The sequence below is a fragment of the Melospiza melodia genome, chromosome 1 (genome assembly GCF_035770615.1).
Source record: "Melospiza melodia melodia isolate bMelMel2 chromosome 1, bMelMel2.pri, whole genome shotgun sequence".
NCBI lineage: Eukaryota > Metazoa > Chordata > Aves > Passeriformes > Passerellidae > Melospiza > Melospiza melodia.
Window position 1 is genome coordinate 136,426,038 of NC_086194.1, and position 72,089 is coordinate 136,498,126.

Below are 72,089 nucleotides of genomic sequence, written 5' to 3' on the forward strand. Positions count from 1 at the left end.
TGGCTTTCAAAGACGCTTTACATGCTGGATCCTATTTAAACATCAACCAGTGAATGTTCTGTGGCAAAACCTGGGGTTCAGACTTTTCCTCTACCAGTAAAGATACTCATAATATGTATGGTAAAGACCCCTGTCCTTTAGCTTGGTCTACAGCCTCATTCAAAGGCTTCCCTTAATTATCTCAGCCATTAACTGGCTTCCTGCTCGGAAATCAGAAAACCACATCCTCACTGCAGGCCCTGCTAGTTTTGCACCAAAATACTGTGTAACAGAGAATAGGCTGCAGAAAGGACTAATAGTCCTCTTTGTTATTAAATCACTCTATACAGTCAATAGGACATTGTTGCTTATTTATTTTACAACTTCTATGAATTCTGGTTAATATTCTTCATGACAGGTATCAGCCCATTATGTGCTACTCTTAATCTACAGCCAAAATTACTGTTTCATCCCCAAAGCTGTGACTGGGGAAAAGACATTGCTTTTCACTGCTGTCAAGGCTTTCTCTGGTGATTGAGAGCGTGGGACAGTGCTGGAGATGGCAACAGAGCCACGCATTGAAAAAAAGGCAAAGAGAGTTGAATAGCTCGTTAGTCGCACAGCATCAATTCTGTGAGAAATATCACAGGTGATCTTGTAATTAAATAGTCATAGACACAAAGGAACTAATTGAAAGCTTTGTAGTCAGCTAACTTAGAGTTGTAATTTACCTTACTTTGAAAAACTATTTTTAAATATAGTTGTGTGTAGTACATCTTCAGTGAATGACACATGCAATTAATTTAATAAATAATCATTAATTCTTTAAAATGGATATACTGAAGAAAATTAAATATTTAATTTACACTTGGAAAAACTTACTAGCCTAGTTTTAAAAGCCACTAAAGGCTTGTATTTCTCAGTTAATAGGAAAGATGAACAGTCAATGCCCATCAGCTTTTCTTGTTTTCTATTAAAAAGGCTATGTTTACATGGATAAGAAATGCCATAGTTATTGGATGCTTCTGACTAGCCTAGAGCACTAGAGGAAATTACTCTGCCTGGAGATGAGTTAAAGTTTGCTTTGAAGCCTAATCTAAATTTCACAACTGAATCGTCCATGGAATTGGTTAAACAAAATCTCAGTGCAAAAAGCTATTTATTTAGCTAAAGTTATTGCAAGGCCCAGAGAAATACAACTTGTGGTCTTCTCCATATCTAGTTGTCCAGATACAAAAGGCCTTGTACTGCATGATAAACCACACTTGAAGTCTTACCAAATAGTTAATTAAAATATATAAACTTCATAACATACATATTTTTATATATATTTTACTGTGCAGTGGTTTCAATTTTCAGTTAAATTCAAGGATATTAAACGATTCAATAATATATTCAAATCTGAGATAACTGAGATTTGTGCAGACTACCCAAATCTACAACTTCCAATCTTTGTAAATTTGGCTGAAGACTAGTTAGGTTCATTATTCACAGCACATGTATCTTTATGAGTCCTCAATGATCAGAAATGCAATGATGGCAGAAGCCTGGTACCCAATCCATTGATGATGCTGGATATTCTTTCAGAGATGAGGTGCAATTAATATGAGAAGAACTATCATGGGTTACAACCTGCTTTATAAAAAATACTTCAGGTCCTTTTGGACTTTCACATGGTGATTTCCAGAAGAAATTATTTAGATTACAACATTTAATTGTAATCTATTTGATTTTAAGAATCTGAGAGTCTTTATTTGCAGTGCATGAAGGGTGCTGAGTTTTAGAGAATACAGCTCAACATTTCACATCAAGGCTAGCACCTTTTTTACCTTAAACACAAACCTAAAATGGTCTCTCAGGGTTTGCTTAGCAATGATGAGAGAAAGCCAGTAGTTAGGCTAGTGATTTTCTGCTTGAGGCAGTGTGAGCACTTGTCAGTGAAATGTTCTAAGGGGACCTTTTCACAACCTGACTCCACTGGTTCACAGGCTCTCACAGGTGCAAGGCCAACTCCACACCATTTGATCGTGAGCATACAGTTCATGTGACTGGGGAAGAAATTCAAACAGCTCTTTCAGTGAACATTTGGGTCAGAACTTTTATTATATAAATAGGCACCTGCTGCACAGAGCTGTGGCAGTGAGCATTGTAGGCATATGCTGCTATTCCAGCATCTCTTCTAGGGGAATCTCTGATCTGGCCCCATACCTGGCTGCTTCCAGCTGTGTCTTCATGGACGACACTGGCACTATTTTAAACTTTACATGCTTCTTTCTTCCTCCTAAACAAGTTTAGTCAACATTTTCTTCCTAGAGCTGAAACATCTAATACAAATTATAAAGGCAAAGATCCTGCAAATCCTTTGGTGAAAATGATGGCATCATAAAAAACAGAAATATAATGAAAAACTTCAGACATTTCTATTCACTCTTGAGTAATTTCTTGTGCTGTGGATACAATCTTGCCACATTGCAGCTTGTGTTGGTGTTTACAGTCTACCCTATCAGGGCGTATTTTAATTCTCCATAATTCATGGACAATTGACTAGACAGGTCATAATGTGACCTTGATTATTTAGTGAATAGTATTGAGAAATACTTCAACTTCTGTATTATGGACTCAGTCAAAAATTGTGACTCTTTATAATCACAATGGTCATTAGAATCAACATTGCTAGTGGGAAAATAATGACCATTAGTATCCAAAAATGTCTGCAGAATGTTTTAAAGTATTTTACCATCCATATAAAGTACCAATTATTCTAAAATAATTAACTTGGTCTTGAACCATTGAACAACAATCAGAGATGGAAAACAGGCAAAACAAAAGGCCATTTAGCAAATTAATGTTTCCTGCTTCTCTTCAGGACTTAAATCCCTGAAATCTAGTACATGTGAAGAATCTAGCAGAAAAGTCAGTTTGTCTGTGCTCCATCACTAAGAGAGATCTGCCTCAGGGACATTTTTCATTTTGGCTATGTCTATCTATTGTGTCCTCATCATGTCCAGGTGATGGCATGAGCACACTTTAATTTGAAATTAGCTTTGCAAGACGCAGGCATGGCAACATATTGAACTTTGCAATGCTGTACATCTTTTGGCTTGTTGCATCCATGGGAAAGAGTAACATTTCATACAAACATATCTCTGGATTTGAAGATAGAGTTAACAAATTAATCATTGCCTGCTCATCCTTTGATCGTTTTAGGGGTTGGGGTTTTGGGTTTTTTTGGGATATCTTCCATTCTATGGAATGGAGAAAGGATTAATATTTTTCAGTTTTCATAACAAAGGTCTAAAGACACTTGAGACTGATGCTGTCTGAGACCTGTGCAGAGACCTCCAGAGCTAAACCTGGATCAGGGTTTCTGGTTTTCCAGGGCTGATTTTGTTATTCAAGGCTGGGGACTGAGCCCTTTGGCCCATAACCACCATTGCTACTCCCACATTTCTTGAAGCAATTTCTGATGCCCTCCACACAAAACCCCAAAGCCTCAGTTTGCTGTATCCCACTTACTAAGTAAACAAGTGTCTCCCACTCAGCTACCCTCTACTCAGCAGGCAGATAGGACTAAAGATGTATTCTTTTAATCAAGAATCAGGTTAGCAGGAAAAAGTTATAATAATAATATAATAATCAAATATGATATAATAATCAAAAACCTATCTGTTAGCAAAGAGGTAACAAAAACTGCTCACCACAGATACATCAGAAGCAACAAAGTTCTCAGAAGGAAATCTATATTATTAACTGCCATCAGGCTAAATCAATTTCATTACGTCTAAGAACTTAGCTCAAATATAGCAATAGGAAAGAGATGTAGAGAAATAACAATATATATATTTTATCTAAGAAAATAATAAATGCAGGAGAAATCAACCTATCATACGTGCTCAGCTAACCATTTTCTACTCCAGAACAATCACCAATAAGTACAGAAAAACATCACATGATGAAATACATTAGTAAAATTTATAACTGGCTTCTTCAGTAAAGTGCAGCTTGACCTTGCACTAACCTTGAAATTTTGTGAGCAGGAGCAGTCATTAAACTATGAACAGCTTGCATAATATTTAAGTAGCAAATATTCACATGAAAATTAATTGAAGTACGAGAATTATGAACACAATCACATATTTTTAGTTTTGTCAAAGGTAATTTAGATACTGTTTTTCTAACTATTCACACAGGAGGCAGCAGGAAAAGAACAGTGACTTCCCTAACTTACATTTTCCTAAAGATTTTAAAAAGAGAGACCATCTTAGCAGGTCAGTTTTCCAGGAATGCGAGAATGTGTACCAGTATCAAGTTCCTAGTGAGGATTTATTTTTTCATCTTGGTATTTTTGTACATGTATGCTGATCTAGACCTGTTGTGCATGCAGTCTTCACAACAGCATGCTAAGATACTAAAATGCTGACTAGCCATGAGCCCTAGATGATGTTCATGCAGCCCATTGGCACTAGATAGCAGCACCTTTGGAAAGAGAGTCTGATGATTCTGAGGTTCTTGACAGACTAGCTAGTAAATACTAAATCACCATGTGATTTTTAGTAATCTCATCTAAACCAAATAATATAACATCAATATGAAACTGCAGTAATGCACTAGCTAATTAAGCCCTTTGAACAATTAAAGCGTATTTATAGATCTTCTAACTCAAAGAGATCATACCTGGCAGATCAATGCTAGTGTTAAATAAGTTATTAGCCTCTTCAAAGATTGCACACCAGGTCAGTGAATTGCGATGGTGGAACATTTTAATGAGCTGAACACTTGACCTATGGGAAGAGAACTGACAACAATTCACTTGGGTGGAGAAGTTCTGCATGTCTGAAAAGCATCAGATTTTCTCTCTAGACCTTGATTTCTCAATCAATAAAATGGACACCATAATTCTGCAACATAAAAAAACCCCACTGAAGGTAAGTAATAGCACATGTAGAAGGTTTTTAATGTTGTTATAGCGCATAAAAAATGTGTTATTAAGGTTACATTTTGTTCTCACATTATTACACCAAGAATTTATTTTACAACTATTCTCACCTTACAATATACTATGGTTTAAAGAAATACTAGAAAACCAAAAGAACTATGTTACTGCTGAAGTGAATCTGGCACACTTCCAAAGGTCAATGAGGATTTTTTTCAGGTTTCCTGAAAACTTCCTGGAGTTTTTTAGGGCCTCAAATCGTACTTTCCTTTCCTACCTGTTTGGAACTAAACATGACAGTATTGTTTATCATCTATTTGTCATCCACAGTGAATGATAAATCTCTGTGATAAGATAAATGTCCTTTTACTCATTAAAAAAAACAAATCCAACTCTGAAAAAAGAAACAGAAATTTTTGCGAGCCCAGGACAATATCATCAGTGGGAATGTTTCACTAATATTTCAACCTGAATTGGAATTACCTTCTCCAGTTCATTGGTTCTAGCATATCTGTCATCTATCTTCTAAAACTTATAAGAAAAAATCTAACTGCATTTTCAACTTCATTATTGGACCCCTGACTTTAAGTTATAGAGGTGGAACCATTCCTCACTTCACACATGGTATGTAACATCTGTTAGAAGATGACATCAAGCATGCCTTCTGTATCATGGATTAGGCTTAATCAGCTCTTTGATTTTCTTATTTCAAACCCTAGAGCTATTATATTAACAAAATCTAGCTTTTGTGCTTTTCTGTCACTGCCTGATTTTTCCTAAATTTTCTATAATATGGTTTGTTGAGAGAAAAGCTTAGCTAACCATTCATACTTGAATTGAGAATTCAGCATGATTGCCCTGTGAGTGTGTGCCTGGAGGGAAGTAAAAATAGGGTTGCTACATGGAAATATGAAGTGATTGAATTCAGTGCCTGAGGCCACAAACCTCATTTTCATGACTGTTAATATGTAGAACTAACTGAAAGTGAACTTATGAGCTAGTGCATGCTTTTATTCTTGTTCCATAAAAACTAACATTATGTGTTCTACCTGGGAGCTTTATTTCCACTCTTGTAAAAAAGAATGTCACTGAGCTAAGCCTACAATCTGGAACATGATCAAATGGTCTACTGCTACAAGAAGCTACTGAACCAATAGTTGGAAATTTTATCTAATGTACTTTTCAATGCCATGGATATCCATAAAAGGCACATTGTTCAAGCCCTTGAAATATTATTTGGGATGCCAGCACTAATGGCACAATGGCTGAAGACGTTCATAGAACCAAAGAGTAATTGTACGTGGTGTCATCATGAACATTGCTCAAAATTTTGTTCTGCCTTGATATCTTCACAGTAACTCCTGTTATGGATGAACCTCTGTAAATATTAGTTTAGAGGTAAGTATTGTCAGGGCATTCAAGCACCATTGAATTGTACAGAGTTATCATTTACGGACATTGCTTGTGCAGTATTTCTAATAAGTAATGTAAACTCCAAGCTCCTGCTAGTGATACTTATCACATAGAGAAAATTCATCACATGTTGTTGGATGATGCATCTGTGCTCTGTTAAAAAATTCAATCTACCCCTGACTTTCAAAATAGGTTGGCCACATCACAACAGTGGTGTCTGGCCATTTTGTCAGGCTTCAGTATGTTACTAGTGACTACTGGGCTCAAGTTTCTTTAATGTGTCAGTTTGACAATGGGCTCTTAAAACACTGTGGGAAGTCTTCAATGAGACAGTCTCCTAGACTCTCCTAGATCAATAGGTGTCATCTTCTCAAGCCCTGACTATAAAACATGATAGATAGCATGAGCAATAATAGATCAAGCAGGCCTGGGCCATGGCAGCATGTCAAGTGACTTGAACAAGGGATACAGCTAAGAGTAAATGTGTGCTCAACAATACTCAGAAGCTTTCTTGTTTTGTCACTTTCTAAGAATTGTTGGAAAGAAAAAAGCCTGTATCTACTTGTCCAAACGAGCTGAGAAGTAGAAGAGCACAACTTAGCTATTTTCATTTGGATTTGGAAATGTCAAGGACTGTTAGTTTCAGGGAAATCAGTTTGTCATGTCTAGAGGCACTATGATTAATTTAGAATAGCAAACATTGGCTTGTTTTAAAATATCTCTTAACCACCACCTCATTACCACAGAACTTTGCCAATAGAAAAGATTGTTTTGCCTTGTTTTGTTTTGGCCTTCTGGGTTGCTGCAGTGATAGAGTAGTCCAGAAGTTAACAAAAGTTAATTTCTCTACCTCCGGGGAGGTTGTGGGCTCACCATTTCTGGAAGCGTTCAAGAGGTGTCTAGATGTTGCACTTGGGGTTATGGTTTAGGGGTGCTAATGTGGACTAAATGATCTTGAAGCTCTCTTCCAAACTTGATGATTCTTTGGTTAGTACCTACAAAAGAAGAAAATGTGAACGATAATCTAGGGTCAGTTCCATAATTATACCTGCTTGTACCAATGTATTCCAATGCTGATTCTACAATACTATTTTAATTTTTTCTATCTGTTGTGGAACTGTTGGGTTTATGAACTAGTGGAGAGGTGGTCATTTTATATCAGAGGTTAATATGAGTCTGTGTCAGTGCACACAGTAGATCAGAGGTAGGAAGCACCCCTGGAAGTTGTTCTGCAGCAACACATTTTCATTTACAAACACTCAGTTGTAAAGCAGAGGAAAGTTTGTACTTTAAAAAAAACTTCAAAAACAACTTATCTTACTATTGGTTCTGTTTGCTTCTATCTGAAAACAGATACATAGTTAATCAAAACCAGCATCTTACCTCGTTGCGATAAGTATAAATCCTCTCATATGATTGTGGCGGACGTTTTACCATCTCTATGGAGAAGTCTCATCTAGTTTAGCAGCTGATTTTAATCTCAGCATGAAGTATGGATTAATAAGTGAATTATGGAATGGAATGATTGACACAGCAAGTAATATGGTATTAGAAAGCAGTATTTGAAAGCATTATTAGAGAATGCAATGAGTAAGTGTGAGCATGATGATTAATAGTATAATGTAGCAGAGGAGAAAAAAGTTGTTAGCATAGCAGGAAGGGAAAACCTTGGCCGGATTTTCAGCTTGTGTACATTGCCCAAACCCAAAGGAAATTAGAGAAGCTCTGACAGTTTACGGCAGCCAGGAATCTGGCCCCAGGAGAAACAGACTGAAATTAGGAAAAAATTAAACTTTAGCTAAATATCTGAATAAGAATCCTGACAGCACGATCCCTTTAACTGAGAAACAGTCTCCAATGGGAAATGGTGAATATTTGGAATTAGATTAGGCAAAGCATTGAAAAAGTGTACTGTGGGGACAAATTTGTACTGGAGAGGAGATGAATTAGACAGCCAATAGGTAATTTTCACACATTCTATTAATTACTTAAAACTGATTGTATAAAGAAAAGAAAGAGCTTGGCAGTTTTTTTGCTGGTATAGTTGTCCACTGGCCCTGAGAAAGTGTTCAATGAGTGTCATATCCAGATGGAAACATTCCATTGCTTAGGATATGGCATTTATCATCTTCAGCTGGATGTAATATTTATTATGAATAGCTTTTTTTTTTCCCCTGCATATAATGAGAAATAATGAGAATTCAAAGCCATTAAATGGAGATGTTTCTGTGGATGTCAATGGGATTCGAAAGTTGCCCCTGAAATAGATATTTTTTTGTTTCCCTATGTTGTTGTACTGGAGTCATGTCAGGCATAAGAAACAGAAGGCATGCTCATCTTAAGTTGTAACTGAGAATGTACCTTCTTTAAATTAAAAAGGGAAGTCTAGGCTGTAAATGAGAAAAATATAACATCAGGCTCCAAAAAGCCACTTTCATTTTCATATAAATATGTAACCATCATTTGTTTAACTCACACCAAGCTATCAAATTTTGTGGTGGGCTATAAACTTGTTGAGTCATTAGCCTGGCTGCTTAATGGAGGAAAACTAAATTTCTGTTCCTGCATAATGACACTTATTCACTGTAGACATTTGCATCACTTGGAAACGATAAAACCTCATCCTTCATAATGAAGTTCTGAGCTGACAAAGAGGAAAATATAGTGTTGTGGGACAACTATGAATATAAAACAAGCTTAATAAAGAAGTAGTGACAAATTATATTATGCAAAATGCAATGCAATAAAAAAATGTTACTAACTCATTGGAAATGTCATAAATAATCTAAATAGTTTTTAACTGTCAAAGCCTTGAAAAATATATTCCTAAAAAAAAAATGAGGTACAGGATAGATGCCAGTTTAATTGCCACCATATTTTGACAAGCATGGAGAAACTTGTATCCAGTTTATTTGCTGAATTTAGCTCACTTGCCTAAGATGAAATTATGAGGGGAGCAACACTATACTGCTTTTTCAACTCAGCGATGCCCCATCAAAAACAAACTACTTCAGCCATTTTTAAATATTGATGTTTTCCATTTCAGATCAACATTTACAGTTTGCATTACAATCTCAGGAAAACTGGTCCTTATAAAGCAAAGAGAATTTCTAATGTGGATGTTCATTAAATTCATGTATTGCCTTCTTAAAATCAACATTCTTTTTGAACAAGTAAATACACTGTCTGCTGTATCTGTGTGGGTCAGCAAGTGTGTGAAATTCCACTAGGACAGCTCCTTGTAATATAAAAGTCTTTGTCCAGTTTGTGTGCCCAAATTACCGACTCTTCACTCTTCCAAAAATTTCATTTTATAGAAACAAAAAAGACACTAGCATTTCAAGAATTGCTGGAGGCTCAAATAATGACTTAGATTCTATTTCTGCTGAAGTTTCATTGATTCCAATAGTCCCAGTGACTTGAATAGAAGCAGCTTTGAGGCTTGCATAACCAGAAGCATTTCTATTCATGAAAACAGTTGCAAAATTAACTGCCAGTGTGATCAAATCCTCACTTCAATGGAGATTTCCCTGCTGACAGAGGCACTTGTTTAATTATATGCTGCTCATACTGTTAAATGTTCAAGATTCTTGATACCAGCTACTATGTATTCTGGAGGCTGGTAGGGACAAATGATACATTCAATGTACTGTTAAGAGATCTGCTGAAAATCCTATTGCCTTGAAAATACAGGATTTGACATATTTAGTTAATTATTTTGATGTATTTAGTTTTTTATGTGAATGACAGGCATCAAAAGTTGGAAATCCTACTTTGCCTTTTAAAAGTGAGACATCTTCTCCCAGGGAAAATGTATTTTGAATATGCCCTCTGTTTTTCAGAGAAAATAGTACTCATGTCTCCACACAAACCCAGAGGAGTTTCATCCTAGATCAAGAACACATAAAAAATTTGAGTTATTTTCAAAGTATTTTCAAAGGAACGTGGGGATTTTTACCATTTGGTTGTTATAATAGTGCTTCATTTCAGAAACACAAAACTTAAAGTGAGCAAGTTTTCACATGCTTGTGAGCCTAGTGTGACTTTTACCCTTTCACATTTGAAACTGGCTACAAAATATTTTCCATTATGCAAGAGGACTTGGAGTCTCTCCGACAGCTGTGCTCTCTTTGGTCATGACCAATAACTGATGTGTCCAACAACCCATTTGAATTTCCAGCTCTCCTGGGCAAGGCACCAGTCATTGTGATTATCTCTAAGGCTTGTAAATCTTCTCCTATTTTGAAAGGGCTTCATTTAGCACATTTAAGGCACAAACAAGCATTTACAAAACAAAAATTAAGTGATTTTTAAGCCTGAAATGTGACTGCAGAGATTCCATCAGAGAAGAAGAGGATCCAAATTGGCCACAGTTTGGCTGCTGGCAAATGAGGAAAACTTTCCTGCCCTGCTGTTTTTGTCTTTTAATAATATGGAGGCGAACCTAGTGTTTGTTAGATTTTTCTAATTCATTTTGTAACAGTAACTTTCAGTTCTATCTAGGGGCTCTCCATCTGTCCAATGCCAAAAAAGAAAACTACTCCAATCTGATAAGAACTCTGCTAGAGAACAGAAAGATTGATTACATTTTTTCCAGATCGTATTCCTTGGATCTTTTGTGGAGGACATAATCAGCTTAGTCTGCAGACACACTCCATGGCCAAATAGGATATATGGCAGTATTTAGATGGCTGTAAAATCTTCTTTCATAGCTGTTGCCTGGTCTATCATAAAACATGAAATGAGAAAAAAAGCTTGAAGATACTTCCCAAAATGCCAAATGAAGGGGAAGGAGATTAGCTGCGCCAAGCTATCCTGTAATTTACTAGACATGCAGGACAAGACCTGCTTGGTCTGAGTCAAAAGCTTGAGACTGGTTGCCTACAAGCACAAAAGACTTCTGTCATTGTTTGCATGTCTCAGTTTTTACTCCTGCTTTTTGATGTTGTATAATTCAGTGGTGGAAAGAGCAACAGATTGAGCGAGTGACAAGCCATTTAGTTGAGAGTGCTCAGACATTGCTGGTTAGAGCTGATTCAGCAGATAGTTTCAGTACGGGTTCCTCACTGACCCTCAGAAACTTTTCCTTGCTCAGTTCTGATTGTCTTCCCACAAAGAGATTTTAATCTTCTGAATGGATATTTTTGGCAGAAATAAATTAACTTTTGTAGATGCTAGAAGTGGCAGCTACAAAAATGTAGTTAAGAAGAGGTCTGATTTATTGTTGCTTAGCTCACTCTGCTCTTGCCTGTGCTACAGTGGTCTCCCACTCTGGCCTACTTCAGGGCTTCAGGGCAGTGAACCACAGTTGTTGATGTTGATACCAAGCTTCTTGTGCCAGAAATTTCAGTATGTTTTTACTATTTTTATTTCCTACTTTTTGTGCATCGTAGAGGTGGTTGATTAGAGACTGAAATATTGGGAGTTCTACTCTTTGCTGGGAATATTTTATGCTCATGGGTTCTGTGGGACCTGTCCCAAATTTCCTTCTCAGTCCTGAAGCTGCATTGGATCCCTTCACAATGGAAAAAAAAGTAAGAATGTTCGTGTGACTGCCAGACTTTCTCAATATTCAGCAAGAAATTAATTTTTGGAAACCAGTTGTCTGAATGCAGTTACCTGCATTACCCATTATGTCATATTAACAGCACTACGTTATATAATATGTTTGTGTTTCAGTCATCTGGAAAGGCCTATGGTGATGTTCCTCTATCCCAGAATGACAGAAGTACAGACTGTACCAACTGTACTGGCAAGAAGGTGTCATTTTTGTGTTTTTAGGAACGCTCTGGACTTAAGCCTTTACATCTGCTGATCATCCTCATCTCCCATTTCATTTTGTAATTTACTGTCTCTTTACAGAATGTTTAATCTATATAAAGACACAGATTTTATGCCAGCATTTGACATGTCAGTCTTTTATGTATGCCTCTGCTTTTCTCTCAGTCTAAAATCTACTTGATTTGGCTTTTCTCTGTATAAGTGAATATTTTTCCACAAATAGAAAAATTAACCCACTAAAAAGGCTAATTTCTGAATAAATCCTGCTGTGAGAAGGAAGTTATATTCATTTGAGCATTACTTGGTGATAGCCATCAGTTTGGTTGTAAGAGCACTCTCTCAGCGTACAACACCAATTCAAGGTTGTTTTTCTTTGAATAAGCACTGAAGTAGATCTCACTGGTTCTATGCATTGCTTCTACCCTTCAGTTATGATTAGAAAGGCAGTAGTAATTTACTATGCTGTGACTGCTATTCAAGCACACAGATTATCTTCACTTCCCTCTGGATCAATGTACATAATGGCTCTTCTCTCTGTGCTTCTGGACTGCAGCTCTGTTGCCCACATGTCATACTAAAACAGCAAACCCATAACATGTCTGTGGCACCATTTCATCCAGACAAAGGAAGGTACCTAGAGAAAACCCAAAGAAGTTCTCTAGGTTAAGCTGGCAATGCCATGTCCTCAAAATAATGAATTTTTAGGAGAAAATAAATAATGAGGAAACCTCTCTGCACGTACACACTATAGTACTTCTCCCTGGCCTGATAAGTAGCCTTTGCTTAGCTCAAGCACCCTTAAGTCTGTTGTTGAGTGAGAGAAGACTGCAGCACCTCCTTCACTTAGGGCTTGCCTTTTCAGGAGCTGTGGATAATACACTTGGGCTGTTCCCATGAGACTGGCATAGCTTGAGCCTACCCTCCATTGGCACTAGACTAATGAACGTCGTGGGATTAAGTATATAAAATGTAGATATGAAGTGCACATGTAAGGCTTCAATGAGCAACACACTCCTTTAGGAAGAGCTTGTATAAACAATGCCTTCACAGGCTTATGGAACCAGATGATGCCCAAAAAGAAGCAAAAGACTTGACCTTTAGTTTAAAGGAAAAATAAGGTAAAGAAAAGCAGAAATTATATTTCCTTTCTTTTTCCTCAGACTATATGCCAGTGGATCCTTTCATCCCTCTCTGTCTTAATGCAATCTGTTGTAGTATGTTCTGGTATTATTCTTATACACTGTACAGGTGATGTTTTACTATTTCTGTTCATGTTCATAGCTTCGGACATAACCTGAAACACGGAATAGCAAGGTTAGTCAGCATGTTACAAATCAGGTGCTACAGTATTTGCAAAAGAATATGCAATCAAAGAACATCAACAAAACATAATTGACATCACCCATTGCATCTCATTGAATCAAGAATTATCCTCTGATTGATGCACAGTAATATGCAATCACTTGTAATTGATTGGAATTTGCTCAGTATAGAATGACATGTTGAGTAATTGCTACTGAGAAATAATGACTGGTTAAAGCAAAGAGGATGGGCTTCAGCCAGGCCATATATTCTGGATTTGTCTCCTTAAAAAATTTATGAATACCTTAGTTTGCAGCTTATTTTTTCTGTATATTGGACTTCAAAAGTTGTATACTAGCCTTGCTTTCAGAATTCATTACGTAGAAGTTTATTATATCTTCAGGTTAGCAAATGAAAAAGCTAGATGAGATGTTCTAAATGCCTTGAATCTTGAACAGATATGCAAAGAGAGCATAAAATATTAATGCATGTCCTTAGAAAAGCCTTTTTTCTGTATTCAAAATGAATAAGGCAGGATTTTCTAACAGATACAGTATATTTAACACAATCATTTTATTCTTGGTTTTCAGAGAAAAATATTAATTCACTGAAATCAATGAGTTTACTCTTTCTTAATGTAATGTTTTGAATCACCTGCAGTTTCATAGAAAGTTTGGGAGAGCTAGATACAGTAGGTAAGCAATACAGGGCCAAACGCTTTGTTAGTGTCTCTGGTGAACTAATTTTCTCTTCATATTACTTATAACAGTCAAATCTCAAATCTCAACAGGTTGCAGACAACATATGGCAAATTACTGCGCCAAAAGATAGAAATTTAATTTGTTTTTACTTCATTTGGCATAATATGACATATATACTATAGTATTTACTTCTTTTATTTTTTACCATAATCAATTTGTAGCAAATTTTCATTTAAGATACCCTTACTATATGTGTACATGAGGCAATTTTACCACAAAATCTCATATAATTTTACGGCATTTTCTAATGTGTGTTTAGCCCACACAACATAAATCAATCCAATACTCTTTTGCACAGAGTCCTTATATATTCAGCATCCTATAATAATCTAAATAAACATAAAAATTTTCACAAGAGAGATTTCCTTTTTTTCAATTAAAAAAATCTTTCAGAAATAATACCTGACTAAACGGTAAAAATGCCACTATTTTTGTACTAAAAAACTCTACATGCACTCTACTTCAAGTGCCTCACCTTCTGTGTTCTGGGTTTAAAGCTTACAAAAGTATCTGTTTGCCCAAAATACACAATTTTCTGACCAGAAACCCCCAACAAATTCACAAATAGCTTGCCTTTTTGTCGTGTTCCCCATTGCAAGGCAAACATTCTCCTTTTCTGTGTACTGGCAATGAACACTCAGAATCTAAAAATCTCTCAAGTTTCTATGAAAATGTCAGCAGAAAAATTACACTCTTCTGAAATTGGAGACAATAGAGGGGCTGAGATCAAGAGATAATACTGAGAAAGAGATCAGGCTGTGTTGCAGTTGCATTCTGAATAGGTTTGGCACATGTGAACCACTTAAAATTCTTGCCTGAAACAGACAGCTTGAATGGACCAGAAGAGGAATGTGAAGCTGAATGCCCAGACAACACAATTCACTTCTTTGACTATCTCCTTTTTCCCCCTGTAGAGATGAGTTTGATGTGGACTGAGACAGAAAACAAAGGGACAAATGAATCAGTTCTGCCTCAAAAAGCAAAACTCTAAGGTTTCTGGGAAAGGGACTCTTTTCCTCCATGTAGGACAAGAGTGGTGCACCATGGAACAAGGAGCAGGGGAAGGGGACGCACTGAAGTCACCTCTGTAAGGTGCTTTTGAGGAGGTTCTTTAGTCCAGTGAAGGCTAGTGTAAGAAAACTGCTTGCCAATATTTCCTGCTCTTAGTTATGGACTATCCAGCAGTACTGAGATGCAATTTATTGCAGTCTAACAATTTTTTACCCTCTTTGTACCAAGAAAAATTCTTCAAAGAGCTGAAAGACACTTTAACTCATATTTTTTCTGTATTTCTTACAGTTTATGGGCCCTGTGATTTATTATTACCAGTGATTTGATGACTGGCAGGTGCTAAAAGGAGTTTTCTGTTTCCTAACATCACATTCAGTTATTTTTGGCTACTACTGTAATTTCGAGTCAACTCACTCGTGCAAATATTTTATCCATAGCTTCAGGTTTTTGCTTTTAAACTGAAGTGTTAATGCTACTTGCTTTGAAAACTTGTGGAATAAGGATAAAGTAGTGGAGGCTTATATTGTGGAATGATAAATAATATCATGTGGAAAACAGGAATCATGATGATACCAGGCCTCAGTAATTTGCAAAAAACACCAACAACTACCATTTGTACTAGCATATAAGTGCATAAATTTATTTTCAAGCTGATTGTGTACTTTAAACAACAATAAAATAGTTGCTGCCACTTTATGAAGCTGATAAAAAGGTACAGTAAAATTTGTCTTTGTGAAGAGCTCCTTGTGTTCCTCAATGCTGGGGTGTGTGGCACTGTTTTATGTGCTGTCCTGAAGGGGGATGCATTAATTGAACCAAATTACTGTGACAGATGTGAGGAGTTCAAAAGTTTTATAACTGGAGGGAAATAGGAATTTTTAAGAAGTTGAGATTTTCAGTTCATCTGTGAATTGACCCTTTAAGATTTTAACATTAATTGTTCATTGGCACCCTTATTATCAGATATTTTCTCATGTTATAAGTAGGATTATTGAATCTCTAACATCCTATTCATGTAGGGCAGACACTGGCTCTTACCTTGTTTCTCATTAATGCCAGCTCCATACAGGCTCTGATGCATTGTGCTTGCAATTCTATATACTACATCTGTAAATATTTCTGAGACATAAAGCTCTGAAAATGCTAGGACAAGGCATGTTTTGGATTTTATTTGTTAACACTAAGTATTAAGTGGTGCTAATTTCAGATTACAGGATGATTTCTATGGAAGCATCAGAGCCAAAAGAACATTGTATAAAACAAGTTCACTGGTGACATTTATTAATATTTTGTAAATTGATTTTATAAAAATTCTGTGACTTATTTTCAAATCATATATGACTATGTATTGTATACTTCATAAGTGAAATTAAATATTTATTTATAGTGTATTTTTCCCACTTGGTTGCTTGCTTCTTTGTACACTTGGACATTGGAGCATATAAAAAATTGTCTCAGTTGATTTGATTTAGAAGATTACATGGCTTCAAGAAGACAATGGATGAATTTAGGGTTATTGGACATATTTTATAAGTAACATTGAGCTTTGAAAGCCCTAAGTTTAAAAATGAAGTTTGTTAATGAATATCTGTCTGTACCAATCTCATTCTCCTTCCTAAATTGGAACAGGATGTGGGACTAAATGTCCTCGTGACCTGATCTAGTCTGACCCATCCCATATGTATTTAGATCATCTTCTGATCTCCAATGGCCCTCTAGTTTTATAGACCACAGAAACACTGTTTGTTTCACTTTTCTTAGTAAACCAAATTGTTGAGATGCAAAGCAAGAAAAAGCTTTAGAGGAATGAGTCATGAAATATGAGGGCAGCATAGTCATAGAAGTATTTGTGTACATAAAAATATATGTAAGTATAAAAGGATTTTTTTCCTAAAAATCTACCAAATTGGCAATCCAAAGAGAAGAAATGAGAAAGAAAGAGAAAGAATCGTAATAGATTGGTAGTAGTAAACCCAAAGATTGACCTCAGTTTCCTTCATTCTCTACAAATCATTGAGAAATCTTCAGGCTTCCTAAATTCTAAATAAATTTATAGTGCAAGTATGTAGGAAAAGAGTATTTAATGTGGTATATTTGCACCTTGTTACCACCTTATATGCTACCTTTTTTAGGATCAAGATAGTGCAATGCAGAAGATATCTGAACAAATTTTAAAGTATGCTAAACTTAGCAAAATGTCATTAAATGCAATATACAAAAAAAAAAAAAAAAAAAAACAGCTCTGAATTTGGTCAGCAGATGCTGTTACTTCCTGCTGTGTAATTTCTCCCTTTGCACATTATCACCAGCATTTTGAAGGACTACTCAAACATGCAATTCCCATAAATCCAGACTACCCTAAGAGTTTCCTTCCAGTGTAAAAGGTTCTCCCACACTGAAGAGCTCATTCCAGTTGCAAGAGAAATAATTTTATTGTGAGAGCTCAAGATGACTGTGGAGGTTGGAGGCAAGGAAACTGAGCCTTTTCTACATCTAAACATAGAACACACATAGAGCAATTGCATGTGCCTTGTGGTGGTTTAGGAGTCAGCTCACTGAACCAGCCTGTTGTGGGGTGAAGCCTACCCTGAAAATCATGTCCTCAAATACATGATTTCTACTGCTTCTGCCCAGCTTCGGTCAACTGGATTAATTTCAGATGGGGTAGAAATACAGTAGCAGTAGACAAAGCTTTTCTTGGCAGCTATTGCTGAGTTCACAGCTTTTGCATCACATTTGAGGAAGGAGGCCAGAGGGTGAGAGAACAGAGTGGCAACTGCTGCATGGGCTTAGGTACAGAGAAAGTCAAAGAGACTGGTGCAAGGCTACATGCTCAGCAAGGCCACGTGCTCAGCAAGGCCACTGATGACATAGGAAAACAATCTCAATTAGAAGGGAATTAATCAGTTTAAAATATGTCCATTGTTGGAGGAATGACATACACAGATGCCTGAGATCATATGGAAAATGGAGATGAGGAGACACTGGCACATGTCAAGGCAAGCAGGAGGCCATGGGCATGTCAGCAGGAGGGGAGATGGTTCTGCTCCTGTGCTTGTCTGAGTGGGCAGAGGGCGGGGCTGGTGTATTGTGGGCATGTAGGATTTGTTGTAGAATAAAAATTGCCATTCATCTGCTCTACCTGTCCTGCTAAGTAAACGCATTCTCAGTAATATCCCTGGGTGGTGTGGGTGCATTCTTGAAGCCATCCCACCCCACCAAATTTCCTGGTGACTCTGCAAAATGAAGCAAATCACTGCCTGTTCACTGGAAATGTGGAATGCTGTTTGATGCTTCTTCTCAGCTTCTCCTGTTTGGGCTGTGTGTGTGCTGCTTTGTTTGGTTGGTTGGTTGATTGTTTTGCTTTGGTTTGGTTTGTTTTTTTCATGACTTTAGCAGTTTACTACCTATGTATTAATTCTATTTGCTTCCACCTGTTCTTCCTGATGTGCAGTTGGCCATGCCAAGACATATGTATATGTTTGGTACTATGGAGAATGCATCCTAGTTTTAAAACTTTATATCAAGCAGCATTTTTATATCAACAAGCTAGTTCCATATTTTGGGGGTTTTATATTTAACTAAAAAAAATATTTTACATCTGCAATTCTCAGGAAAGAAATACAGTTTATGCTATACAAGGATGAGTGATGAGGAAATCTTTTTTTGTTAGTTGGTGAGATGATACTTCCTGAAGCATTTAAACTAGTTAGAGCGTACAAGCTTCATGTCAGAAAAAGAAGAGAAACAGAAATGGGGGAGGGAAGAACCTCTGAGCTGCAAATGTGATTCTTTGCCTCTCAGAAAAAAAAATCTGGAATAGTTTTATCTTCATTTTTATTTTTCTAAAGCATGAGTAATGATATAACAATTCCATGTGGGCAGACTAAACAGTAATCATTATGGACTAGGTTAAAGGAAAATACCATATTAAAGAAAAAAAATCTCATTTTATATAACCAAAGAAGTTTCATCACCTAGAGACAGTTTACACACTTAAACATTTCTAAATGTAATGCTCATTTCTAATCTTAAACTCAATTACTAGATTTTCCTCTCGCTTAGATCAAGGATGAAAACAGACTTTCTTCAAAGTGTGTTTGAAGTTCCCAGAAAAGTTGACTCTGCTGACTTTTTCTGTTCAGATTTTCATAGTAATTATCATAAGATATCTGAAGTTTTTCTAGTTGTAACTTCTCTATTTTCTGACAAAACCAGATGTTTAGCATTTCAATTATTTCCCTCATCTTGGCTAGCTGTTATTATTTTTTCTTCATTGTTCCTCAACTTTCTAAAGATTTTAAGTTCAAAGTAAAAAGTTTTTCCCCAGGAATGTGCAAAATATCTAATCTTTCATTTATCAGATATAATAGAAGAAAAGATCTTAGAAAATAACTCCAATTATGAGCTGCTTGGAGACACAGTCTCTGAAATACATGTACAATAAGCTTGTGTATAGTTTGAGAGGTAGTCAAGATTTTTAAGCCTGCTAGTCTAGTGCAGTTTAGTTAAGCGAGGACATTGTGCCAAAAATGAGATAGAAAGAAAACTACCCCTGTTTGCTCAAGTTTGTAACATGAATTCTCAGCAGGAAGGACAGCACTTTTCAATCTAGTTGCACTACTTCATGTGCAGAATTAATTAGCTCCAGAAAATTATTTTTCTTAGCTGGCATTTCTGATGTTCCAGTGGACAATCATATATTAGAAAAGGGTTTTCTGAAGACAAAAATAAGAATGCAGCTATGAAATATTAGTTACTCTAGAATATTGCCAATTACATTGCTGGTTACGTTCCATGTTTGGCGGTCTTTTCCACAGCTCTAAAGCAAAGAGCATGCTGGGAAAATATCTAGCCTTTAAACTACGTGATAACAAAACACCTTTATTCTCATCACTGTATGGGCCATCAAATATAGCAATATCCTCTGACAAAAGGCCACATATGGCTGTTCATTTCACGAGTGAATTGAATAATCCCAAGGGAGCAGATGGAGCTGACCTGCACAAAGCTTCAAGGCTTACCTGGCTGCCATGTTTCCTGGTTCAGAGTGTGCCTGACACATGATGTGTAACATCACAATCAAAAGGCAAATTCCTCTCCCTCAGGTGGGGTTCTGTAACCAGATAGGTTAGAGAAAGTGAAATTATAATGGAGACATATAACAGCAGGGTTTAACAGTGTCATCAACTACAATGTATTGACAGATATTGCTCCAAGTTATTCCTTAGAGAGGGAGATTTCTTCCAAGAACATATGCTTGTGAACATGTAGAGGAATAAATGGCAGTGCAATCAGGGGCAGGGCAAGAGACTTTGCTGTGGTTCTCCCTATCTCACTAAAGGACATGTAGTAAAGTTGTAAGGGAGGCATAATTTTAAAAAGTTTGCATGTTTGCAGGAAATGGATTATACCTGATGAGGTATGCTTAGAGCATAAGCACACTTCTCTATAGCTTAACTCAGCACTGCCCACTGTTAATGCCCTGTGAATAACCAATAAATCTGTTGGAATGCTTTATAAAAAATATAAAAAGCTGTTTTCAGAGTTTACACTGTGCAGGAAGCAAGAGTAGCTGTACCAAGATCTTCTCTTGAGTTTCTCATAGTTTCTTGGCATACCTCCAACTCTGAATGGCAAAAAGTTAGGGTTTGCTTAATAGTCTTTCTCAGGATACAACTCCATTTACAAAGTGTGCCACTTTTGCAGCACAGTCCAGTCCAGATCAGACAAACAAGATGGAAAATGTCCACCACCAAATATGCTGCTCTCTGTAAGGTGGCACACACTGGGGCTGGCTCTTTTCCCCTTCGCATTACCGTAACACTAACAGATGCTGTGCTGAAACTGGGATGATTTACAGGAGACCTGCAGCAGCCTGGGCTAAGCAGCAAACAAAGAACAGCTGCAGATTGCCTTTACTTTGATGTAACTACTTATATCCTACTTTTCCAATGTAGGAAGTTTAAGGCAAACTCCTGTTGTACATCCATGAAGGTCCACTGACAAATTGAATTTGTCAACTTGATATCAAGGATACTCTGCAGCCTCTACTAGCCAGTACTGTTCTGCCAATGGGTGTGATTATATGTAAGGAACACTGAACTTTACTGCATGTGCTTATCCGTATTCTTTCTCTGTTTCTGGTAATTTGATGTAGCATAAATTATTTCATCCACATGTTCAGTACAATGTAATTCTGCCAGGCATGGATTGTACTGTGTTTGTTGCACATTGCTGAGTTTAGCAAAGGCCTCCCTTGGTCCCTCTGTAGGTTTGTTAGACAAGAATAATAATTGTCATGGATCACTATAAAGAGTTTTTGCAAACATAAGCTCTTCAGGGAAAAAAAAAGGCAACCAAAACCCAAACAACAACAATAACAAAAAATCACAAACAACACCACCACCCCTCCCTGCCATGAAAACCCAAACAAAAAAAAGGAAAAAAAAGAAACCCAAACACACACAAGAAAAACCCTCAACAACTGTGCCAACCACAAGGAAGCATTAGATGAATTTGAAACACCCTACTCCCTGTCCCTTCATTCCAACATCTTCTACTGGAAAGAGGAAAAAGTGCTAATTAACTGGGTAGCATCTAATCAGAAAGCAAACATCACTGCAAGCTCAAAGTCAACATCAGCCTCACATGTCCTGTCTGTGGTGCTTCATTTGCTACTTTATTTTACCTCTAGCAAAACATGATTTTTGGCTGAAAAATCTTGAAAATAGTACTAGGCATAGAGGCCATTTCTTTCCCATTTTGTGTGAAGATAGTAATAAGGCAGAGATAGGGATAGTTTCATAAAAGGCTAGTTTTAGAGGCCCTTGAAAGGAGTTTGGTACATGAAATAGGTACATGACATACAGTTATCAGAGTTACAGACTAATCTCTGTCTCCCCTCTGGGCATTATAATATGGTTTTATTTTGGGCACCATGAAAGAACTATGGAAATTCTGAGCTTCACATTATAAACACCAAAGTAGCCATAATTCTTCATTTATTACAACTCCTAAAATTTGTTTATAGGGACAGAATGGAAAGTTTATTAAAAATGTCCCTTTGATGCAATGCCTGGCATGTTGGAAATGCTATTAGTAATGATGAATAATGATCAGTGAAAGTACTGCTCAAGAGTAATGGAAACATAGCCCATGCAATAATATTTATACTTAGCATTATACTGACTGTCACTTGTATAGAAATGGCTGTGGTAAAGAGTTACTTTCAGAATGAACTTCATTCCTTTCTCAAGACAGATAAAATGTAGGTAAGACACAAATTTAAAAGTCCCCTGTGGATAACCGATTTAAGCAAACCTTCATATGTTCACATACAGGAGATTTTTTGATTAAATCTGCTGCTCTGGAACATTTAAGAGAAAGTTACTTAAGCTCCATGTGGGAGAGGGAAGCTGGGAGTTTTTTCTTGTTCCCAGGTGTGCATATATGCATGGGATTGTGGACTTTGACAGTATTTTGATTTCATGTTGAAATGAAATTTAGGTGCACAGCATAGCTCCCTTCTCCCTGTCCCCATACCACATCATACTCCAAGCTCTGAATCTCTGGTCTATTACTTTTCCTACTTCACTTTTGATCCCAATGACACTCTCTGTTTCCAAGTTGTTCTCTAGTAGTAAATTTCAAACTGCCTGTGTAAGGAAGCCCTTTTATAAAATGATTTAAATAGATGTACTGATGGTTTAATCATCTTCTCTTGTTCTCATGTTGAGGGCCTGAAAGATTAGTTCCACATTCATCTTAACCCCTGCTTTCAGGATTTTGTAAACCGCTTATCTGTCCCTCTTGTCTTCAAACCGAAGAGCTTGGCCTTTTGAGCAAGGGGAGCTGCTCTTCATCCTTGGTCATTTTATCTGACACCTTCTCTACCTTCTTAAAGTCTTCTTCCTTCCCAAGATGCAAGAGCAAGAACCTGAAGTGCACATTGAACTCAAGATACGAGTTAATCAGATTTTTTATGCAGTAGTAAAATTATGTTTTCTTCTCAAGATTCTTCTGGATGATGCAAAACATCTTCTTGTGTTCTTTGGCTACTCCTGCCCATTTAGCCAATGATTTCAACCAGTGAATGTCAGTGAATGACTATAATATCTCCTTCCTAGTTTGCAGTTCTACTACATTGTGCTGCAAACGGTTTGGAGTATTTTTCCCAAGAATTTTTATCTGTATTGAAGCTCATCTCTCATGTTTTATGTCACCCAGTCTTATGAAGTCCTTCTGGAGTTTCTTGCCATTGCCACAGCACCTTACTTCCCAGAAGAATTTAAACTCATCTGGAAACTTGTCATATTCACACCCCCTTTCTTTTAGGTCCCTTGGGGGAAATTAAGAAAGATCCTGGAAATTAAGGATCTCTGATAAATCAGGGAGATAGGATTTTCCTTCACAGAAGCTACACTGATTCTTGCTCAGGTAACCATAACTGGCACCATAGTGCTCCCGTTCTTCAGTATAGACTGAAAAGTCCTTGATTCCATTCTTTGACATAAACTCCACCACCTTTGCTAGTACAGATAGCACTGCAATCTGTAGTTTTCAGGATATCCTTCTGGGCCCTCATTCTATCAGGAACTCATGGTGGCCATCCATCTGCCACCCATCACAGGGGCTGTTTGTAGCCCCATGGGTGGCAATTCTGCAGTTTCCCATAAAGGTCAGCCTTGGATGATGCTACCTGGACTGGGTGACCTACTGACTTCCAGCTAATCCATTTGGTCTTGTACCTGAGTTATAATTATTGCAAATATATCTACCTCCTTTCATGGTTCTGCTGCAAAGACCATTTCCCACAAAGTGTTGCCTTCGACAAGGAATTCACTGAGCTTTTCTGCTGTGGCCTTTGTCAGATGAGTGCTGCTTTTACACACTTGTCATCAATATTCCCACCAGTTCCATTCTGAAGTATTTAAAGAACTTTTGTTATCAGTGTGAAAATCCTTTATAAGGTATACTTGAAATTATTTTTAGAGCTCTCAATTTCCTGCTTATGTTTAACCTATAATTTTCTTACGGGTTTCTCCTCATTTTGGCAAGCTCTCATTTTCTTAAACACTTTTCCCTGTGATTGCCTTTGAAACTTTCCCACTGATCCCATGGCAGCTTTTTCTGTGGTGTGTTTTTTTTCTCTTTAAATGGTGGTGTGTATTTCACCTTTCTCCCAACACGCTATTTCTTACAGACTCCAGGCTGTTTAAAGTGTCTTACTCTTTGGAATGTCCCCTTTTGGATTTTGGGGTTATACTCTTTGGTTGTTTCTTTTGTAGTTTTTTTTGTTATTGATGTTTTTTTTCCCCTTTTTTTTTAATGTAATATTTTTTCTTGAATTTGCAGAGCCACATAGTGTATTGAGCATACCTATCTACACAGTGCTAAAGCTACTTATATTATGGTTCCTATTACAGAAAGGCTATCCCAGTAGCAGTTTTAGAGGTGTTGTGTGCACTACTACTACTGCTACTACCCAATTCAGAACCACATCTTTTCCAGGATCCTAAGACTTAATTTTCTTGTGAGTAGCCACTCACTACATTCAAAAATGTTATCTCTACATTTCCTCCTAATGAGGCATTGATCCAATCAATATTTGAGGAATTGTTTTTCAATAACTAATACCTGACCTGATCCCTGTTCTAGCACTTAAGATATTCCTTGTAGGCCATAGTGCCAAATTTATTCAACTCAACGCAAAAAGTGTGACATCCACACTTTCAGACAGGTAGAAATTTAAGTGCTTTTCTGTGCTGAGGCCAAGGACAGCCCATTACATCCCTAAAGATTTTAATCAAAGAAAAATTATTCTTTTCTTTAAACATATCCATCTGGGATTTTCTGTAGTTGATATATGTTCCGGTTGTAGACCATGTTTTGGGGTATTATTAATTATGCATTTTCTGTGAAGGATAAAGTCTTGCACATTGTTTGAAATTGCCAAACTATGTTGACATTTTTTTACTTCCTTAGCATATAGAAACAATTCATTATTTATAGCTCTGAGATGGCATGCTTTCAGAATACTTCCGAAACAGAATTCTCCATTTCTTTTGTGTTACAGTAAACCTTTTGTCATAAGGGTTGTAAACAGGATTTATTCCATTTCACCATTTAAACTCAAATTCTCACTTTGCCCTTTGTATTTCCTAATTACACAAGGAAGATGGCTTTGTATCAAAGTGTTTTATTTCAGAATAAAGTTCTTTGTGTGCCATCAATGGGTAAGTTATATTTTTCCTGATGTCAGGCAGCAATAAATTAGCTTCCAATTTGGTCTCATTCTTGTCAACATGAGATTTATTTAGCCAACACATTGAAAATCAGAACAAAAATAAGTCTCTGTGGGCTTGAGTAATTTAATATCAAACACAGGACTGAGCTGTTAGTGACACTTAACTTCATGCAGCTGTTATTTACCTGTTCAGGATGTAGAGGAGGCCACTAGAGAAGATGGAGAGGAGACAATTCTAGGATCTGTAGTGCTGAATGCAACCACTTCTACCATTATTTCCTCACATCTTCTGGGTGCTATTGCTAGATTTACTTTCGCCCTGAGTGAGAATAGTGGAGGATTTGGATTTAGGTGAACTACCTGAAAAGAGTGGTGTCTCTCTGGGCTCTGTTCTGGGACTGGTGTTCTTTAATATCTTTAGTGATGACAAGACAATGAGAGCAAGTGCACCCTCAGCAAGTTTGCAGATGATGTGAAGCTGAGCAGGGCAGCTGACACAACAGAGGTGCAGGATGCCATCCAGGAGGACCTGGAAAAATTAGACATGTGGGCTCATGATAACCTCATGAAGCTGAGTAAATCCAAGTGCAAGATGCTGCACCTAGGTCCGGGCAATCCCAAGTATGAATACTGTCATGGGTAACACGAAAGTTTACTGTGTTCCACATTTACCTTTGTCCCAAAAATTGTTACTGTCTTTTCAAGACCCAGCACCATGACCAGAAATGGCATTTCAGGGGGTATATACTCATATACGTATTTCATTTCTCTTTATTGGTGGAAAATGATTGGTTGAAACGAAGGGGAGGTAAATTGTTTTAAAGTGTCTACCTCTTTAAATTGTCTTAAACCAAGACAAGTACTTATCGGGAGAAGTACTCAGAATCACAAAATCACAGGTTAAACTGAGTTGGAAAGGACTACAAAGTCATCAAGTCCAAGTCCTGGCCCTGCACAGGACACTCCAAGAGTCACACCATGTGCCTCAGAGCACTGTCCAAATGCTTCTTGAGCTCTGTCAGGCTTGGGGCTGTGACCACTTCCCTGGGGAGCCTGTTCAAGTGCCCAGCCACCCTCTGGGTGAAGAACCTTCTTCTAAAACCCAACCTAAACCTCCCCTGACAGAACCTCAGTCCATTCCCTGTGGTCCTGTCACAAGGCATCACGGAGAAGAGTGGTGTACCAGGCTGCACCAAAACAAGTGTGACCGGCAGGTCAAAGGAGGAGATTCTGCCCCTCTACTCTGCCCTCATGTGACACGCCCTGGAATATTGCATCCAGGTCTGGGGTCCTCAGCACAGGAAAGACTAGACCTGTTAGAGTAATCCAGAGGGGGGTCATGTAGATGTTCAGAAGTCTGGAAGAGCCTAACCTGCGAAAAAAGACTGAGAAAGCTGGGCTGTTCAGCCTGGGAAACAGGTAGCTCTGGAGAGATCTCATTGTGGCCTTCCAATAACGTAAGTGGGCTTATGAAAAAAAAGAGACTTTTTACACAGGCAGATAGTGATAGGAAAGGGGGAATGGCTTTAGAGAAGAGATTTACATTAGATGTTAGGTATTAATTCTTTACTCAGAGAGGGGTGAGGCACTGGAACAGGTTGCCCAGAGAAGTTAGGAATACCCCATCCCTGGAAGTGCTCAAGACCAGGTTGAATGGGCCTTTGAGCAACCTGGTCTAGTGGAAGGAGTCCCTGCCCATGGCAGGGGTTTGGAATGAGATGAGTTTTAAGGTCCCTTCCAATATAAATCATTCTATGATTCTATAATTCTATTTTACATATGTCTAAGATGGGCTTGATAAGATGGTAGTGAAATCTGAGGATATCTCTCTCACATGATTTGAAGAAGCTTGTCTATCTGCGTCCTTTTTACTTCCTGCAACGTAACATCTCTGTGTCTTTCTGACTGTCCATGTGGTGGCAGCCTCAAAGTATATTTCATCTCCTCTTGGCAGGAGAATTTTAATAAATTCTTTAATAGGTATTTGATTCCTTATCAGTTTAGGAATGGGCAAAATAACCCACTGTGAAAAGACGCAACTCTTGGTAAAACCAAGAGAATACTTTGTTATGCATGGGTTCACTGCTATTGCTCAGTAGTGTAGATAATGTCTGCTCCCTTGCTCCACAGCTGTGGGGTGTGGCACCACATGCTGCCTCATGCTTACTTCTCCTCCTTCCTAAACAGGGCAGCCTCATACAAAGACTCTGCACAGCCATTTGCAGATCTGAGACATTGTACTATTTTGAGAAGTAGGAGCTGGCACAGTTCAAGGGATGTGAAGAGGTATGCTAATGATTAAATGCTTCAGAAACTGTGGCTAAAACAATGTCCACTTCTCTGTAACTGAACAGCCTTCATCATGCTTTAGCTATGGATATTGGCCTTATTTAGTGGTACATGGAAGAGGGAAATCCCATTTTGCTTGTGAGGCACATTAATTTCTCATTAAACTCTAAGAGGTGTGATCTGGTTGTTTTGTCCTTCACATCCTTTATGCATCCTTGTTACTTGAGTCATAATCCTAGTGTGACAAGAGGTCATGCTGTGGTGATTGGAGTAGTTAAAGTTTCCAGTCCTTCAATGAAGATATGAAAGGGATGCAGCTGCAATGACATTTTCTCAACCACTGTGCTGAGTTCATGCCTTTGGAACTCAATTTGCTGCTCAATTGTCAGAGTCCTACAGTGCTGTGAGTCCTCTGGCTTTGTAGGCATAACACACAGACATAACATAGCTTGAAGTGGAACATGGGATGGGTGAGAGAGAGTAAGTGGCTTCTTCAATTTGAGATTTTCTATGTAAGTATTTTCTAGAAAATGATGCAAGAAATGTATTTTAAGTACAGGTGTGGTTCCTACAATGGTAGATGTATGCCATTTATAAAGGAAATAACAAAATAATTTTAAAAAATTTTAGGAGGTGAAACATTTCTGTATATTTCTCTCTGAGTCTGAAAGACTGTTTTCACCTCATTCAGACAGATGTAAATAAATCTTTTGTCTGTCCACTCAGCTGTATTTGACCACTAAGAACTTTAAGTGATTTTCTGGACAACTCAAAATGTTCTAGTGCAGATTGGAAGCTGAGAAAAACCAATCACACATCCTAATGTAAGTGGAAAAATAACCATAGAAACAAAGCAAACAAATATAAAACCCTATGAATAGTATTACTACACAGGGAAGAATCTTGATGAAGTGTGAAGTATGATACAGGGCAGCTTGCTTGGGGTTTTACTGGTATGAGTGGTATGCCTCTTAGTTTATTAGCCAGGAGTAAAAATAAAAACCTCTGAGGTGAACTACAGGGAATTCAAGTCACACTTTAAATATAGTCACTGAAATAGGAATTTAATTTAAAAGTTTTAAAAGTGATCAGGTTTTAGAAAAAACAAATTGTTTCTAGAATGTCTCTATTGAAATTCATCAGCTACTTAATTAGATACCTAGACATACAGTAAACATTCACTGAAACCCAGTGGACATGTAATTTGACAAACAATATTTTGTGTAACTAAATACATCACCATATGTTTAATTACTTGGTAAGTCCAGATTACTATATGTGATAGGAAAAGATGTTTCAAAAAATTATTCAGGAAAGTCAGAGAAAATAAAAACTTTTGCAGTAACATACTTTTACATGCTAATAAATGTGTACGTATGAGCACAATTTACAACAGTGTTCAATGATTTTATGTGTCTCAGCTGTTGAAAGACCCTAAAAATGGACCCCATTTCACAGGATAAATATTTAGTCTGTTCAAAACCTCTTGCAGAAATCTTGGAATGGGCATCCTGAAATGTGCATGGCCATCATAGTGCACCATTTGTTTTTAAATCCTGGTAATAATCTCTATATTTTGCTGAAGTCTCAGTTCATGGTCAAGCCACACGTAAAAGAAATAAACAATAAAATATTTTAAGAAAGATGAGTACAGAAAGTAAAAGATACAGTTTTCCTGAAGTGAATCTGGTACTTGAAAGATGACAGGAAAATGCCCTAAAATCCCACACCATCAGTAATAAAAACAAATTTGGGATATGATTAAGTATTTCACATTTTCCTCTCTTTGGAAGACTCAGCTTTGATCATTAATATTTTCAGCTCTGCATATTTAATCATCTTCTAGTTTTCTTGTGCAATTGTAGCAAAGGTATCACATTTGAAGTAGGAACTGACCCACTGGGAACTGGACCAGAAACTTCTCAAAATTAAAGTGACAAAAAGATATGACTACCATTGCCTGGGATAAATACTTTTAAAGCATTTTTAATTTAAGCTGCTCATGGAAAAAAATCCTAATTATGAAAACCAATTCTTTCTGGTTTGGATTTTATCAACTTATAATAAAACAGAAAGAAGTTACTGCTATCTGTTCTGTCAGTATCAATATTAAGTATAGGAACACAACAAGGATGCTTTAATGGAAGGCTACTAAAATGGTAAATTCCAATCCAGACATGCATTACTATGAAATTTGATCTGAGCTTTCTCATTGTCCTAGCCTGCTTCTCTCAAGGAATTTAGGAGCTATTCACCTGCCCCCTCATCTAGTCAGCTGTACATATGGCATGCAGTGCTTGCCTGCCTGGGCAAGAAGAATAAGCCTAACAATGCTTCCTGCTCAACAAAACTTGACAAAAAAATCACTGATTTAATCTGCTTCTGAAAAATGTGAATTTATAATGCCCTCTCACGGGCTAGATGCCCACCAAACTCAACCATGTAATCTTGTAGGCTTGGCAGTGAATTGCACTGGAGGTAGGTGCCCAAGTACTTTATAAAATTGTCTTCCATTGCTTTGGGCCAAATGCAAACTGGTCAAATATTCAACTTTTAAGTCCTTTCTTTCTGTGTCTTAACTTTTTCCCTCCATTGAAAGGAGGTGAGCAAAATATCATTGTAGAGGAACAAATCCTTAAGAACAGCTTCAATTTAGAGATGTCATGTAGTCCACAGAAACCTAGGTTGCCCAAAAGAATTCACAGGCACTATGGAAAACACAGCATCTCTCTCAGTGCTCTTTGGGGAAAAAGAAGCTCCTACAAATATTACAGCAATATTTAGAGAAATAAAATGGACCTGGACAGTCATTCTTCACAGCATGGGAGAGACTTAAATGAAAGGGAGATGCAATGGATGCTAAATTGGATAAATTAACCAAACGTGTGCATGCAACAGGGGAAGGAATAAGCAACACTGAAGAAAGGGAAGATGAAACAAAGAGATCTATGAACTGAGACAGAGTGTTGATTTTTAATGTTGAACAAAGCAGGAAAATTAGAAAACAGAAGCCATTGTACTCTTGCTGAAATTGAAAGTATAGAATTGTACAATGTGGTGCTTTTTGTTCAAATCTTGTTCAATTACCTTTTTGAGCGTAATAAAAAAGCCTCCTCACATAGCCTAAAGGACCAAATCTGAGCTCTTCTGAGATCTGACTATAGTGTTGAGATTCCAAGATAAAGACTATATTAGTTAAATCAGATAATACTGACATGGGCAAGAATTTCTGGCAATCAAGATAAGCAATTGCTCTGTATCTGAATCAGAGTATCAAAATCTGATAAACACAGAAAGAATAAAACTCTTTCAGAGCTTCATTGGTAGGAAGAAGTCTAGAGCATGCAGAGAGGTATTAAACTATTCAAACACCAAAGAAGCCCTTCCAATTCTTCTCAAAATTTTTGAAATTCTGCAGAATATTAATCTCTTTCAGATTATCAAATCAGTTTGATGCCTTCCAATAAACACTGAAATTTACAACAGTGTTTAAGAAAAAAGTTGCATATTCAATGTATATCTCAATGTATATTGAGATAGGTGATTAAATTTTCTCTTTTTTAGGAGTTATGTATCTGCTGAAAATATTGTTTTAAAGCAAGCAAACTTGCTTTAAAAGTAAACTGGTTGACATAATTATACATAGCCTCCTCCTCCATTTTGTTTATTTGTTGTTTTGTTTTGGTTTTGGCTTTTGTTTAGTTTTCGGTTTGTTGGTTTGTTTTTTCTTGCTGTGAATAGCATATTGACTTTGAAAAAACACTTCACTGCTTACAGGCTTGAGGGCTGAGTTGGGGGACAGGCAGGATTTAAGGTAATTTCTAAGAAAAAATTTTGGAAAATATATATTTTTGCAGATAGTTCTCTTTATAGAGATATTTCTTGAAAAAAAGTTGCTTTTTAGACACCTGGCATTATCATTCTGAAATTATAGTAATACTTTCTTGTGTCATGTTGCTGTTTTACTTGGTTTGATAACTGTTTCATGTAACTAAAAGAGAGCAAGATATATGAAGGAAATAATGGTCCGGCAGTTCTGATTTATCCTCCAGTGGGACTCTTCTCTGTAAGATCCCAGCATTGACAACTACTCAGGTGGTAGGAGAGTCAAAAAAAGACTTTGAAATAAAGATGAGTCATTTACTTGGGAAGTATTTGCTGTCTCACAGAGCATGGCCTGAAGACAAATTGTCCATGCAGGTGTGGGGCAGTAAAGCACAATGTTTCAGACCCCCTTATGTGCTCAGTACAACCTACCTGAATGCAGTCTCCTCAGTGAAAACATCAGTGTCCCTTTGGGTCTGCTGCAACACAGCTCTGTTTGGCTCTCTCCAGTCTTGACTTGTTGCCTTGTCAATTATTATCTGTCCTTGTCCAAAGCCTATTCTTAGAATTTCCTCTTTTCTCAAGTCTCATCAATAGTTATTTTCAAATTTCTAGTGCCTATGCATTTGATAAGATAGTCAACCTCTACTAGAAACTGTTAGACTCCTTCATGGTCTTGGTATTTCTTTACTTGTCTTCAATTTCTGTGTCTGGCTGTAGACCATCTAAAATCCTCAAATACTCAATAGGCAAAAATCCCTCTTTGGTGTTCACCTGTTTGCAATCCTACTGATGCAATGGAATCATCACAATTTTGTACTTTCCCCATTTGTCTTCTCCTTTGTTTCTTCTTCTTATACTGCAAAACCAAACATAAACACTGACTTAATGTGTAGGGATCTGGTTTGTGCCTAATCAACTCTATCAAAAGATAAACCACTTTTACCTTTCCTTGGCCTTCCTCCTTATATGGCACTAAACTGTTAGAATGCTATACTAGGATATGGCATCCAATGAAAAATAGATTCCAGTACTACACTGTGCACTGCACTCATGACCAGACCTTCCGGGTTTCAGCTGTCCTGAAGGGTAAACTGAACTATGTTGTTTTGGGACTATTGTATTTGAAAGGTGGATTTGCCACTGCGTTACTGTGCACTTCATTAGAGTTTCCTAACCCACTACTTCTCATTTTCCTTTTCTTTTATAGAATATACTATGAAGACAAGCAGACGTTCCTACAGGATTGTGAAGATGATGGAGAGACAGCAGCAGGGGAGGATCACATTGCAGCGGGCTTCAGGCAAACATCTTTGGCCAAGTGAAAACACTTTCCTCTCTTCTCATTTTTGATGTGAGCTTGCCAAAAAAACAGTAATGACATGCAATTTCTAAAGCTAGTATTTTATTTAAACAACAAAAACAAACTACAGCAAAAATTACTCACTAAATAGGGGAAACCCCAGAAGAACTGAGTGACACAGATTGAAGATGTTTGGAAACAAATCAACCTCCTAACCATTATGTCCTTGAAGTGTATATATACCTTTTTTCCATAATCAGTAATTTTCAGTTCAAGTAAAGCTCCAGTTTTTTTCATTACAGATCATCCTTTTGACTTTTCAGGAAAGTCTCTTATCTGGAACTCCCGGGGGCAGATTTCAGACTGCTTCCCTTTTTAGACAGGACACTTTTTTGAGTATCCCATTTTCTCTCTGCCAGTACCAACACTCCAGAAAGTTTTCCAGAACCCATCAAGCTCATTTGGGCTACTGTGGAACTAATCTTTTTCTTCATCCTGCTTTTCACATGAAAATGCTTCAGGAAGTGCATTGACTCAGACAAGGTAAACAGAACACTTTCCTAGTCCTCTGCACAACCTTTTTACACAATATAAATCAGACAGCATCTGGTACCATGTAAAATGATTGAATTAAATTGAAACAATTTCCTGACACTGTCTGAAATTTCTATCTTGAGAGTCTGTATCACTCAAGGTCACACCTTTTTCTTTAGCTTCTTTCCTCCTTCCTGGATAGCTCTACACACACATGCATGTTTGTTCCTTTTCTGTCTTGAGTAGCTGCAGCATTGTGATTGCTGTTCTGATTCTCACTCATCTCATGTTTTTTGTCTGGTTTTTAGGGCTATCTGTACTGTCGCTTGTTGTCAGTGTCCCTCCATTCCTTTTCTGGCTTTCATTGATGTCATCCTGTTCTTCACACTGTCATGTGGTCTTCACTCTCTCAGTGAGCTGAGTCCTCCCTGCCATTTGGAGACCTTCCAACAGAGTTATGATTCTTCTGCCCACCCAAAACCTGAGAATCATCTGTCCCCTGTATGAACTTCACTTTTGACCTACCTTTTTGAATTCCAAGGAGCTGCATGTGGATGCCAGAATCTGAACTTCTATAATGCAAATATTTGCTTGAAGATCTATGTTACACTCACACCCATGAAAGAAGTTGACAGAAAATGAGACCAGATAAGAACAGCTCTATGCATTGTTATGTAATATGAAAAACAGTTAATTTAAAAATTAGTCTAAATTTAAGTCACACTGTTGACTTTAAACTTATATACCTCAAATTCCCATCTGTAAGCTTCTTGTTGCATAATGAACTCATCTGACCTCTTCTGGTTTCATGCAGACAAGTGGATTCCTATTTGAGAGATATTTTGATGATGCGGGAAGTTTTCCTATAGTGATGTTCCAAGGGAAAAAAAAGCATTTCTTGGTGCTTGGTTTATTCATTGCATACATAGATTTGGGCCATAGGTGAAAAGAGAAAAACAAACAAATAAACAAATATTGAATACTTATTAAATGAACACTGTCCAGCCTATGTAGAGAAGTGGGCAAGAATCTTGTGGAAAGCTCAGATAGATAGTGGTCAAGAAAATGAAATATGTTATTTCCAACATGTTAATATGTGAATATGTTGTGTTAATAATGACAACTAATACACCAGGAACTGAACAGAGGCTGTCCAGGCCACTGTAGCTGTGGCATTACCTAATGTGAAGAGGAATGACTTAAAACTTTGGTAATGTTCTTTTAACACAGGTTTTGTGTAAAATATCAGAAATGCATAAGTGGCGTGAAGAGGACTGGTTTTCCTCATGTGGAGTTAGTCTGTTAATAATCCATGATGACAGTAAAAAAACTCATACTATGGCCAACTATAAAAACAATGTTGAAGTAACTTCTCATAATATTACAACTGAAGTTAATACCTCTTGAAGAAATCAATTCAAAATGTATTATCATTTTGACAGTGACTGGTTTTGGCTTTCCTGTTGTACCTTTCATCAGTTTATGAGAACTAATCCTATTTGTATAACAAATTATACATATTATGGCATTTTGGTTGTTGTTATGTGCAGTAATTGCTGACATATATAAACATATAAACAGCAGATTTTCCATTTTGATGACACCTAAAATACATGATCCATGTATTCATCCTTACTAAGCTCCATAAAATTTAGGAAAGAACAAACTATTTTTACTAACTGCTTGTTTTAAAATAGTCATTAAACTATTTATAGGGCTTAGGATACTCTATTATTTCTCACCATTACCTTTCAACTTTTGAAATTAATTATTTTGTAATACTCAAATAACTTTTTAAGAGTTTGAATAGAAAAGGGAAGCATTTAACTCCTCTGGGAACCATTCTCAGTCTCCACAGAGCTGGATGACATTTCCTGTCCCAATTTTAATCTGTATTAATAGGAATTATCTCCAAATCCTTCTGTCGGGTTGGCACATACACTCTGAAACAGCTCAATAAACTGGATCAGAAAAATCTATATCAAGATCTAAAACTACACGAGATATTCCACTAGATTATACTTGACTGGAAAACAGTTAAATTTCATGGTTCATTTGCAGCCATTACTGATGAAATTATTTGAATGGGAATACTTATACAACTAAATTAAGCTGGGTTTGGTCCATTATGATAGTAGTTCATGTTGAGAAATTAAGTTATTTTCATATTTAGAGTCAACAATGAATGTTTTGAATCAAATTATTTGGGCATATTGTTACTAAATATATATATATATATAGTAGGAGGAATGGTGATAAAAGACTAATTGATAGGCATTCTAATCATGTCAGTAAAATACCAAAATAAGCTTCACAAAGTGCGACAATTACTTCAGAATTAGTGAACCATTCTCCTCTTTGCAAAAAAAAAAAAAATGTAGTATCAATATGCTTTCCAGCTGATATATGTATTACCTATGTGCCAGTAAATGTCAGTGAATGTATGACTCAAGTAAAACTTAGGCAATGTGGAAAGTTCTAAAGGTAAATCCACAGAGAGACAGAGAGGAAAAAATATATTTATAATAAAGAGCTTGTTCTTCACTGAGTTATAAAAAAGCTGTATACATTTTTGACAAGCAGTCATTTGAATTAAAAAGGCTTAGGTAAGAGCAAAAATATAAAGCTAAGTAGTTACTGTCATATATGAAAAATGGAATTCAAGCACAAAATTTTATTAGCATGCATATATCACAAATGGAGTTCTGTAGTGTAAATTGTTATAGCTCAGCTAGAAAGTCAGGATATTTTTGTGCATTACAAATTTCATTCCTGGAGGTGATTTTTGTCCATATAGTTATTGAAATATTGCCAAGAGAGACCTAGCCATATAATTATCTAGAACTTTAGCAGCAAATAACCACAATAAACCATTGTAAAGACTTCTGTAATTATATTCTCCTTGATACCCAGAATGAGATAACAAAGAAAACAAAACCACCTCTGAGTCGAAAGGTGAAAATTAATGAAATCCACTTTGTCAAAGTGTGAAAATTTGCCTTATGAGAAACACAGAATTTATAATGTTGTTTATTGAACATCCTTGTTGTTCAATCAGAATACTGTGAGTTTGTGAAGGCAAATGTAAGCATAAAATGTCCTGCTCACATCTACACTGAATAGTCACCCTGCCTTCCCTAACCTCCTGCGTGCATTCTCAGCTGTTGTGAATCTGGATAGCTCTTTGTTGACTCCAACTTCTACTCATTAGAGCCTTCATAATCCTCATCACTAATTTCCAGTGTGATTCCCAGAATGACAGGCAGTGCTATGGGCATCCATTTTACAAGCACTTGAAGTGAAATTTATATTAGTGTAAACATCCAGCACACACTTCTTTGCAGTGTTCAGAGTCTTTCTAGGCCCTTGGAATCGAAAAGGTTTAGACAAAACCGTAACATGCACAGAAAAAAATTATTCTTTTTCTATGAGTGGATGTTGAAAGCCACAAAGAAGGTAAGCCAAGAACAAAATGTAAGGATCAGCTGTGAGGGCTGTAGATATTGGTTGGAGGGATTCTGCTTCCCAAAGCCCTCCAAGCTTTATACAATGATTTTATGCAGATGGAGCAGATTTCACCCAAGGGGAGAAGCCAGTGCAATGCATGGCTTTCCAAAGAGTATGCATCAGCTTTGCAAGCTAAATATCGCTTATCAATTATTAACATTCAGGAAAAGGTGACTAAAGTCTATCTGTGATGCTATAGTAAAATTAGATGAGAACTCAAAAAGCACTTAGGATAAATAATAGATGATTAACATGTCATATAAATCAGTGTATCATGTTATTTTAATTTGTTTGCTTTTTCTTCTCTTTCTTTCCTTATTCTTAACTTATATTCTTACTCGTTTCATAATACTGTTAAATTTCATTCTCTTATGTATTAGGGGTAAGTCCTGTTTTATTTATGGGCTAAGATAGAGTATAGAAATTAATAAGAAAATTGCTAAGTGTTGTAATGATGTATCATTCTACTGCTGACATTTAAAAACTGAAGAGCTGTATGTTAGGCCTGCCTTTTCCTTATGGGTACCTGACACTGGTCAATTAATAAAAATGCGTGCAATAAATCTATTCACCTAATTAAATACCTATAAATAAGGATTGAAATACCATTTAATAAAGTTTTAAGAACAGAATCGAGAATAATAATAACAATAGTTAATAATGACATTCAGCAACTCAGGAGAGGTCTATGGGTCTTCCTTGAAGATGCATGCATGTATATTCTCAATGATTTAACACCATATATGGTTAAAGTTTTATTTAGTAGGTCTGTCATTTTCTCTTGCTTATTTTCTCTCTTACCTTCTCTATCATCCATAGCTGGAGGTCAATTTTCTCTTTTGTATGATGAGACCCATGTTTGATAGTCCTGAAAGAGGAATGCACAGATAGCTAACCGTGTAAGTGCCTTCCCAGCAAGAGGCAGAGCCCTGGCAGCAGGGCAGTGCAGAGCAGCACAGGCTCTGTCAATGGCTTGCAAATATCCGTGCAGTTTGCCATTACAGCTGTGCAGACCTGGACTCTAACACTTGAAACTCCCTGCTGACATGCAGTTGTGACACTCTGTGACACTAGGATTTAAGATTGATTTCTGCCATGGTACTTGATTCTAAGTGGCTGTGGGTAACATGTAGGCAGAGGTGCTGATGCCTACACTATTTCTTGCCCAGCCTTAATGTGTAGCTCATAGAAGCTAAAGTCCAGCTCATAAACTTGGCCATGGAAGAAAACTAAAGCATTCAACATGTGAATACCCTTCTCATGAGCCTCTATGGTTGTATTTTGTAGCTTTTTTTTTCCCCACAAACATTTCCTAGGAGAAAATGTGCAGATAATAAAATGTAAACATGTCAGTATTTATTTTTTTCATATATATATATATTTAATTTGGAGGGGGAAAAACCAGTTGTGTAATAGAAATACTCTATGAAACTGAAATTAAAAATGCAGTCTGCACCTATCCTCAGTAGAGTCATAAACCACACTTTTTGAGTTTTGGAAGAATTTTTATTTTTTTTCACGACTCTGTCTTCTATACATCTGTTCCCAAGGGGAGGATGTTTGACTTTCTCAGGATGCTTACTGTATTTTTATTTGTTTGTTTCTTATTGGCAGGATGTAAACAGAGGAGTTTCTTAGATGAACTAGACCAAGGTTCAGACATCACACAGTAACTGATTTTGTGCATCTTTTCCTTGTCTGTGCACTCTATTAATGTTCAGGCTGCATTAGTGCCCAAGATTTTCAGTGTATGTGAAAGAAATCTATCCTGATGCAACTTTAATCTCAGTCATGATGGACATATACTGTTGCTTGAGAGAATGAATTTCATTTATAAATGAAGTGTGTTAATGCATCAATATAAAATTATTGTAGGCCTGTCTACTAAATTTTAAAAGTTTAAAACATATTTTAGTTAATGAAGCATATAAAATCTGCAGGGCCTTTAAAGCTAAAAAAATGTTGCAAAAATATGAATTTGACATGAATGAGATGATTGATATGTAATGAACTTTAAATAATATAAACTATAAGTCCAGCTTTTTAGCAACAGTCAGCTGAGAAAAGGAAAATTATACAGGTGTGCTCTAGCTTCTTTCAATGACTCAGAAACAGGGATAGGATTCCTTTACAGCTCTCTGTTACTTGCAATTAAATGCTCCTAATGTGGGAGCTGTGCAAAATGTAGCCCAGAGCATGACTCCTGACTTGATATTCATCTTCATAAGACTATTGCAAAATTCTAATATAAAGCTTTGTTGGTATGTGAGGTTCCCATTTCAAAAGGGCAAAATTGAAAAAGTAGCACCTACCTGATCATCAGTTGACACATGGATGGACAAAAGCCAGGCAATTGATTACAAACCTCCTGTATCCCATGGTACAAACAATATCACAGTTCACTTTACTTCTTTTGGATGTCTTTATACAAAACTGTCCCTTCCGTTTCAATGACTACTACAAGGCTTTACAATGGAATACAGGTTTTGCATATTTCCCAGGCACAGTTGCATGTGGCTTCTCTGATTGGTTTAACTTAAGATAAAGTTAATTAAAGTGTGAAAATGAATGACGTGTCCAAGGATAAGTTTAGTTGTAAGCACTTGTTTGAAGGCCACCATGGTTGTTGTGTCTTGTTCTTCGTGACTTTTAATATTCACTTGCAGTATGGAGGATTTCTCTTAACCTCAGGGAGTCAGGTTTAAAATCCTTGTAAGGACTCCTAACAGTAAAAACCACTATTTTCAGTATTTTCTATACTATCCTGATAGGTTTTTTATATTTTCAACTCACCCCAGCTCCGAATTTATGTCCAGAGACATTTTGGTCTTTAAAGTAATTAGAAATTCATTGATAAAATCTGTGTGTATTTTAACAATTTACTTTCAAATTTTTTTTCATTTTCTTTTTTCTCTTGAAGATTACTACCACTGAGGTTATGATCTTGCGTAGGTGGTAGATCTAATTGTCATTTACAGCAAGCCCTCTTTTATCTCTTTTCTAAAGAGACTTTAAAATGGATGCAGGCATTAATAATTCAAAATTTTAGGCCTCTTTTCCAGAATGGAATAAAAACTGCCTTTGAATTCAGGAAGAGAAGGTTACCTTAAGTTATATGGTTATTTCTTATTCAGATGTATTTAAAATGTTTAAAATAGATTTATTATTAACTTCTTAAATAGGAAGAAGGGATAAGTATGATTTAATGACTGAATTATTATAATTGATATTATTTCAAGGTAGAGAAACCCTACAAGGCTGTAAATCTCCATTATCAAGAAGTTAGACCTTCACCTTCTCAAATTACTGCTACATTGACCTAACTTAGAAACATTTTTGCAAGCCAGCATGAACTTTCAGCACAAAAAGAATAATATTTATCATTGTTACCACTATATATTTTTAAAACACCTCATGAGCTCAGAGTAATACTAATTAATTCTTACATTGCCCAAAGGGAGAATGATAACTGTGATTTTCATCTTTAAAGTGAGGAACCTGATTGTATTTTCATTTATGTTAGCATAAATCATAAAGCTTTCTACTCAAGTAGATGGAATTGCACTGCTGGGAAATCAACAAGAAATTGGTATCAGATATAGGGGAAAATGTTATAAAGGGACTAAGTGCTTTCCTAAAAGAATGACTCAGCTTCAAAGCTGTTCAGAAATATTAGCGATTCCCACTTTTTAGTCTGATACCTTGACCATTAGAAAGCACTGTCAAAACAAAAAAAAATTGAGGTCTTTGAGATTAGTAACAAGATACTTAATTGCAACTAAGAGTGATAGTTGTTCTGCAATAATTTTATGAGTTTAGGAGTTGAGCAGATGCTTTTACTTATATATTTCTAAGAAAAGCATTACTAAGAATGCTTATGAGCGTTATCTGTATCAAGGACTATGGGTGGCTTGGTTATTTCACAGTGTATTTAAACTACAGGGTAAATTCTTTATGAGTGGTATTCAAAGAAAAGGTTGGGTTGGAAGGAACCTTTAAAGGCCGTGTAGTTCAACCCCCCACAATGAACAGGGACATTTTTAAGCAGATCAGGTTGCTCAGAGCCTCTTCCAATCTGACCCTGAAAGTTTCCAGGGATGGGGCATCCACCACCTCTCTGGGCAACTTGTCCCAGTCTCAATCCACTTTTGTTAGTTTAAAACCATTACCCCTAATCCATCTTATATAATAATTAAAAAAAAAAAATCTCCAAGAAAAGAGTGTTGGAAGGATTGGTATTTCTGTTTAATGTCTAAGCTTCAACTGAAGGTAGCTGCTAAATGATTACTGTCAAACTAAGAGGACTCAAAGCAGCATATTTTCTAAAGACTGTTGATGGTAATGAAGACTGATGTTTTTTGAGGACTGAAATTTTCTTCTGGTGAGCTTTGATATTCACTTTTTTAAAAAATAACTGGTTTTCAAATAAAGTCACTAACATGATGGTGATAGGCTCTAATTCAAGTTGAACTAGGAGGGGGAGTGCATCCATCACAAATATTATACACAGACACTATCTCATCTGTCCAAACCTCTGTGGAGATTTATACAAGTATCTTTGGAGAGCAAATACACACACACAAAAAAATCCGTATAGCTCATACTAAAATCTGCAAAGTCAAGTTCACTGCTGTTTTGAGTTTCTGATTCATTCTACAACCAATTGATGATGTGATCTTGAACAAAACCCATCCTTAAACTGAGCACATGAAACTATATTTTGGCTGCTGAAAATGATGAATTCAGACTTTTGAAAGAGTTGAATATTTAAAGGATGTTCATTTTAAGAATGATCCAGCACCATTATGCAAGTATACACTCCAAATACCTGCTTGTGGCTCCTGATTCCTTCCGTGGCTCTCTGGAGGGAAGAAGCTGCAGATAATTTTTTTTTTATCATGAAGTTTCATGTAGTTCATAGAGATGCAACTTTAACAGAAGTTTGAGAAGACCACACAAAGGGGGAAAATATCTGTGAAAGACCTGCATTAAAGCCTGAGTAGTCTGTACATAGAACATTAAGGGAGAATGAGGGGTTTTAATAAATTTAGTAATTATTTTCTTTTTATTAACTCTTTGAGGATGTTGAAAATTCAACATGATAAAACACTGCTTGTAATTTTACTGTGACTTGCCTATCTCCCAATGTCATTTGTAGCAGAGGCACAATGACCTTTATATATGGCTACTTTTTGTTTATAGCAGGAACTTCACATAAGCAACATCAGACACCTGGTGAGCGGAAAAGGAGATGGGAGTAAATGCTTTGGCCCTTTACCATGGATGACATGGCACAGCACTTTCAAGTCCCTCCTCTCTGTTTGCACTGAAGGAAAATTTTAATAATGTACACTTTATTAAATGTTCATTAATAAATACAGAAGTATATGAAATGGTTAGATTATTTCACTGATAAAAGACAAATCTGTGCAAGCATTTTTTTTTCTTTACATTAAGCTTCTCAAGACCAACATGTGTACCATGTTAGATGAAACCGATATTCATTCCCTTCAGTATTATGTTTCCAATAGATGTCAGTATCAGCTGTCTCCTTAGAAATGTCCAGAAATTATGCAGCAGTCAGTATTTAGGTTCAGAGAAGCTCCCACTGCCAACACATAGGCTGTGTATCTTTATAGTATGACTGATTTTATCCACTGCAATTTTCAGTTTGTTTTCATTTGAAAAAGATTAATGCAAAATCAGAAGATACATGTGTGTTTGTGGTTTGGGAAATTTGATATTGTAGTCAAGTTAATGTGTAGATTCTACATAAAATCTCTAATTTTCCCTTATTGGGTTGAACACAGAGAAATGGCTTCTGCAGGAGTTCTTCATATGACGCTCTCAGGACAGAGGTAGGAAGGGAGCCCCAGGGCCCTGCCCTGCTTTCCAGCAGCCTACAAGAGGTCATATGCCAAGTTAGGTATGAAGTTCATATGAATGAAGTGATCTATTGTGCTGTTGAGTGTGAATTTTCCCAAAAAAGCATGTGATTTGCTTGAGTTACTGCTATGGTTATTAATCTTAGAGCACTAAGAAAGGGGGCAATTGAAAGACCGTAATTTAGGAGAAAACTAAGGCACCATTACTGTGGTTTCCACATGGGGAAAATCTCATTCTAACATATCATTATGGTTTCTAAGAGGATTAGAAATATTCATCTTCTGAATATACTTTTTTTTTCCTGCTGTACTTAGCAGCAAATATATCCCTTATAGTGGTGCTTTGGCTATTCCTAAATTTGCCAAGTTAACTATAAGCCTCGCAGAGCTGACTCTTCATCTGTGTCTTTTTGTCAACAGCTCTGGCAAATTCCCCAGCCAATGCAACCTGGCCTATCTCCATGAAAGTCAATGGACACCAGCTGAGAATTTGGCTCTCTCTGCAGCTTTGACTTCATGTGCAAATTCATCTACCCAGTGGAGATAATGAATTCAGGCACTGATTTCAGTGGAATTTTTTTCTGGATTCTTTATCAACAAGGTAGAGAACACACCAGAAATTCCCCTTGGCTTTCACCTTTAGGGAAAACATTTAGGAAGACTCAGGAAAGCCATACAGTTTTGCTGCTGTAGCTATCTGCAGAATTAAGCTATAGTGTAACAACTAGAGAATATGCATGTGTTTGAGAAAACTTGGCTTTAGCTGGGTCCTTTGGGTCCTAAAAATCTAAACATGGTCTTCAGACACCTGAACAGAAAAAAGGTGAAATTGTTACTATTGTTAGAAATATTTCATGGAGAATATAATGGAAACCTAGAAAATATATTTTATGATGATGTTTCTTGCAGTTCATCTACTCATAAGACAGATGAGATATCTGTATATAATAAGACAAATGGTTAATGAACTGGTGCTGCATTCAAGCCTGAGTATGTGACAGCTATTTACAGTGTCTGTCTGTGCTACCAAGTCAAATATTTTTTTTCTTAAGGAGGCCAGCTGGCTGCCTCTATAATGCTCAAGGCCTGCCTATTCAGAGGTTTACTTCCGCACTACAAATATCTTGCTATCCAGAGCAGGGTGCATGCAAGCTGCCCTGAGCACCCCAACTCACAGGATATGCCTAAGATTGACTGAGGACTACTCAGTTAACCAGGACCAGGACTATGCCAGGACTCTAAAAATGCAGCAATATTTACTGCACTTTGATGGTCAGGAACTCCTTAAATTGCTGGTATAATCAGAGCCTAAGGCTCCAAGCCCACCAGAGATGAAGTTTGGGGAAGTTGTGTATGGTCATCACCACTGAAGCCAGAGCAAGACCCTTCTCAAACACCTGTGGTTCTGTGCTTTTCTGTGAACATGTTTAAGTGCTCAAAAATCATATTCTTTGCTTAAATATTATAAAAGCTTTAGTTGTCCACATGACTTGATTTTTTTTTCCTTAATCCTTTACTCCACAACATTCATTCCTAGTCTTTTTTTATAGGGCAAAATCTCATACTTTTCATTTCTGTGTTGTTCTCATGAATGGACCTAATTACCAGAGCTAACAGGGTGTTTACCTGAGTAAACAGGGTATGGAAATCTTCTAGTTTCTTGGTAGATTTCACAATCCTATGACACAATCGTTATCTTTCTGTTTGTTAACAGGACTTAAAAGAGGTTTGCATGTGATTTTTAAAAAGGCTAGTTAAAAAAATGGCAATTATCTTACACCCTTTAAAAAATCTACAAAATTTTCACCTTTAAAATTACCACTTCATGTGTTCAGTTCTCTCCAGACACTTTAAAGCCAAATGTCCTCATTAGCCAGTTTATCAGTGTATGGCTATTGGAAGACAGCTTTTGAAAAGGTGGTGTTATTCCCAGACCTTGACTTGATAGAGGTTGAAAAATACTGGCTCTTGTTCTAAAGAAACAAAATAGCTTCTGGGCTGGATCTTTGTAAGCATCTGAAAATTATACTGGATACTTGTAAAGAAGGATCTCTGAAAGCCTTTCATTCTTAACCTTTTCTGTTTTTCTGTGGGGGCTTTTTTGGTAGGTTTTTTTTCTAGTTTTTTGTTTGCTTGTTTGGATTTTTTTGGATTTTTTTAAAGCTACACATGCAGGTTCTTTCAGGAGCAGGGACATTCAATCCTACAGAGGTTTGTGAGGTTTTTTTCCATTATTTACTTGGCTTCAGTATTTTTCCAAGTACCAAGGTAGTCTCAGTTTTTTAAAAATGAGAAAAAAACTAATGTTGTCAGCATCAATAAATCAACAACCAGGAAGAGTCACTTCCTATCAGGGTTTCAGAAGTGCCTCATGATTTTCCGATCTCCTGTCTGTACTAATCATCTCTGATGTTTCACATATGCATGATATATGATGCCAGGTTTTAAAACATAGCTGAGGAAGGAAATAAGGAAGGAAGGAGGAAAGGAGGAAAGGAAAAAAGGCAAGAAAAAAGGAAGGAGGAAAAGAATGGAAGGCCTGCAGGAAGGGTGAATTATCTGTTTATAACTGTATAACATCCTATTCTATCTGGTGGAGAACAGGATCCCTCAGAAGTCAATTATGGCCAGACACAGGCTAGCAGCTGAGAGAAAGACATATAAACAAAAAAAAAGAGGAAACCCCCCCTTATTTGCTGCAAATAAGTATATATGCGTGTGTATTTTCAAAAATGTATAAAATAGTCACACAGTAGTCAATGTTCCAATATTTTTACTTGTATTCAGATCAATATATAAATGAAAAATGAACAAACCTAATCTATCCTTCTGGCTTAAAGCTGTGGATGCTAGAAAGCTGCCACAAATACTGCTGCCATCTGCAATGCAGTTGTTGAAAATTGCTGTCATTTCAATAGGAGGAGAAATTGATATAATGCCAAGTTTTCCTAGATGTTCATAAAATCATTTGACATTAATTTTCTTTTCACTAGTTAATTTAACATATAGATATTATTAATGGTACTGATGGTTGGTTGGTTAGTTGGCTGGTTGATATTTTTGTTTAGAAAACCAATCTTAAATGGTTTTCTAAACAGGTTACCAGTTTGGTGTGTATGTGTTAATTTTCAGTGTGGTGGGGATATGGCAATGTAGCAACAATATTCATTTCAACATTCATTTCAATGTAGCAACAATATTTCATTTCTCTTTCATTGCAGTCAGCATTGCTTTAATGAAGTATTCACAGTCTAGTTGCTCTTTTTTTTCCAACTTACTTTGGTTTTTATTTCAGAAAATTTATAGATAATGTGTTACTTGTGGTGCTTGTTTTTCTTGATTCTTGAATAGGAAGACAACATATTGCCAACTTTTTAAAGGTGAGTTCTAGCTCTGGAGCTTTTAGAAAAAGCATGAGAATGAAGAGCAGAAGACTTGAAAACATGGAAGGCAAAACCCATTATTCTCTTTATGAGTAGTTAAATTTCATTACTTCATGCGAGAAAAGGGGTCTGTTACCATTTCTCAGATGCTGGAAGTTGCTAATGATGCCCTTGTTCTGCAATTTCATCAGTTTATGCTGTTATTAAAACGGCCAACAATACCCCTAAAATTTCTTTGGGGATAATATGCTGATTTTTATAATCTTCAGTAGGAGTCCAGAAACATACACAGGACTTTATGAGGATGAGACTTCTATTAGAAACTCACCAAGCTTCTCTTTGCTTTGTCCATACACAGTCACTCAGCTAAACCACAGAAGAGTTAGAAGAACCAAGAAGTGACTAGATGGAAAACCCCTCTGAAACCAGAGTGGTGTTGAAGGGAGGAACAGCCAGTGTTCCTCCCCGTGTACCCCTGGACAGAGCTGAAGCACGTGCCCCAGGGCCTGGGAAATGCTTCTGAGAGTGACTCTTGGAAAACTTTTCTGAATCCCTAGCTTGTTCACTCTGCATCACCTCCTGAAGGATGTCTGGTGGTTATTGTCCAGACTCAAGCCCATGTAGCAAAAGCCATCTTGCTTTCTGCACAGTCTTAACAAATGTACATCATGTTTATAGAGTATTAGTGTCACCATTGACCTTAGGATACTTTCTGAGGAATTTACGCCTTGATGCCATGAACTGCTCTGTAAAAAATATACACAAAGCTGTCTTCAGGTATGGTAAATTGGTTCAGCAGGGCCAAGTCAGTTCAACTTCCAGTGGTGCTTAAGCAGTAATTTTAAAACTGTTCAGACTGTTTAGCAAACTATAATTCATATTGTTCAGATTCCATGGTACCAAAAGAGAAGTAGAGAAAAAGCTGGAGAGAGATGTGTTTCTATTAATATATAGACCAGTGCCCCAAAAGGTTTCTTTCATAGGGGTGTCGCTTGGAGTGGTGAACACCAGGAGCTAATCCACTCAGGTCACACCAAAATAAAACTGACAGGAGAAAGAATCAAGCCAATAGGTAAAGATGGAGAAATAACTTCTATTAGCATTTTTAATGGTGTCCTGTGACTGCCAAAGAGGTAATATAGAAAAGTGGTTTTAATGTAATGCAGAAGGTTGTAAGTGTTCGAAAAAAATCATTTGGGATTTTGCCACTGGCCTCCATGGGAGAGGGATCAAGGCCTCAGAGAGCTACTTTGTTGGCTTTTAACTTTTAACAGGCGAGACAAATTTATTATTCACGTGCATTATAACAGCAATTTTGAAACATGAAGGAACAGAGTAATAGAGGAAGTACTTGGTTTCTGTGGGACAGAGTGAGAAGTGTTATACAGATAATTGTAGAAATTAGCTGAGTACACTACACACTTTCAGCACATGACATGACTGAAACATATAGCTGTTCTAGTATGTCATAATTTTTCACTTCTTAAAAGAAGTGTTGAACCTGATGAGGAACAGCTTGCTTTGGGTCCCACTGATTTAATTTGTACATACTGTAATTTACCAGGCTGCAGTAAAAGCAGTCATTTTGTGAGGCTATCATAAGCTCATTAGAAGCGTACTGAGAAAGCTTAATGGCTTACAACCCACAGCTTCATGCATCCATTTTACAGAGATCCCTCCCCAACAGAGCCTGACGCATGATGTTCTATGCTGCTGGCAGTACAGTAGTTTTCACACACACTCCAGAAAATTAGAGGTATTTGTGAATAACAAGATTAAAGACAGAGCCAACATTTCAGAAGCACTTGGAGTGCTGCTGGGACAGGGAAAATCTTATGTATTGTTAACCATGGTGAGGCTGGTTAGCCGTTAAGTACTGTGTAGTGTAACTAATCAAAAGCCCTAGCATCTCAGACAATGGAACAGAAATAATTACTCTCCCAGAGCTGCTATTGTTTCATGTTCAGCCTTCTCTGGACTAATAAAGGGTTTAATTTAAATTGTGTTAAGAAAATACCAGTATTAAAAAGAACTAAAGCATTCAGTTGCTCTGAACACAGCATCAGGTAAACTACATAATGGATTTAGACATAATGGCCCAATGGAGAGTGAAGTACAAACAAACTCCTTTTCCATCTCCTTCTCCATTTGCTCTCTTTATTAACCTCCAATGTTTTAGGATACAAAATAATAAGGGCACTTTGCCAAAAAGAGAAGGGAAATAAAAAGAATTTCAAATAAGGAAAAAGGAGAGAGAAAATGAAATGCATAGAGTGTTCTGCATCCAATTAACTGAGCTTAGAGAGGGGTAGGTTTTTTAGCATCAAGTGGATGGATGCAATGAGCTAGAAAACATAGAAATCAGGACATCTCTGTTCCTATAAGTGGGGCTGCTCTGATTTGACACCATCTAACATTAAGATTCGTATTTAGAAACTTTTGTCTGTGATTCTCCTCCTGAAAGGAAGAGCATGCTACTCCTGTAGGATGCACTGGTGGCTGGTGTCCAGAAAAGCACTTTAAACACATGCATGCTCTCACAGCTGTCAGTAAATCTCATCTTCCAGTGTAAACCAGTGTGTGTTACTGGATTTGACCTACAATTCTTACTGCTCAGCAGGTTTGAACATGTGGCTGCATCCATTACAGATTGTAGCTGTGTGAGCTCTCTCTATTGAGAATAAATTAATAAATTGCCAGTTCTCTCACTTTGTCTTGTTCAAGTACATTAGAAAAGGAAAAATATCATTATTGGAGTACAAGGCTATTACAATAAAACCCTTTTTTTTTTCCCCAGAAACATGTTTCCTTCAGTCTTTTTACAATATTTTGTAATCATGCTGATGTCTCTTAATTGCATAACTGAGGGTTAAATGGCAGGTTAATTCTTCTGAGAAGCTGACTGAAAATTCAAGAGTGTTGGGCAAAGAGCAAGGACCTGGGGAACAAACGCTGACCCATGGCAGTAACAGAGAGAGTTGAATGAGTGGAGTAAACCATTACTTGCATGCTGGAGAGCTGAAATTAAAATGCTTGTGGGCACATTGATGCCAGTTTCAAGTTTGCTTGGATGTAAGTTTACAGGTTTATTTTCATTAGAGCTGAGCTTGTAGGTGATCAACACCCACAAAATCTGTTACCCTTCCTTTATCAGAACTTGGAAGTTGTCTCTGCATTTCTGATCTCATTCCACAAAGACTGCCTCCAAAATACTGTGCTTCTGGGAACTGCTAGACTAGAAAATGCTGACTGCTTGCACTACAGTTAGTTTTGTTATAACCATTACTTTTCAGATGAGATTAATATTATTCAGTTGCAAATGGAAAAAAAAAAGTTTGGTACAGCACTTTTATTGTAGCTCTAAATGTATGCTCTGGTTATAGTAAAAAAATCACACTCAGCACAAACCCCCTATTATTAATTTATTCCTTGTCCGCTGCATTCAAAATGTCTTTGTGTTATTAAGTTCAAACTATTTGTGATTTGAATTCAAAGACTGGTCCAACCTTTGAGGTCAGCAGAAGTAATATATAATTTCCTAATCAGAACCTGTTGCATGCTTCTATATATTACGTGAATGTCTTTTTCACAAAAAATAAAATAGAAAGTGGATGAGGTTTTCTGAGGTTGATATCTTTGTTTTTGAGCCACACATTTCTTTATCAAATTGCTCAAGGAACAAGTTGTACCTTAAACAATTTTTTTTCCCTGAAATATGCCAGAGTTTACACTTCATTTAGGGCTTCATAGAGAAGCTTGTTCAGCAGGGGCCTTTGATCTGGAGAGTTCCAGAGACAACATGGGATAAACGAAAGATCTGGTCCCAAAATCTGAGATTCTTAAAACTGATTAACTTCTCTGTTGGTTGTTCTATTTCACTTCTCTCTGGGACACTCAATTAAATGAAAAAGTATGTTTACGTCTGTGCGCCTTGGGGTTGTTTTTTTTTAAATAAATAAGGGAAATCTAGTTAAACTTAATTTAAGAATTTACATACAGATTTTTCAACAGTGAAATGAAGGGCATCTTAACTTTATGTATTTCTTCTTTTTAGGATTTGTTTGACCATTCTTTGACCCAAGACAATGCTTGACTGGTCTTTATGCATGCAGTTATATGGCACACCGTGCATGGCATATTCGAACAACTATTCCACACAAAAACATGAATTACAGACACATAAAATTTTTGTGAACTGGGCTGTAAAATTTCTGATGCAGTAGTCTCTATCTAACTTGACAGCTGGTATCTGATCCGAAAATAGTGTCTTTTTCCTCAAAAGCTAGTCATCCTGTTACTTTGCACTGCATAGATATGAACACATATATGGATAAGAAATAATCTGGAAAAAAATCTTCTAGAACAACCGTAATTATGTGCCACTTTGCCTCAGCACACTGAGTCTATGATGGTCTCCTGGAAAATGTTTCCAGTGCTGTGTGTGCTTAGCAAACCTGTAGATCAGAAACAGATATCCTAAGCCAAACCTTGCAACATTTATTCTTTCAAAGGAAAGTCTTCTGTGAATTATATTCCTAAATAAAAGCCTGAGAATTGAACCTCAACTTTGCATGTGGAGGAACAATGGATATAGTAGATGCTGTGCAGCACTCCAGAGAGGATGAGCTGGAGTAAAAAATCTGAGGAAAAAATGCTCTTGACAGACAATGTCAGAGCTGGGAGCAGTGGTGTGCAATGTCTGCTTTCTCTGCCTAGATAACAGACCTGATGTGGTTTTCATTTGCATTCCTGTGCCAACCCAAGCTTTTGCTGACATGTTTTGGGTCTGTGCCTGGGTACAGAGGCTCAATTTTCATAGAATCATAAAATATGTTGTGTTGGAAGACACCCATCAGGATCATCGAGTCCAACTCCTGGCCCTGCAGAGGACAGCCCGAGAGTCACACCAGGTGCCTGAGCACATTGCCCAAAATATTCCTGAACTGTCAGGTTTGGTGCTGTGACCACTTCCCTGAGAAGTCTGTTCCAGTGCCCAAACACCCTCTGAGTGAAGAGTCTTTTCCTGATATCCAACCTAAATCTCTCCTGACTCAGCTTTATGCCATTTTCTCCAGTTCTGTCACTTGGTCACAAGAGTGAAGACATCAGGACCTTCCTCTCTACTTCCCCTCATGAGGATGTTGAATACCACAACCCCTTCGTCTCCTCATCTCCATGCTGAACAAATCTCAGCCAATCTTCATAAGATTTGCCTTTCAGATGCTTCACCATTCTCATGGCCCTCCTTTGGACACTCTCTAATAGGTTCATGTCTTTTTAATATTGTGGTGCCTAAAAATGCTCACAGAACTCAAGATGAGTGCACAGCAGAGAGGGACACTCCCCTCCCTTGCCTGGCAGGTGATGCTGTGCCTGACTCCCCCCAGGGCACACTTGGCCCTCCTGATTGCTGGGGCACTGCTGACTCATATTTAACCTGCCATCAGCCAAGATGCTGTTTGTTTTACTGTAGCAGTCACAGCACCTGTCAATTACAGCAGATCTAGAAGGAGAAATGCAAGGTAGTTTGTAACATCTTCCTGGAGAGATGTCTTCCCTGAGCAGTGTTTTCCTGTAGGAGATCGCAGCTACTCCATCTTTTTGAATTCCAGTGGTAGGATGGAGAGCCGATGACAGGCTGAATCAGCGCGGTGCTGACCAGCAGTTTGTACAGCCTGGGAGCTTGTCAGAGAGGCCACTGGTCAGTGTAGGATGCTGGCTGTGGTTGCACTGAAATGACAATAGGTGATTTTCCTAGATATCTCTCTTACAGTTGGCTGCAGTGACATGGAGACCAGCCTCAAAGGGAATTTGATTTGGATCATCATAATTAGTAATGCTGTTGTGCTGTCAGGGTACCCCGCATGTAAATCATGGAAAGCAAACCGATTATTACATTTTTCAATTTCTTTCCAGCAGTTTTTCTTCATAATTACACAAAAGATGACTGCTGAATACAAGGGAATGGGCAACATTATTTCTGGTGTGTTTTGGATTACAAAATGTCTGTTTGAATTATGCTGAAGGAATGTATGTGTTTGTTGTTGTAAAGAGTTGATTAAATAATGTTCTTGGGGATAAGAAGAGTATGGGATTTTATAGATCAAGAAAACAGTTATAAGAAAATCATCTACAGTAAAGGGTGGGAGAGGAGCAGAAGAATAAAAATAGCTTTCTGGATCATAAATATTCTCCATTATCACCTATGCAGTATACCCCACATCCTTCTTTTTTCCTTCTCTCTGTTTCCTAGAAAAATAACTTATTTCAGTCTTTTTTTTTTTTTTTAATTTTTTCAATTTAAGGATTGAAGGATTAGGGCCATGCAGCCCTATATTTGCTCATTCCCTTGCTTTCCTACCAGCATGCCTCCCTGTGAGGCAAATCCCCCCTAACAAACCCTTCTGTGAAGCTTTGTCAGTGACTGCCAGCCTAGGAAAAAGACGATGAAAATCTCCATCCCAATAATACGTGCAAACAAGCAAACAAAGCCACTCAAAGCTGTTTTGAGTTTGAACTTTTGGAGCTACTGTATGCAAAATTTTTTGTTTAGTGTATTTGGAAATGAATGTCCCAGTTCTTCAGGGTAAAAACCATATTTTCTTTGTGCTATTTCTAAAGTAAGATGTATAAAATATATTCCCATTTTGCAGAAGTTGGAAAATAATGTGATAACTACCTGTATCCATCTACATCTATCTCTCTGCCTGAAAGCCCAATAAATGTAACTGTTATCATACCTACCTCCTTGTTACAAATAAACTCTGACACTGAAAAATATCACTACCTCCTCTCACAGAGCATCCTCAGCCTGTCTGTCTTCTAATCTGCAGATTTCTAGGACAAGGAATTTTCTGATCCTGTGAAAATTCATGAAGGCAAATGTTCTTCCAAGCTCATTAGAGATTAAAAAAAAAAAATTCAATATTTCTGGGGAATCACAACAAAAGAAACCCCACCCTATTGATTCATATGAGTAAAAATGTTTTCCTGGTAATTTAAAAAATTATTTGAATTTATATTTTTTTTCTTTCTCCTATGAGTTTTCTAAAGTGACAGTTTAAGCTTGCGATTTAACAAGAAAAAAAATCTTTATAAATAATTCAGATGGGATATTTTGACAATTTCAAACATTCCCTGTTCTTTTTACCAAGCAGAAAATTGTCTACTGACAACTCTTTCTCAGGAGATACTACTTTCAAGAAAACAACACTTCTCGTGTTGCAAAAACGCTGAAGGATTCTGCTCTGCCACGCAGGTCCTCCTAGCCTTAAGGCCGCACATTCTCCCCACAAAATACAACCATTATATCTCACTTCTGCTTTCCATGGAGCAATCTAAGGGAAAGGTAACCCACTAAGTGGATTAGGGAAAAACTGTGGATGTACACCTGGATTGTAGTAAACCTTTGACACTGACTCTTACAGCATTCTTCTGGACAGACAGGCTGCCCATGAGTTGGACAGGGTGCACTGTTCACTGGATGAAAAATTGACTGCATGTCTATGCCTAGGGAGTGGTGGTGAATCCAGTCAGATCCAGCTGGTGGTCTGTCACAAGTGGTGTCCCCAGGGCTCAGTACTGGGGCCTGTTTAGCATCTTTATTGAGGATTTAGAAAAGGGGACCAAGGGCTGTTGCGGTGTGATGTCATGGTTTGCCCCAGATACCCCGGGTTTCTCCCTGTAGATTTCTTCCCCAGGTATGTCAATCACCTCTCCTTTACACACCTGACCCCTGCTGAGTACTGTCTGTCAGTACTGGCATTCCAGAAGGGCATCGAGTGATTGGCAGAATTCAAAAGATGCCTTAGACCACTGGAGGACATTGGGCCATCCAGGTGTCATTTGTCCCTTAAGATTTCCCCCCTACCTGGTTGGTAGCCCTCCGTACCCCTTCCCTCCCCCTCTCCCTGGGGTTAAAAGGAGCAGCAGCCATGCAGTTTGGTGAGTTCTGCTAGAGCTGTTGCTGCATTCAGAGGCCTGTGTGCCAGGATTAAAGCTCTGGATCAAACCCTCCATCAGAACTGATTCCTTTCCTTCATCCTCACCTTAAAGCTTTTCCACCTGAGGTAAATCTGAGTTCTTGCATGCCTGGACCTGTCCCAAGTGCCCAGCTGCAGCATCCAGCCAGCCAAAGGTGTCTCTGAGGTGAAACCACCACAGCTGCCACCTCTGGTCAAGCAGCAAGGCCAGACGAGGCCAGGCACATTCCGTCTGGCTATATTGGGATTTATTCCAACATTTATTCCAATAGAGGGCACCATCAGTGAGGTCACGTACACACCAAGCTGAGCAGGAGGGCAGGAAGGCTCTGCAGAGGGATCTGGACAGGCTGCATCGATGGGCCAAGGCCAACTGCATGAGATAGAGCAAGGCAATGAGTGCCAGGCTCTGAACTTGGGTCACCACAACCCTAAGCAGAACTACAGGCTGGGGGAAGGAATTGTTTAGGAAATGTTTGTTCTTTTGTTTGGTTCTGTTATCTGCTGGCAGAATTAGGTGGAACAGTTCCTCTGATGGCTTGTACATGCCCATCTGCTGATGCCCTCAAACAGATTTCATCAAACTTTGCATTTTGTCAGACACAGTGGCTCAGGAAAGATACTATAACTCTTTTTTCAGTCTCCTTGCATGCTTATTTATTTGCTCAGAGCAGCCAAGAGATAGGTCCACAGAGAAATGTCCAAAAAGGACCAGAACCACCTGATCCATTCAGGTGTTTCATATCCCTATTCAGACATAATGCAAAGAGGAATAATCTTGAAAGAACCTATTTCTAGTCTAGCTCTCAGGTAATTATATTCTGTCTCTGGATTGTTCTAGAAAAAGTACCTTTACAAGCATTTCAAAAATGTCTACTAAAAAAAATAATTCTCAGAATTTTGTCAAAATTGCTGAATTTTCAGATGTGTTTCAGGCATGATTGTGGTTCTTAGAACTTGCAGAGGGATGCACTTAAAGTAAAACCTGAGTCAACTGCCAAAAATCTAGGCAAGGTGCTAAGCCAGTAGAATGTATTTTCTCTGCTATCTATGTACTCATCTGTTTGCATTCTTCTCTTACTAAGGACACTGTCTCCATGAGACAATTAGTTGAACAGAACATTGATAATTAAATTGCTCATTGAATCTGTCCTGGATTTTAATTAGTTTTTGAAGTTTAGCATTAAAATCCTATTTTTAACAAAACTAGACACAGAGAAACACTGTGAAATATCCAGCGATTTATTTTAGTATAAGTAGGCATGTATGCTATCATTACCAGCTTTTCAGAAATTTCCAACTGAATTAAAATAATGAATAGTTGTTTAATATGCTTGCTTTGATTAAGTGTCTGGTTTATGAGGTTTCACACAGAAGCAGACTTTATAACAGTTAACAGCAAATGGTGATGGATCTCTTGGTCATTAATGCAGTAAGCAGACCTTCAGGTTTGTTGTGTACCTAGTGACTTCTAGGAAAATCATTAAAAAGTCATAAGATCTTTAAAAATGTACCATATACTGTATGAATCAGGACATAGTTCCTGAGGTCTAAGTTGTATTTTTCTTATCTTGAAAAATTGTGTTGCTGTAACAACTTGCTCTTTATTCGTTCATCTATATTAAAAGACTACCTAAATTATGGGTACTGCTTTAATAGACCTACCCAATAAAATACAGTCCTTGCCACAGAGTCTGCAATTTCAATAAACCACATACAAGGGAAAGGAAAATTACAGTTAAAAAATTGCATTGTCTTTTTTTTTTTTTTTTTTTTTTTTATCAAGGAACTGAGACATAGCCATCACTTGAGAAAAGTATTTACTTTCAGGCTTGAAATAGTGCCTACTTGAATAATTCTTGAGATTTTTAATTTGTCTGCATAGGGTAATAGACCTGCAAAAAACAAGATTGTGCTGGACTTTGAATTCTGAGAGTTATAAACATTTCTCAGTTAATGCAGCATTAAAACATAGCACTGCTTATGACTGAATCTCTTTATGCAGCCCTCGTCCTGGCGCTGAGCAAGTTTCCAGAAATTGACTTTGCAAATGTAATGTTCTTTTAATAAGCTTCTCATATGTAATCTAATACCAAAATAAAATTTTAAAAAATTGTTAATGCTGGCAATGCAGTCTTTATAATTGGTTAACTTGTCCTTCATTTACTTAACAAGGCATTGACTTGTTTATATTAAGAAGCTGCATCATGGCAGAAGACAGAAATTTGAATCCCAAGCAAAATGAAGAGCTTTCCCCCACTGGCCTCACAGAGACCAGGCTTCCCACAACAAAATTTGAGATTCAATGAAAGTATCAAAATCGCAGATAAGTCTGACTTTGAAAAATCTCATCTCTGCTAAATAAAACAAACAAACAACCAAAAAAGCAGAGGAGGAAGCAGAGAAGTCTTATATTTAAAAAAATATTCCCTAGAAGTTTAATAAAACAAGAAACTTTGATTTTTCAAACTCATTTAGAGATGCAAATAGATGGATTTTCTTGCTTAAAACTTTTCTAGATGTACATACCCCTACCTGTTGGATGTTATTTTGTCCTATTTGAAACAGTTCTGGTTTTGTCAAGCTAGATCTTACTGACTTCAGTACTCCTTCTCTCAGGATTTCAGAACTTTCTTGCTGTAAATGGATTAACTGATAATATTTAGAAAAAATCTGCCAAGTTGAATTTCAGACACTGTTTGTTTGTATAGGACTTTATGATCAGAGTTTTGCAAAAACCCAACTGAACAAAATCAAATAAAAACAAAACAACAAAAAAAAAGACAATATTTAGTGATTTTTATCTCATTCTCTCTTGGTGGTAAGTGACTTAGAAAAGATAAAAATAGTAATAAGTGACTTGGAAAGGCAGTGAAAATTCCTCCTTGAACCCATGGAGAGAATTGGGCTAACGAGGACTCTGTTTTTATCACTCTGAGTGATAAAATAAAATAAAATAAAATAAAATAAAATAAAATAAAATAAAAGTAAGACCACGTAAAATGAAGTTTTTCTTTCTTGTTGCTTACTTTTGAATATGCTGGTTTATAACTTCTATTGTCTTATGTTGGCAAACTAGATTGTAAGGGCATGTAGAGATACAGGCCATTGGGGAACAGGATAGTAACATTTTACATGAAATCCTGAATGCTGTGAAATATTCTTATGGAAGATGCAATATTAGGACTACATGACCTTTAAATGTGTCTTCCAACCCAAAGTATTCTATGATTCTATGTTATTTTTGAGGTGAAGCTTCTCCATGCTTCCCCCCCCCGCCACTCAGTATCTGATAAACACCTTCCCTCTTCCTTGTTTGAGTGGGATTGTGTCTTACAAACTCTGAGTTATGCTTTTCCACCATAACTTTTCACCTCCCACAGGTTATTTTTATTTTATTGTGAAAGAAAAATGTTCCTAAGTATCATTTTTCTTTGAAAGGGGAGTTTATCTCCAAAATATAGATTGGCAAAAGCATTTAAAGAATCATGTATTTCTTGTCAGGCTCAATTTTCATTTCTTTAAAGTGTATTCTTCTTGTGCCCCTGTTCTTCCTCATATTTTAATACATAAATAACATCCCATTGTAATTCTTTTTATCCAATTCTTCTCTTTACCTCCTGCTGCCTGTAGAAATCTTAGAAAAAGCCTATAGAGTGGAATATGGTTTTATCTCTCTACCATATTTAGTGCAATAAACAGTGGGAGTTGGGAAGAGATCAGCAACAAATAGAAGATTTTAAAGAGAGGCAGAGTTAAACTTGTCACTTAAATAAAACTTTTGTTCTCCAGTGCTTTAATGAAGAGGCTCTTTAAGTGCATTATTTTAATTTATTGTGAGCAAATGGCTTTAAAGCTGAAGTTCTGCTTTTGAGCAAATAGCGTAGAAGTGTTTACAAAACCATTAGCAGTTTTGAAGACAGCTTATCCTTTTCCAGGTTAGATTATTTAGGATCGTTGTGGGGAAAGTCATAAGAACGGTTTAAGAAAAAGCTTACTCTTCTAGGAAGTGCACATGACAAAGGAAGAGGTTGTGAGAAGAGAAAAAAGCCATGACCATGATAAGGAGAGGCTTGGGTAAGGAGATTACAGGTAAAATGTTTGAATGTGGTAGTTTTTGCAACATTTGTTGCTAATCAAAATTCTGGTGATAAACATCCCCCTTTTAGCTTTACTCTTTTATTTTGCAGTGATTTTCTCCTTAGACAGCACTGGTATTTTAACTTCCCTGTGTCTACAGGGTGTGTAGAACTTTAAGTTACAAAAAAATCTGGAAGCAAATATGCATCAAAGTGTTTCCTCAGTAACAGTGCTTATCCAGACTGCAGACAGCTGGCAAAAAAAAAAATTGAAAAACCCAACCAGAAGCAATGAGCCCAACCCAATCTCCTACATAAAGAAAGATCTAGACTTTTAAAATGACGGCTTAAGTTTGAGGTGACCTGGGTCACTTACTGGGTGTATCCACCTCATTCCATGTTTCTAGTAGAAATCTAAAGGAAGGAAAATACTAATTTGTGTGGACAATTCAAGTGGATGAGAACAGACTTTTGAGTGTCTCAGAAGTAGAAGAAATGTTCAGAATCATTTCAGAAATGTTTTGTCTTCTACGCATAGCCAGGGACTGACAATCATCACAGCAATTTGCATCATGTAATTCAGAGGTTGCATGGCCAACTGATTACTACTACAGTTTTTCTGTAGTGTGTTCTATGTTGCAAATTTTGCTATCAGAAAGGTTCACACCCATTTTCTTTTCTTCCTTCTCATCTGCTATTTATTTTTTCCTTTTCCTCATTGTAACTACTTGGAAGTTTTCTACAGAAAATGTAGAAGTATTGAGGTGCTCACTCTTCCCCACAGAAACATCCAGCATGAGAATAGAAGATGTCATAGACATCCCAGATTGCTGGGATAGAGCAAAGGATACATGATCACTGGAAATTGCTCCCTGGGTGCCCTTGGCATACTTGCATCCATGGTCTACTGACACACAGCACAAATAATTTCCAAATATATGCATTTATTTCAGCTGCTGAAATAAATTCAAATGTGACTCATGCAGTGCTACTAAAAGGCTGATTGCCCTGTCCTGTATGCTGTCCATTTTTTCTTTATTTGTTGTTTTGCATCATTTCAAACGAAAGTAATTTAGACTTTGCAATGTGTACGTTGTCCTAGGTAACCTTTGGTAGTGAAAAACACATCAAATCATAACAAAGCTTTCATGCTACATAAAAGAGTTTAGAGATATATAATTTGCAAAACCAGTAATGGAAAATTTAAAACCTGCATATAAAAATACATAGCAAGCAGTTTTATTAACTTGGGGTCTTTTAAAAGGACAGTTCATCTAAATCTGTTTGAATTCAGAGGTTTTAACTTTTTTTGAAAAAAAAGCGCATATTGCATACCTGATAGATCTGATCAAGTATTCAGGAGTTGAGGATCACAAAAGGGAACAGACTGCATTTAATCTCAATGAAAAAGACTTTCTGTGGCCTCTGCAACAAATGCATTTCTATTTTTTCTGATAGAAAGACAAAGAGAAAAAAATCCAGAAACCTTAAGAAGTAAAGACAAAGTGCCTGGAGAATACACTGACAACTGGCAGTGGTGTGCATGATTTTATAGAGGATACCAGACAGAAAGCATGGAAAGTTTCTATAAGCTGGAAGAAGAAAGTTGAGCTGGGATCCCTGAAAATTAAATACCACAGCCATTTAAATCCAAAGTAGAGTGAGAGGCAGAATAAGCTGCAATAGTTTCCTTGAGCTCTTTCTTACTGTTACATAGCTTAATATCCTCCAGAATGTTATTCAGGATATATCCACATGAGAGCCAGGGAAATAATAGTCAATTGGAAAAGTGGTAAGATAAAATGCATAAGACAGAAAATTGCTCTAAAATGTTCCTCAGAAAATGATTTTTAATATTAAAAGACATTTTCAATCTATATTTTAATTCGTTTTTCTTCTGTATCTTGGGCAATTGGGATGAGGGTTTTAAGACTTGCACATCTGTTTTAAAAATCCAAATATTGTTTGTGGGAGAATTCTCTCAGGTGCAGAGGGTCATAACAAAGTCTTTCTATCATTCATACCAACATCTACCCTTCATGTGTTTTAAGTGGTGCAGGAAAAGACAGGCAGGAAGAAGAATTTCATTCAGGAAAATTATAACGAAGCATCTGCTAAGGCTTTGAAACACATTGCAACATATTGGTTCCTTCTTTCTGAATGTATTTGGCTGTATGTTTTTCCAAATAAATTATTATAGATGACATTAGTGATGCTTTGCTCAATAATGCTGAGCTCAATACAGCACAGACCTTCACCTATAACATTTTAGGGTTTCTGTTCACACTTAGGTGCGATTTTTTTTCCTGAAATGTTCATAATGAGATAACACAAAAAGGCAATAATTAATTAATCTTTGAATTAAGGGACAACAGGTGGTTCCGTTTATCAGCATTTTATGGGACAAGAGGCATCAGGTATTATTAAAAGAGAGGACAGTGGACAGGTGGGAACTTTAATTACAGATGAAATTCTGTCTAAAAGGAAATTCCATGATAAGCTCTTTAGCAACACTATCTTACTCGATTACTGCAACCCAGGTTTTGTCACATACCCACCATAAGCAGATGTGTCCTGCATTTAGATAGAGCAAGGTGTTGGCACATGGCCAGAAGATTAAAATGCCCCAAGGTGTATCAGTTGTCAGCATGGTGCCCAAGTCCAAGGGATCACTTACTGCCCTGGACAAACAGCATCTCTCCTTCACAGCGTCATGTAGGTGGTTAGATGTTATTCTGCAAAACATCATCAGCATTTCTGACAGGCTCTCACAGGCAAGGATGGAGGCTGACAGAGCAGGAGCAACTCAGAGCAGCCTGCAGACTTTGCCATTTGTCATCACAATTTTGGTGTGGATACACTTTTCTTCAGTGCTTTGTGTCATTCTTTCAGGAATCTTTATTTCTTCTGTTTGGAGAAGGGTACTGCTTCTTGAGACTCAGTGCTCTCGATTCCTTCCCTTTTCAAGGGAAGCTGGGAGTGATAATCCAATATTCTATAATATAATTCCATTCAAAAGCAGCAACAGCTTAGACACCCAGCAAAAGGAATTGTTTCATCTCTACTCCAAAACTGACAGTCAGCACCAAAACCTGAGGGCCAGGGGGGCAGAGGGCTATCCCATTCTCGTGCATGCAGGTCATGCTTGGGAAATCTTTTCCAGATTCTTTTGTAGAGGATCAATGCAATTTACTATCTATGCACTCAGGAACGCTTAAAGCTCTCAGAATGTCTCAGAATTTTCAATTAGGTGCAAAAATAAGATGTCAAAGCTGTAATTTCTGTTTAAATTTCCTTCTGTTTATTCATGTTAGTGCAATTCATATGTTGTCTGGAAAATCAGGAAAAGGCCCTCTCACCATTTAAAATCTCCTGGGACATGCTTTACAAGAGGCTGTCTATAGAATGAAAGGCAATATGTGCTGAATTTTCTGCCATGTCAGAAAACAGAGGCAGACCCTTAAAGGCCATAATTAATGTTCTTTACTTTGTGGAAATTTTATGTGTATTCCAAACAGAAGATCTGAGAATCTCCAACATAAACCCAATTCATAAGAAATTTAACTTTAAAAGTAAGACTAGTCTCAAGCATATGGTTTTCCAGATGAATTTTTTTTTCTTTCATTCTTTCTTTGCTTCCTTCAAACTGCAAAATTGGCGGATGGGTGATAGCTCGCATTTGCACTTAGCACTTGACACAAATAAGACTTGAGAATGTAGTTAAGCTCGAAAAGAAAGACTGTTCTGAGATGTGAAAAGTGACCAAAAAAACCCCAGTAAATCCAAAGTAATGATAAATGGAATGCACTGAGTTGAAGAAAGTTCAGCAAGGCGCAAGCAGGATTGATGACCACTGGAAGTTATTTATAATTTTTGTTAAGTTGTTAGTACTCAGGTCTATTAGGGAAATTCAAAGACTGGAAGAAGTTTAAACACCTCAGTGGCCAAGACGGAATATATGAGAAGCACTGTGTTCTGTAACTGCATAAACAAAAAAAGAGAAAAATTAAATTTGGCCTGATGCATAATAACATTTGGCAGACATAATGCAAGCATGTTCAATTGATGAAGGAGACAAACCTGGGAAGTAATAGTGGTGCAAGAAACAAAAGAGATTAACTGTGGGCAGCAAAGTATTCATCAGTTTGCAATGTGTAACAGGTGCCAGAAAAAGGGCAGTGCAATTTTAGGCTGCATGCACAAAGACATCAAATGGTAGAGGAGGGAAGTAACAGTATCTCTGCAGCTTCTGTGTCATCCCAGTTAGACTACTGCATGGTGATGGGATTTTTTGGCTGCACATTATCAAGAAAACATACCATGAATCTGGAAAGAGCTGTAAAGAGCAGCACCAGACATGGTAAGTTAGCTGGAGTAATGGGCATCTTTGGCTAGAGAAGCTTACTTAAAGAGGGGCCACCAGGCGGAAAACTGCTTAATTTCAAAAAAAGAATTAAAGTAGCTTAAAGTATTCTCACTCTTTCTCTAGATTCACCCTATCAATTAGATTTTGTTTTTATTTAATTACTTTTGGGGAATTTTTGGGGTAGAATTTATATTTAGTATTAATAAGTACATAAAGTGGCAGGACATTCAGCGAAAAGTTTCTCTTAAGACAACTTTGTCTTCTAGAGAATATAGTTTAATTAAATTATAAATAAAAGGAAAATTGAACTACAAATAGTTCAAATACATCAACACAAGACTTAAACCCAAATTACCTAATTGCAAGGAAGCATACTTAAGGGTAATAATATGAAATTGAGAGAAGGGAATTATATTTGAATACCAAGACCCCATTCACACTGCAATATCTTTTGATAGAAAAAAAGTGCTCCAGTCTCAGAATCTGATAAAACTGAACTGAAGAAATTATTTGAAATTTGCTGTTAGGATTGATCCTGTAGTCTCAACAAAGTTCGTATGTCTTAAAATATTTCTGAGTTCGTCTACAATTTTGAATCTTGGATATTGCGCATAATTTGTCAACTCTTATAGTGGGTCTTCTTGGAGACCAGACTTCCTTCTCATGCTCTCACCCACACTTGCATGTTATTACACATTTAACATCTGCAGAAAAGTTTCCAAGCAATATAGCAAATGTAAACATATGTTATTCATTGAAAATAATTACATGTATGCATTTAAATTAATATTTGGCTTGGGATAGATCCATATCTACTGATTTTTTTTCCCCCCAAGCAAGAGTTAAAATTTAAAAACCCTATAGTTTATCAGAAGTATAAGTACCAAATGAGTAAGTGGTCAGTAGAACGCAATAGTGTTCTATTAACAAACTATTTGTCTTTTTTCAGTACTTTTGCTTTTTAAATTTTCTTTCAAAAGAGATTACCAAGATTGAAGAGTGACTGATAGCTGTCTCAAACACTAAAGAAAAACTTTAGAAGCTGTGAAAAGTTCTCTAAACAGGAAAAATATCCATTTTCATTGAAGAAATACAGTATGCACCTTTGCCCCTACATATTATGGGATGAGCAGAGTCAGGTCCAAATGATGAAGGAGCTGTGCTGTTTAATACAAGAGTTTTGGGGAGCAACATGACTGAAAATTGTGCCATCAGTCACTGGTGTCTTGCTATTATGGCAACAGTCTCCCATGTTGGTCCCCAAATCCACATTAACACCTCAAAGCAGTTCATAATAATTCATGTCCTTTCTGTTTATTCCTGTCCCATTTTCCACCTGTTTAACCACAACATTTCAAGACTCCCTCCCTTCCTCTCTCTGGGTTTTGTTCTGTACTGAAGGTCTGACTGCTGAGCAAATGAATAAGGCAGCTCACCAAACTGGGTGGTAGGAAAAGCTTCAGTCCTAGCAATTATTTTAGTTGTGGATATAAATCTAGGGCAAATTAAATGAAGAACAATAATTTTTTGTAGACATTATTCAGATTTTGAATGTGTTTGTTTCTCAGAATATGTATGTAATTATTTTTTAAGATGAATAGTGACTGTTGCTAAGCTTTGGGAGAAAAAGATAGGGAAAAATAAAAACAAGTATTTATTTTTTGTGAACAGTTCTAAAAATTCCCATTAAAAATTACATTGCTCTTTAAGAGTTAACATTTCGGATTTAAAAAGTCAGTCTTTAAAATTATAAAAAGGGGAGTTGGTTTTTTTCCAGAGGTAAATCTCAAGGCTTCCTCTACTAATCAATGCCTTCTGATATCTCTATAGCGTAGGAGGTAACAGAGTGAGATGTTATTTATCCTCTGTCTTTCTATATACACTTCAAACATATTGCATGAAATAGCCCATGCACACAATGGTTTGTGTGTATGTATACTTTTACACACCTACAAAAAATGTGAACGCATTATTTTACTTTTTTTGTATATTGCCTATGATATAGGTTCAGTAGATAAAATATTATTTAATCTGCATTGACCACTTCTTCAATGTCAAGTAAATAAATGTTTCTAAATTCTTTAAATCATTAATGTGATTTTTCTAGCTAACTATCTACTAGTATTATGAAGCATTTCCTGTGAGCTGCTTGGTTTGCACTGCTCAGGTAAAATGAGTTGGCAGCATGGTGTCAAGAATAAACTTTAAAAGGACTCTCTAAAAGTAATGCTTGGAAGGTATTCATTTGACCTTCAGTGACAGAGCTTATGCCTTGCAAATTGATTAATACAGATACAATATCAAATCATTTTTCATACAATTTTTTAATGTTTGTTAAATGCTGGAGCAGTATGTAAACAGAGTATTTGGCATTTTTATTAGGCTGCGGAACTCAGTCATTTCCTTTGCAACAACATCTCATAAACTATTTTGACAGTCTAATAAACTATAAAAAGCTGTGGTAAAAACTGGCTCTGAATGTTATAACCGTACAAAATGGAAAGAGCAAGAGAAAACATCTATCACTGAGATTATTATCACTGTTGCCATGGCAACCTGGTTGCAATGGCAATATCTCCATGGTTCTGCTGTTTGTTATCATCTTTCTTGATTTTACATCATTGAAATTGTAGTAATTACACTCTGCCTGATGAAAAATGCATGCTGTCATGGCAACTAAGTCAAATATTCTTAATCATTTCACCTCTTCAATCTAAAATGTAATTGTTTGTCAGTAAAATAGGTTATACAGAAGGCTTCTATGGACTTATGATTGCCTTAAGTGTTTTGCAAAAATTGTACTTTTAGGCTCAAAACCTTAAGCTAAACTAATAGTCTACAATGGTAAACAATGACTCATTAGAGAAAGTAATCAGTTCTTATTAATTGTAGAGTAACTGTTCTAATGTAATACAATAATGAAGTATAAAACATATTACTTGAAATCAAATGTACCAGAGAACATTGACAATATTGCTGGAATCTTGAAGCTAATTGTATGTGATTCAGATTCCCTATTCATTTCATTTGAGCTCGCTTGCCACTTGCATCTCATGAGGATACACCTAAAACTTAAAATACTCTTATTTTGTAATACATATTGACTGCTCCCTTACCTCCACTCTACAAATACTTTTTTCTGTAAATTCAAGGCTGGAGATTTCAAACATTGAAGACAATCTAAGGGAATATAGTAATAAACACATCAAAATTTTGAGCACTATATTTACATTCACATCTCTTTCTTTCCCTCTGGTTATGTATTGTGCATCTTTTCAAACTGACTGTAAACCAGATTTTCAAAGGAATCTCTGTCTAACCTGATAATTGAGCTAGCCATGTTGCTTCTGCACCATTATTAACATAAAACATTATTTTCTGAATACCAGTTGCAGAAAACAGTGATCAAATTCATAAGTTTTGTTTTCCAGATTATGCCCTCATCTCACAGAAAGCCTTTTGCTGGTCTATCACTTAGGCTGCAGTTAATTGTTACATCATTAAAGTATGGTGATTCATTGCAGGGTCAAACTTGCTGAGGCGTTTGGTTTTATTTTTGATTAGACCTGTTTGCCTGTACTTGAGTAAATTTGATAAATTTGTTCTTGCCACTTTGCAATGAACTGCACTCTACTGGTACTTACTCATCACCTGGTTGTGTGGACAAACTCTGCTTTGTGTTTTTTTCAAGTCTTTTACTACTGCTCATGCACGAGCAGATGGTTCTAGTTAAGTTGAGGCACAGCCTCAAAGTTGCTGCTTCAAGCACAATTGCTTGTCCTATTGATATTTTGTATACATTGAGATTTTTTGCCATCTGGGGAACATGGAAGAACACTTCCTCAACACTCTGAATCAATTAGGGATTTGTTTTGTTTTCTTTTGTGCTGGGAATAATAGTGCGCACCCAGGCGCGCAGCCCTGAATTATTTCTTCTTCAGTAAGTTCTTCATTTAAATACCTCACAAATATTAATGAACTCTTCAGAACACTTCTGCAAGAAAAGGAATCATTGCTAGTACATAACCAAGACACGGAGAAATAAGGAGTCTTATTCACAAGAGGCTATGAGATACCCTGCAATCAAACCCAATTTCATTAATATCTTACCTGAAAGGTCATTCTTGTTTGAAGGCCAAACCATGAACTGTTCACCCAAACAATATCCTCATTGGAATGACTGGGACTTTCTCTCTTAGATGAATCCTCTTGTAACTCCATGGTTACTCTGTTATGCACGGAATTAAGGGAATTTTAGGGAAACTGCGATAAAATGACATGCCTACTGGGAATGTGCTGAGCCACTGGCAATTGCTCCCCAGCAGGGAGTGAGATTTCTCCCACAAAGTTACTCAAAGCTGGGTGGAAAATTTGTCCTTTTGTGAGAAACACACTGCTACTTTTAATTTAGCTGTTCCTTTCTCCAGAAGAAATTAAAACCTATGTATGTCCAATCTCTCCAAGAGGCAATCATGCTGTCAAGACCCATTACCACAGGGAAAAGAAACGAAATTTAAAAAACAATTGAAAACTAGCCACTAAACAAAAGAGAAATTTTCCCACTATACAAATAACTGTAGCAATTTGAAATTGTCTACCAAATGCAAATATCAAACTTTAAAGAACAAAAGCCACAGGCTACTCAGTCAGTGAAACCAAAAAAATGGGTCAGATCCCAAAGAGCTAAAATATCACTCAGCATTCACCCTGTATCAAATTTCTGCCCCTATTGAACTTACTGTCTTATGAGACATAGGGACAAAGTAAGAGGGCAAGATGCATAATCATCTTCTAGTGAAATTATTTTTTTTTCTCTTGACTGTTCTAAGACTTCCATCTCAGACTTGGATAAGATCCTGTCAATTGTCTCATATTAATTTCTACATCAACTTTCTCAGTGGAACCTCTTCAAATTTATTGCCACTGGTAAGGTCCATTAAATTACAGATGTTGCTCTCTTATTCTTAGGACGCGTAGAGCCTTCCTGCTTCTTACTGTCATCTGGGGTTTTCAAATGCTTCTACACAGACATCTTTCAATTGACTTTAATGGATTTTGCATCAGGCCACAAACTCCTGACTTTAAATTTTCTTTAGATGTGCACTCAGGGTGCTGCTGCCTGAGCCTGAACACCAACAGCTCTGCCTGGTGTCCTGTGATGCCCTTCAGCTTCCTAGCTCAGTCCCTGTGCCACTGACAGCCGCAGTGAGAATCTGCCACATCTTTCATTAGTGGCCCAGCTTCCTACCCACACCACAGCCTGGCTGAGGTCTCCTACTCTGCACACCACCTGGAGAGTCTGCAAGACCAAGAGCTGCTTGCCTGTGACTTGAGATCGGTTTTGGCTTCAAGAACTGGAAATCCTGGCATAAGAAATGCATATGTGATCATTTAAGTCACGAATTAACACTAGGCTGAAAAAGCAAAATAGCTGATGAGAGGGGCATTTCCTGAGCCTTGTTCAGCTTTATCTGAACAACTGATAGGGTGGGAAATCTAACTTCCATGCTAAATAATGCAGCAAGTTCCAGGTGAACATGCAATTACCGATAGTAGAAATTTAACCAGAAGGAATAAAATAAGTTAATCCATTAATTAATACTTCATGTCTGCTTTCTTTTACTTCTCCTACTGTTATGTATCATTTACCCTAAACAGCTTGTCATGGCTGTTTACACAAAAGAAGGTGTGGTCTCCGTGCAGAAGAACTTAACAGTCACATTTTAAGCTTGACCTGGGCTGGATGCAGGACCAAGACAGAAGGGTTGGTACCAGTCCTGCCTCTGTGCCACAGGCCCTATATTACTAAGAGATAATGGATTTTTGTTTGCTGACAAGGGAGAGGTTTGTACTATGACAACAAAAAGGTCAGCCTTTCCCATCGAGTGCAACAAAACAGTGTTTGTGGAATTTCATGTGGTTAAGAATTTCCTCGTGTTTTTTGAGATTAGAAAATATCTGTGAAGTTTACTGTGCACAATACAAACAAGAATGTAATATTGATAGTATAGACAAGCTAGAGAGTTTCACATAAGGTCATTTGGTAGGTGACTTTGCTAGCTATCTGTTGGGATTACTCTTATAAGTACTAGGAATACATTCTGTGCTCTAAATAGCATCTTCTGTTAAGAAATAAAAATTTTCACTTGTTTTTCTGAAGGCAAGAGGCAAGGAGTTAGGTTTTCTTCCACAGTGAAAATTGCTGTTATAAAGCAGATGCACCCTGGCTCCTCATTTTCCTTCCCACCTTTTAGTGAATGAATGTGCCATTTGGAAATAAACAAAATTTTAAAAAATAAAAATAAATTGGAAGATGCTTTCAGAATATGAAAACATTTTATCAGAATATGTTTTGTAATATCCTCAGTTATTTTTGTTCAACAAGGCAATGTGACTGCTCAACCTAAGATAAGTAAATATATGCTGAATGAGGGCATAGAGCATGAAGCAAAAGTAGAAAAGAAGAAACCAAATATGTTTCTGTATTTCTGGTATTTATGAAACCAGACAGATGCAGTACGGCAATCTCCTGCAATGTATTGATGGATGAATTTTTGCTGCCCCTACTTTCCTCCTGCAATTTTGGTCAATATTATTTCTGCTGTTGCTTTCATTCTTACTGACTTTTTGCTGTTTTATTTGTATTTATGCTCAGAAACTATAAAACATAGAAGTGGTTAGATACTTTGCCACAGAATGTCTTTGTGGTTACTAAGGAGTTGCACAGGTTGCTGACAACAATTGTTTGTTAAGAATAAACATTATGCTACAAAAGGTCATATTGGAACTGGAAAATGTCCAGATTATAGACATTTTGTTTAAGAAGAGATTGAAATAACTTTTTGTCATGATAGAAAACAGCAATAAAAACTTCCTTAAATCCTTAAGGCAGAAATACTATTAATGTGTAGAAGTATGAGAAAGAATTTACATGTCACTTTTATCTCAGTAGGTCTTACATTTCACAGTGAGACCTGAGATATGAATTTCTATTCCTTCTTTCAAAACTTTCCCATAGCAGCCTTAAGGCTGGGTCTAATAATTCTTTTAATAAAAGTGTTCTCTGTAATGTGAATCCAGAACATAAACTTAGTGAAAGGTGCCTGGAGATATTCATCAATTCTTACTTCAGACAATGTATTATTATCTTATTTAAAGATCTTCAAAATCAGCCCATTGTTGAGTTGGGGCAAAAATGTTTTGCTGAAGTGATGACAAATTTGCTGCACTGGGAAAGGTTCTGGAAAAGAAGATCCTGTCCATCATGTGGATTTTGCAGTAAAAGGTGCCAGTAGATTCTGCTGAGTGACTACATATGTAGTATGCTCAAAAGTAGAAGTTGACATATATACTTTAATTGCAAAATAAAGAATGGGTCATATCAGCTCAGAGCAAATTCTTTCAAATCAAGAAAATCCAAGATAGGTTGCACTAATCCCACCTAAAAATACTTGTAAGGCAGTTGAAAATCTCAAGCGCAAAGGCTCAAAATATGAATGTGTTTGGGGTTTTGTGTTAAGCAGCAAGACTAGAATTCTTATGGGTATTTTTTGTAGAGCAGAACCTTGCTTGAAGAAGGCTACACAGAGATTTCAGACTACTGTAACATTGTCCTTCTAAGTGCTTGAATTGGTTGTATATGCTGACTCTCTCTTCTGTTTGGAATTTTAGAAGCCAGCTGCAGCAACTTGACTAATTAACAATAATGTTGGCCTTTCAATAATTTGATTTATTAAGTAGGCCTACAAGGTGGGTTCAAAGATAAGTTGCAGTTTCCTGTGCTATCTAAAGAGCTACTTCTCATAAAAATAATATTTTATTTGAAAAATTAAGGGCCAAGAAAATAATAAACAAAAAGTCCCTGAACTAAGTCCTAAATTTGACATTTTGCATTATTTTCTCTGCGACTTGCTGTGTCAATTCCACCATACCCTGAGCTTCCTTGAGTTTGGATAGAAGTTGAGGAGATATAATGGAGTATTTCTCCAGCCTGCTCATATCACTGCCCACATTAGTTTTCAAAGAGGGATCAAAATACTTCAGTGCAGAAGAGCTGATTGACCTCAACAGCCCATATGGCCTTGCACTCTTGTCAACCCTTCTTTCTCAGCTATGGTGTATGCCATAGTACACTTTTATTACTCTAAATATCTGTAAGAAGTGTATGACCCATGAAAAATTCAGCTTCTTGTCTCTCTAGGGTTGTGTTTTACTAAGTGTAGCTACTAGACAGAGTACACAGAGTTGTTCCTGTAGCAGTGGGCATAAGTCACCTTCACTGACCAGCTGATGGTCCTGGGTGCCAAGGGTGTGGGTGATACGCATCTTGGCCCACTGTGTCCTTCCCGAGGATACATCACTTGGACAGACACAAATCCCTTCACTTTCAGAATTACCGCTGTGGCCCTACACAGACTCGTCTCACTTTACCTACTTCTCAAGGCTAAGAAATTTGGAAAACAAATTAAAAGAAAAGCATATGGGTTTTTTTTTCTAAACTGACCAAGTTAGTGAGTCCTTCAGTATGTCTGCTGTTTCAAGACAAGTTGTTTGTCTTTCCCTCTGCATCTCTCAAGACCTGTGAGTTCACCTGTAATTAACCAGAATATAGCAATGGACTTAGCACACTAGTGTTGTGTGCAGGGAGCATACTCTACAATAACAGGTAACATACCCTCTTCAAGATTTAAGCTTCTCAAAGGTAATAATAAGACACTGGCAGCGGATAGTTTCAAATTACTTTTCCTTTCTAATTGGCAATTAGATCTAATTAACTTTTAGTTATTATTCAATGATTTCCTTTAACAAATGGAACCCTGATGAGATCACATCTGTTAGGACCACTTGGTTTGTGTCTCCACTTTCTGTGTATTTCTGTAATTTTAAATTAATTCAGCTACAGTCTAAAAGAAGATCATGTATCAGCCGGAATGAAAGTATGCATTTATCTAAAATTACCATGAGTCCAGGAAACAGTAATTTGAAAAATAACATTGGTATGTAATCCTCAGGGCTTGGAGAGGAAAACTTGTAGAGATCAAACTGGAAGTTTGAATGTATTCAGGGTTTCTTTGATATTAGCAGGATTCTCTTTGTGAAATAATTTAAAATATTGCTTTTATTCTTAGACCCAATGGATAGAAATTTAAAGGGTCATGTCCTCAATTACTAGATTCAGAGGAAGAAAAAAGACAACTAGATAAGTACTCATTCAAAATAAGCTGAGAAATCTGCCTCAGTGTATATATAGTAAATATATTTTGCTGATTTTGTATCTTAGAAATTAATGTTAAGATTTGAGTCTCCAGCATAAGTAACAGGAGATAGCAGATTACATTATATTAATAAGACATGAACAAGTAAATAAGTATGCTCAAGTCTTCAAGGAACTCAGCTGAAGAATTTTATCCTTACATGGACAGTCCAGCCAACAAAAATAGAGCTGTTTGCATGAGCACAGAACATTTGCTGCAGTAAAGGTTTGCAGGACAGTCATTAGGCACATTT

General features: G+C 36.9%; 1 long non-coding RNA gene across 1 annotated transcript; it reads left to right on the forward strand.

The window, feature by feature from the left end:
* Positions 1-13,018: 13,018 nt before the first annotated feature.
* Positions 13,019-52,898, forward strand: LOC134424993 (uncharacterized). The gene is made up of 4 exons (XR_010029554.1): positions 13,019-13,224; positions 32,754-33,389; positions 43,193-43,373; positions 50,210-52,898. It is a non-coding gene; the product is annotated as an uncharacterized LOC134424993 (long non-coding RNA).
* Positions 52,899-72,089: the final 19,191 nt, after the last annotated feature.